The 72,089-nt window shown below is 38.4% G+C and overlaps 1 protein-coding gene across 1 annotated transcript; it reads left to right on the top strand.

Annotated features, from left to right (window-relative positions):
- The first annotated feature begins 39,134 nt into the window (after positions 1-39,134).
- LOC131254860 (ER membrane protein complex subunit 7 homolog) lies at positions 39,135-70,644 on the top strand. The gene is made up of 7 exons (XM_058255564.1): positions 39,135-39,305; positions 39,412-39,455; positions 63,938-64,046; positions 68,755-68,818; positions 68,915-69,031; positions 69,567-69,675; positions 70,240-70,644. The coding sequence occupies exons 1-7, from the start codon at positions 39,202-39,204 to the stop codon at positions 70,323-70,325; spliced, it is 633 nt and encodes a 210-aa protein (XP_058111547.1). The 5' UTR covers positions 39,135-39,201; the 3' UTR covers positions 70,326-70,644.
- Positions 70,645-72,089: the final 1,445 nt, after the last annotated feature.

Raw genomic sequence — 72,089 nt, 5'->3', positions numbered from 1 at the left:
GGTCCCACATGGACGTGGCCCACCAACTATATATATATATATATATATATATATATTAGTATAATATAAATATAATATACCATATATATATATTCCCACCGGATGGTGGATTTTTGCCTAAAATGTGGTGGGTCTCACCATTGTTGAATGGAGTGAATTTTACATGATGTGGTAAGGCCCACTTCATTCTAGGGAGGGGAAAGAAAGATAGAGAGAGAGAAATATACGGTGAGATAGAGAGGAGGGACCCCGCCACTATGGGCCCTCCATAGATACAACACATACATCAAAATGGGTCCCACAACAAGCGAGCCCTAAAGATCAAGATTTCAACTGTGGATCACCCACCTTATCTTCCTTCTTCTTGGTCCCTTAAACTCCAATGCTCCTTAGCTTCCCTTTTAATGGAGGTTGATGGGAGATTGATGGTGTGGATGAGAGATGAGAGGGTGGGCCACACTTGTTATTTGGGAGAGAGCTTGGATATTGGAGCTCTCATGAGATTTTGAAAAATTGCTAGAGAATAAGATGGAGAGATAGAAATAATGGATGAAGGGATGGGTGGAGTGGTGGTTGTAAGAAAAGGATGATGAGAGGTATGGCTTAGTTTGAAATTGGTAGGAAAGAGAGATGGTTGTGGTTGAAAATGAGAAAAAGAGGAATGGTGAGGTGGAAAGAGAGTGGACTGTTGAAAAAGTAGGGATGGGTTGATGTACTTGAGGTATGGAGTGTACTTGACATTGATTGATGGGACATATTGTAGAGATTCCCTCGAGATTCGCAACGCGTAGCGTTTCTTCGGAATAAACGCAGATCGACATCTTCTAGCCTGGGTATCGGTTCGGTGCGCGAGTCACGGCGTTGGAACCGCGGCGACGACGCGATCGCCAAGATATAGGTTTTGGTTTGAGCCGACGTCGGTGTGCGGGACCTGGCTTAGGATCACGCGCAAATGTCGGATGCAGTGCGAAGGTTGCCGAAATTTGACAGGAATGACCGCGGAAGCTAACGGAACGGTACGGACTAAGATACGGGTCTTACAGAACATCTACTTCAAATTGATTCTACCGTGCTTCATCAAAGAGAATATTTAGATAAGTATTTTACAATTTCTATTTTTGATTTTATTGAGATTGTGCCAGGAAAAATCTCTTTCTTCTTGGTTTGTCTGAGGTGATCCAGAAAACTCAGAGTGTGGGGTTTTTGAATTGTGTAAGCCCACTTGAAAGACATAATTGTGAAGGTTTTAGGTGAACCTTGAAAAACCTATTTCATAGTAAACGCTAATATCCACTATGTGAGGATATTGGGAGTGGAGTAGTTGTGTGGCTATTTTTCTAAACAGTTAGTGTACACAGAAGTGAACTACTATAATTTCTGGTCTTGTAGTGATTGATTGATTGTGGCTTTCTGTGAATGTTGTAATTTCCTTTTAAGCATTTGTGGAAGAATGTTGTAATCTTTTTATGCAAGTGTGCGAATGTTATAATAGCTTAGTTTATTTTCTTTGCTATTTATTTATTTATTCCTCTGTATCAGTTTGAGATTTTGATACATAGGCCTTTCTAAGAATCAGGTTGTCCTACCATAAACCATTGGTTTTTGGTGTAAGGTTTTCCTTAGAACAACATCTGTATCAACCTCTCAACACTTGTACATCTAAGGTTGTTATTCATTTCTGCTTTGTGAGATTGTTTAATGCTATCTTTATTTATATTTGTTTAAATTTCGCATTTAATTTGGCATGGTCCTATTCTCTCTCTCTCTCTCTCTCTCTCTCTCTCTCTCTCTCTCTCTCTCTCCCCCCGCCTCTAGGACTCTTAGCTCGGCCTTTTCAATATCCTCAACAAGAGTTATATCTTAGTCGAATCATTTTCACACAATGTGTCTTTTAGGGGGCGTTTGGATTGTAAGTTACTTAAGTTACTTATCCCCCAAGTAGCTTATCTTGATTTCTACTTATTAAACTTAAAGTGATCGAGTAATTTTAAATAAAATAAAGTTACTTATAATTGATCATAAACAAAACTTACTTATCCCAATAATTTACTTATCCACTGTTGTAAGTAGACAAAGTAACTTATTTGGTGGTATCAAGGGATCAGTAAGATTTTTGCAGGATAGCCTGGTAAATGTGTTTTGAACTCAATAGATAGTTTAGATGGTTCAAATGGACTATCTAACTCCTAGTCAACCGATGTAACTAGAAGCACTATATAGTGCATTGAGAGCAATAGAGCATTTCTCTTATTTAAAATAGAAACGGAAAAAATATTATAAATTGTATGCAGTGTACCAATCACCTGGAAAAAAATTAGGAACTAACAACAAAACTACCTCATTTACAATGACTCATGAATCATAACTAAAGTTAAGCAGTGTAATTGAAGATTGAAACATCAAGAAACTAAATTAATTCTTTAGGTAAAAGAAAGGTTACCATGTGATGAAGGTGTAAGACTCCATCAGGTGGGCCACACATGATCATCAGTTTAGATGGAACTGTTGGATTATTCAGATTGAGCAATTCAGTGGACCCCACTATAGTTGTGATCATTGTAAATAGGCTTGGGACAAGACGCTTGAACCGTGGTCCATACACAGTTACTAAGCTAGATATGGAAACCTACAGTGTGGAGACCCTAGAGAGGAGAAGTGTGATAGATAAGCTTTTATCCCTCTTTTCTATAAATACATGTCTTGGTCCCCTTACCAATACAAGAGAGAAAACCCTAGTCCCATTAAAGGTTCTCCTAAGGGGTGTGAGGTGTGGAAGATCAAGATTCCCATCGGCAACATCGAGGTATCGGAATGTCTTCCCAATCAAGTACGTCTTAAGATTGTTGAGTTGAATCTCCGTCATTGATGCACAGACGATTCGTCAATTCTGCAATATAGATTTAACTGTTGGTATCAGTGCCACCTATGCATTAGTTTTGGTGGATTTTTTAGGTATTGTTTATATCAGGGTATCCCAGAATTCAGATTTCTCTGAGACCCATTCAGGACTGGCAACAACTGCGGCCATAATCGAGATTCATCATATCTGCCATACTCTGTATAGTCATTATCCATAGCTATTGGATGCAAGGGATAACCCCATCACTGGCCATATGCTTGAAAGTGCCATTGTTTGTCAATTAACGTAATAGTTGAGTCATAGAGTTCAGTGAGCCCCACGTGAAGGACCACAAGCTGAAGACTCAACAAAGTGAAAGTGTTCAAAGATCTGTAAAGGTAAACTAAACCTCACATCCCATGACCAAAACACCTCGAGTAATAATCCCCTTAAAAATATTTTAATTTATCCTAAAATCAATTAGGAAAACATCTCTGAAAGATTAGAAAATATAAAATAAAGTTACAAGAACAAATGAAAAACTCACAAGTTTTATGCAACTTTTGATTCATCGAACATCCTTCGATGACATCAAGAATGGACTCATTTTTTTCCAGCAACCAAACCAAAAATCTGGATCAAATCTTGATTACATCAAACAGGGTTCGATGATATTGAACTTATATGTTTAATGACATCGAACCTATCTCGATGACATTGAAAATAAGCACTCATATGTCCAGTAAGCTCGGGTTGAAATTCACTTAATATGATCGAGGGCTCGAACTATGTTCGATGACATCGAAATTCAAATTTTGATAACATCGAACATATACACGATGACATCTACATGACTTGTCCAGAGAGATCTATTGGAAAATCATGAACTCTTCGATGACATCGAAAACTTGTCCAAAGTGTTTTATAGAAAAAGAACTGAACTCTTTGATTTTATCGAAACCTTCGATAACATCAAAATTCAAATTTCGATAACATCGAAGCATGGTTGATAAATCAAACAATTGAATGAGATTATCCAGCAAGCTCCAAGCAATTTTAAGTGAAAATCCTAATGTCATCGAACTGTTACTCGATGACATCGAATGTGACTTTCGATGACATCGAACACGGACAGAATCTACCTTTTTTTTATCATTAAGATTTTTACCTTTATAAACAGAGGCTTGGTTTCTTGATTTGTATCGAGAAAAATAATGAGATTTAAGAGAGTAATTGGTATTGAAAAACACCCGCCATCTTAAATCCCTTTTCTCATTGGAGTTCATCCTTCAACCCTATCTTAAATGTAATAATTGAAATATCAATAGATTGGATTGAAAAATGAACTCCACCATTCAAGGATCTTCCAGCAGCCCATTTATTGAAAAATCATTAAGTTGGAATCCTGTGAATGTTTAACATTTGGAAATCTCATCCTTACTTAAAGAGCTACATTTAATAGAGAAGATTCACCAAAATACCTTGACTCAACAACCAACAACTTGCATAGGGAGCATCTACAACTGTTGCAGATCAAAGGAGCTAAAGACTCTTCATCAACAAGGAAGATCGTCTCCAGAATGTGCTAAACAGGCTCACCTACTTTCAAGTAAGTTATTAAAGTCCATAGGATCTGAAAACCTTTCCTTGTATAGGATTGAGATTTAGAGTTTGATTCTCAAAATCGTTAAGACCTTTCGTAGGCCTCCGCCAGGAGGATATGCATAGAGTCCTTGTGTAAGATTTATTTGTCTTGTGTAAGCATGTATGATTGCCTTGTGTATGCGTTAATGATTACCTTGTATAAGCATGTATTGATTTGCCTTGTGTAGGCATGTGTTGATTGCCTTGTGTAAGCAATGCCTTGTGTAGGTTGTGAAGGTTGATGATAACCTGATTCAAAACCATTGGATAGTGAAACTCGGCACACTCTAAGGTGGAGTGCGTCAGCCAGGAGTAGAGTAGACACATAACCGAACCACTATATATGATCGTGTTTGAGATTGTCTTTGCACATTTATTTAATTATGCTTATATACTTTAAATGCTTAACTATGATGCATGATTAGATAAATGTCTAGGATTGATAGGAATCACATCCCACACACTCATATACACTATCTAAATAGGCTAGTCGCTTTACTTGCATACCTAGTGTAGCCTATGTGATTGGACCCTCTATTGGTTTGGACACCTTTAGAGTTAAATTTCCTTGCTTAGTTTAATTACAAATTAGTTTAAGTTAGGCAATTAGGATTTTAAATTGGCATAATCTTTTAAAAGTTATATTCACCCACCTTTAACACACTTGGACATATATTCATACTTCAGTAACAGTGGTCCTATCGCAATTTCAATTGGTATCAAAGCTTGGTTCCTCTTGAAGGGTTTAACAACCTAGAGGGAGATCCTAACTGAAGTTGGAATTATGGCCAAAGGAGAGGGAACATCTGTCTCTCGATCACCTATCTTTGATGGTTCAAATTATGCATATTGAAAAGTAAGAATGAACTATTTTTTACAATCTTTGGACCATGACGTTTGAAAAATTGTTAAAAATGGATATGTGCCACCAACTGAACAAGTGGTACTCGATAACGGAACTACCATCTCTAGGCCCAAACCAAAAGTCATGTGGAATGACTATGAAAAATAGATGAAAACATGTGAAGCCAAAGCCATGAATGTCATTTACTATGCAGTTTCATAAGAGGTATTTAATCAAATTAGTTTGTGTAGAACTTCAAAAGAAGCATCGGATTTACTGGAAACAACCCATGAAGGAATAAGCACAGTAAAGAGGTCAAGGTTGTAGCTCTTGACAACACATAAAAATGGAAGAACATGCGACATTCATGGAGTTTTTCACTAAGCTAAATATCATATGTAACTCCATGGGAGGACTTGGAGAGAAAATTCTAGTACCTAAAATTTGTAGGAAAATTCTGAAATCCTTGTTGGAACGTTTTAACTCCAAAGTCACCACCATTGAAGAATGTAGGAATATTGATGAAATGAAAGTAGAAGAACTTATGGGTTCTTAACAAACTTTTGAACTACACTTCAAACCACCCACAAAATTCAAAAACAATGTTCTCAAGGCCTCTAAAAACATAACTTCAATAGAGAAAGAAGAAAGTGAAAATGAGGAAGCTAATAAGGAGGTGGCTGTTTTGGCTAAACGATTCAAAAGATTCTTCAACAAGAACTGTGAAAAACCATACAACAACAAAGAGAAACAATTGGACCATAAGTGCGAAATAGGAAAACCTTTCAACAAGTCCAAAGAACCCCAATATTACAACTATAGAAAGTATGGTCACATATCCACAGAATGTCCCACAAAGAAATCAAAGGGAAAAGTAATGGCAGCTACATGAGATGACACCTGTAACACCCCGAATTTTCGCTATTTTGCATTACCAAAAATCCTTTAAAAAAAATTTTATAACTAGCCACGTCGTCACTTACTGACCCTTGACGCTCGAGGCGAGCTTATACGCGGCTGGTACCGATAAAGAACCCTACAAATAAGATTGATCAACTGTAGAAAACCAATGAATCCAACCGATCACTTAAACATCGAGTTTAGCCCCATGATTTGTTCATATAGGGCCCAAATCTAACCGAATTGCCACCGACATATCAAACAACCGTAACTAAATTAGAGATCTACCTAAACTCGAGCCAGCTATGGGTTGGACCTTAATTAATAAACCAAATCAACCCGGTTACTCTTTTAGCCAAAAATCGACGGTTTAGAGTGATCATGACCAAATCACCATTTAAGCTAATTTCGAATAGGCCATACTGTGAACTTAGTTAATTGATTGCTTGCCTCCAAGTACAGAGGTTCGTAAGTAATATCCTATGAATACAAGGTCGATCCCACAGGGAGATGAATTGTGAGAATGAGAAAATCAAATGCAAAATTAACTAAGTAATTGAAACTAAACAAATGAAATGATTTTAAAGGTTTTAAATGTTTGGAATTAAATTAATTTGAAAACAACACCCAATCTTCAAAGTTCCACGCATAGGTTAATGTTCCAAAATCGTGATGACTTGGATAACACAACTAAGATCCGAGCACTATGGTCGGCCTAATCGAAAAATAAAACATTTTAAACATTTTAAATAAATGATATAAAAGATTAGAAAATCATGGATTTGCACCATTGATATATATTCTCAAGCGCCAATGATTTTAAGCATTTAATATCCATGAGATAATGAATCAAAGAAATGTAGTAGGTTGAGAACCTCTCCTATCTAGAAAATCTAATTGATCTAGGGTAAGCCTATCCATCAATGTGGATCTCATATGATGAAAACATATGGATCTCACATGAGGATAAAAAACTAAACCTAAACAATTGATAACATGCATACATCATTCTTCTCATCATTAAAATAATCAATCATCATAACTATGAAAACATTAAACCAATATGCTTCCCTTCTAGCTTGGGCTAGAGGGAATTTAGAAAAATATAACTAAAATAGATAAAGAAAGAAACAAGAAATAATAAATATCTAAAAGCTTATAAGGAAAAATAAATTAAAACAATAAAACTCTTTAAAAACCCTATATCTTGCTTTGGAATGCCTTAAATGATGCTTAGCAATGCCCTGGGAAGCCCTATTTATAAGTGGGGAACTCCAACTTTCACCCCAAGTTGGAAAACTCTAAAAACCGCCTCAAATTTACGTAGTTTTCTAAAATAGACTTGACGCTGTGCAGTTTTCCAAAATAGACTTTAGAGTTTCATAATACGTTTTCATGACAATTTCAGAATTCTTCACTTCAAATCTTTGATTCTCTTCATTCCTCACTTAGTTTTCTTAGATATTTGGCATGTGAATTCTTCAATCTTGGTCTCTTAAGATCCATCCCTTGCCTTGGTGATTCTTGAGCATCAAATCCATGCTTTTAGCACCCTTTTTCAATCCAAGCTCTCAAATTCACCTTGCAACACAAACATGAGTAAAATAGAACATTAAGCTGATTTATGTTCATAAAACTAAGATATAAATGAGGAAAATTATACATTATTTGAGTCTCAACACACACCCCAACCAGCATTTTGCTAGTCCCGAGCAAAATAAGCGAAGAAAAATAAAAATAAGAATAAAAATTAATTCTAAAAACACAATTAAAATGAAAAAATTCCAACTACACCACTTTCGCAGGTAATCTTGATTGCATTTAGCATATGCAACAAGCCTTTACACCCCTAGGTTTCCCCTAGTGGACGAGTTATAGTCTCGTGAAGGTTTCCAGAAATGTTACCCACAAATATTGAAAACATGAAAAATAGTTCAACACTCAGAAATTTATATAATTATGCTTTCATTCATCATATGAATTCCAAAACAAAACAATATTTACCCTAAGTCTGTAGTTAGAATCTCAATTTCCTAATCCATTACATCCTTGAGTTCAGAGATGTAATCAAAATTTAGAATAGTTATGATCCAATATACTTAGGTACTCGATGACACTAGTTTAACTATGAGAAATATGCATGTTCCCTATCCTAACTCCTTTTAATCATCCCAAGAATATGAAATTTCTAGTTATCTCATTTCTTTCATAACATTTCTTCTTTTATCATCATATCCTCATTATTATAAACCACCCTTAGATGAAGATTCCCACCAGGTTTGCTTCATAACATAAGGTATCGTACTTGTAATGGTAACAGTAATGGCTACTTAGGTATCCATATTCCGAATTACTGACACGATTGTTATGGTCATTACATTCATGCTCTATAATAAAATTTTCTTTTACCATTACTTTTTTTCTTCAATATTCTCTCTTTTAAACATATATCAATGGTACTAGTTCATTCAACCTTGTTTGAATCAAAATTTGTTATTCTAGTTCACATATCATATTCCTCACTTAATTAGCTAAGGTTTATTGTGAATTCAGTACATCAAATTACAACTCACTTTAAACTAGTGATTAGATAATCGAACTCAAGTCTATAATTTTCAGTTACCAGAATTCTGACTACTATTAACCTAGACTAAGTATTAACTTTGCCTTTGGAATTCGCATAATATCATATTCACATTCTTATATATAAACATATTATTTTGAAAATGTTGAAAATATTTCCCCATAAACCTAAAAAATAAACTTAAACCTAAAAATAATAATAATAATAATAAACTGAAACCTAAAAAAAAAAAAAAAACTAAAAAAAAATTCACATGGATGACTATCCACACCCCCCAACCTAAAATCTACATTGTCCCCAATGTAATGATAATTTAATGTAGAGAACAATAAAAATAAAAGAAATGGTGGATAATACCTGCCATGAAGAACTCACCTACTAGGTGACACTAAAAAAATTGAATATGATACAAATCATACATAAATGCTCCGTTAGACTAGAAACATCTGAATATTCAGGTTTATGAAGAGGGACGGACTCCTCTCCCAAATGAAAGTTTTTTACATAAGGATTCAATCTCTAACTATTAACCTTATACACATTGCCATTACATGGATTCTCAATTTTAACAGTCCCATGAGTATAAACATTCTTCACAATGAAGGGGTTTGTCTATCTTGATCTTAATTTTTTCAAAAAGAACTGGAGATAGGAATTGTACAATAGGACCTTTTTGTTGAGGTTCAAAATTCTTCCTCAGGATGTTTTTATCATGAAAAGTTTTGGTCCTCTCTTTGTAGATTTTAGAATTTTCATAGGAGTCTCTCATCAGCTCTCTAATTCATTCAACTCTAATTTCCTTTGTCCACTTGCTTGGTCCATATCAAAGTTTAATTTCTTTATTACCTATTAGGCTCTATGTTCCAATTCCACTGGTAAGTGGCAAGCCTTCCCATATACCAATCTGTATGGGGACATTTCAATCGGGGTCTTATAAGTAGTCCTATAAGCCCATAAAGCGTTGGATAGTCTGAGGGACCAATCCTTCGTATCTGGCCTTATAATTTTCTCTAAAATGTGTTTGATTTCCTGATTAGAAATCTCAGCTTGTCCACTCATTTGTGGGTGGTATGGGGTGCTCACTTTATGCTTTATGCCATATTTCTTCATCAAGCCTTAATTGTCCTATTACAAAAGTGAGACCCACCATCATCACTAATGATGGCTTTTGAAGTTCCAAATTTAGAAAAAATATTTTTCTTGAGGAATCGTATGACCACTTTATTGTCATTGGTCCTACTTGGAATTGCCTCAATCCACTTTGAAACATAGTCCACACCAACCAATATATAAATAAATCCAAAAGAATATGGAAATGGGCCCATAAAATCAATACCCCAATAATCAAATATCTCCAATGGTAAAATTGGGGATAAAGGCATCATGTTGCGCCGGGACACTCTTCCCAACCTTTGACATCTATTACAAGCAACATAGAAAGCATGGGTGTCTTTAAACATGGTGAGCCAGTAAAAACCACACTACGGGATTTTTGCAGTGGTTTTCTTAGCTGAAAAGTGACCACCACATGCTTTCATGTTGCAAAAGGAAATAACACTTTGAACTTCATCCTTTGGGATACAACATCTAAAAATCTAATTAGTCCCATATTTATATAAATACGGGTCATCCCAGAAGAAGTTCTTAACCTTGGTTTCAAAACGCTTCCTATCTTATAACTTCCAATGATATAACATTTTTTCCATTACAAGATAGTTCACTATATCCGCATACCAAAGCAATTTGGAGATCGCAAATAATTGTTCATCAGGGAAAGTGTCCTAGATATGTATCTCCTCAGTGGAATCATCTAACACTAATCTAAAAAGGTAATCGGCCATTACATTTTCTACTCATTTCTTATCCTTTATCTCTAAGTCAAATTCTTGGAGTAAGAGGATCCATCTCAAAAGTCTCGATTTTGCATCCTTATTAGATAGTAAATATTTCAGAGTCGAGTGGTCCGTGAAAATGACCACTTTGGATCCCAGCAAGTATGACCTAAACTTATCCAAAGCAAAAACTATTGCAAGTAACTCCTTTTCAGTTGTTGAGTAGTTCACTTGGGCCGAGTTTAGAGTTCTACTCGTATAGTGAATAATGTAGGGCCGTTTATCATGACATAATCACTTGCATCGCACATTAGTTCAAAAGGAAGTGTCCAATCTGATGGACGCATGATAGATGCAGTGGTAAGGGATGATTTAATTTTATTAAAAGCACTTGCACACTCATCTATCCACTTAAATAGGACATCCTTTTGGAAAAGATTAGTCAAAGAGTCTAGTAATGTCATTAAAGTCCTTGATGAATCTTCTATAGATACCAGCATGCCCTATAAGTGATCTAATATCTCTAACAGTTCGGTGGATATGTAGATTAACTATAATGTCAAGTTTTAAACGATCTACCTCGATTTCATTTTTGGAGATAACAAGGCCCAAAACAATTCCCTTTTGAACTATGAAATGACATTTCTGCCAATTTAAGACAAGGTGCTTCTCTTCATACCTATATAAGATAAGAGATAAATTTTTAAGACATTCCTCAAAATTACTCCCAAATACAAAAAAGTCGTCCATGAAAACCTCAAGAAACTTTCCAACCATATTTTAAAAAATACTTAACATACACCATTGGAAAGTTGTCAGGGCATTACATAATCCAAATGGCATCCATTTGAAAGAAAACGTGTTAAATAGATAAGTGAACATGGTTTTCTATTGGTCTTCCAAAGCTATTTATATTTGGTTATATCCGAAATATCCACCAAGAGAACTATGGAAGGAGTGACCTGCTACCCTCTCTAAAACTTCATCAATGAATGATAGAGGGAAATGGTCTTTCTTTGTGACCTGGTTCAATTTTCTATAGTCAATGCCAACACGCCAACTTGTGGTGACACGTGTTGGTATGAGTTCATTATTAGAATTTTGCACGATAGTTATTCAGGATTTCTTTGGGACTACTTGAGTTAGACTCACTCAAACACTATTAGATATTGGGTAGATGATTCCCACATCCAATAATTTGATCACCTCATTTTTTACAACTTCCATCATGTTTGGATTGAGGCACCTTTGAGGTTGTCTAATTGGTTTGACATCCTCATCGAGGTGGATCCGATGGGTGTATATGAAAGGGCTTATACCTTTAATGTCAGAAATGGTCCAGCTCAAGGCTCCTCTATGGTCCCTTAGAACATTCAACAATTTAATCTCTTGATCATTGTCTTAAAATGAAGAAATTACCACAGGATAAGTTTTATTTTCACCTAAGTATACATATTAAGCTCATTTGGTAGTAGTTTTAGATCAAGCTTTTGAACATTGGTTGATAATGACAGAGGTCGCGAGTCCTCGATAGATTGGATTTGAGTGCGCGATCTCCATTGGTACATACCAATGTCCTGGGTAATAGTGCTTTTATTATCATCACAAATTTCAGCAAGCACTTTTTTTAAATCTGAATTTTTCAAGTCCCCAAAGACTTGAATCAATTCCTTAGTCAGACTAGGTTCCAATTCCTCTTCTTCTATCAAGCAGCCCATGAAATTCAGCTCATGGATCTCATTATTGTCAATAGGCTACTTACATAGATTGAAAATATTTAGCTCTTGAGTCATGTTAGCAAAAGACAAGTTTATCATTCCATTCCTGCAATTTATAATTGTATTTAAAGTTACTAGGAATGGGTGGCCTAAAATGATGGGAATTTGAGCGCTAATATTTACATATGGTTAAGTGTCTAGTATAATAAAATCTACGGGGAAGTAGAATATCTCTACTTGGATTACCACGTCCTCTAAAATCCCCCTTGGTACCTTAATGGAATGGTCAGCAAGTTAGAGTGTAATCGTGATTGGCTTAAGCTTGCCTAACCCCATTTATTGGTAAACTGAATAAGGTACTAAGTTGACACTTGCACCCAAATCTAGCAAAGCACAGTCAATTTGGAAATTCTCAATAATACAAGGAATAGTGGAACTTCCCGGGTCTTTGTATTTGGGTATGACCCTTTGTTGAATGATAGCACTCATTTTCTTAATAAGGAAGGCCTTTTTGTGAACATTTAATTTCCTCTTTACAGTGCACAAGTCCTTGAGATATTTAGCATATAATGGAATTTGTCTAATGGCATCAAGTAAAGGAATATTGACAATAACCTTTTGGAGCACATCTAACACCTTTTAATATTTCAAGGGGATAGTCGGGTTCCGAAGTCTATATGGGAATGGAATTGGAGGCTCATGTGACTTAGTCTGTTTATCCTTTTGTTTTTGTGGCTCTTGAACCATAGTCGCTTCATCATTCTCTTGAGATGGTGGCTTATCCTCCAGTATTTCTATCGGTTACATTATCTTGTTATCGACCTCTTTTTCACTTCTCAAGGTAATGATGGCCTTAGCTTGTTCATGATGTAGCTCACTTGGATTTGAGTCTCCAATGAAATGTGTGTTTATAGGGTTTGACACAAGTTAAGAAGGAATGGTGCCTTTTTCCCTAGCATTTAGTTGAGTCCCAATCCTAGCCACGGCCGTCTTTAATTCCTGATTTGATTGGATTACAGACTAATTCATTTGAGCTTGAGAGTTCATGAATGCGGTCAATGCATCTTCCACAGATAATCACTTTGGCGAGTGCACATATGGTGCATTGTTAGATGCCCCAAAGAAGTTGTTTTATGGAGGCATTTAAGGTGCATTGGGTGCATTAATTTGTAGTCAATTCCTCCAACTAAGATTAGGATGGTTACGCCAATTTAGATTATACATGTTTCCCATTGGTTGCATAACTGACCTTTGGTAGTTATTTATAGCATTTGCTTGCTCATGCTCATGCGCGATATTTTGTACAACTGGGATTATTGGACAATCCTTTGTGTCATAATCTGCACCACCACAAATACTACAAAAATTATCTAAGAAAGTGTTTGCTTTAACCATATCAACCTTCCTAATTTTCAAGGCTTCGACCTTTCTAGCCAATGCAGCGAATTTTGCATTAAGACCGTCTTCCTCTCTTAGGACATACATACCCGCTTTCTATCTAGGAATGGGTCTAGTTCAGTCTGGTTTAGCAGAGACATCCCATGTCTACATATTCTCTGTTAACATGTCTAGAAAATCCCAAGCCTCATTATAATCGTTGTCAAGAAAGGTTCCACCACACATCATCTCTATGAACTGACGGGTATCCATGGTGAGCCCCTTTTGGAACGCATCAATCGCGTGCCATGGTTCATAACCATGATGTGGATAAGTAAGTAGAAGGTCTTTGAAGCGCTTCCAAGCTTGGAAAAACAGTTCATTCCCCTTTTGGGAGAATGATATGATTTTCAGTTTTAGTGCATTTGTTTTGTGCTCAGGAAAGAACTTTCTCAAAAACTCTCTATTTAAGGCTTGCCATGTAGTGATGGTATTAGGTCTTAGAGAGTTCAGCCATGCTTTGGCCCGATCCTTTATAGAAAATGAGAATAACCTAAGCTTAAGTGTATCCCTAATGCCATTGTTTACATGTAATGTTGCAATTACTTCCTCAAAGTCCTTGAGGTGCAAGTAGGGGCTTTAAGAATCCAAGCCATGAAATTTAGGAATCAATTGAATCACACCTGGTTTAAAATCAATGTTCCCTGTGTGAGCAAGGAACACTACGCAAGATGATAAAGTTGATCTCTCAGGGTATAAATTTTCACGTAAAGTCCACAGTTGGTTTAACACATTCCTATGAACTTCATTTTCATCCTCAAGAGGAGGATTACGTTGATTTTCTCTGTTTTGATTTATAGTTAGATCTGGAAGATTTGGATTTAGATTATTAACTAGGTCTGTCATGGAATCAAAGTGATGTTGAGTGCCTCTTCTAAGTGAATAATCAAGGCCTGGAACTAATCCACCTTTGGAGGAGAGTCAATTGTTTTGATCCCTACTCCAAAGGGACATAAACCATCCACACCACACAACATATACTACTAATTCAAATAACAAGTATGATACTTAAAATAAAAACAAAAACTTAACCAACAACCCAGGCGGCAGGGCCGACCATGAGGGTTCAATCTACAAAGCAAAAATAAATCAACAACCCATGCGGCAGGGCCGACTATGAGAGTTCAAAGCACAAAGAAAAAATAAAAAATATATCAACAAAAGTATAACTTATGCAGAAATTAAACTATGTTAATATGAAAAATAGATTCAGTGGATGATCTTTGTAATCAAACAGCAATTATAGGACAACCATAGCACTTGAGTAATAAAATCCCAAGCAGGGCAACCTTATGTCATAATTAGTGCTTGAAAGACCCAATCGAATTTACTTTCAAAGAAAAACAGAAATTTACAGAAAATTTGGATAGTTTAGAAAAGAACTTACCTTAGTTATCTTGCATAGATATAATCTAGCTCAATCTCTCCCCGGCAATGGCGGCAAAAACTTGATTGCATGCCTCTAAGTGCAGAGGTTCGTAAGTAATATCCTATGAATACAGGGTCGATCCCACAGGTAGATGAATTGTGAGAGTGAGAAAATCAAATGCAAAATTAACTAAGTAATTGAAACTAAATAAATGAAATGATTTTAAAGGTTTTGAATGTATGGAATTCAATTAATTTGAAAACAACACCCAAGCTTCAAATTTCCACATATAGGTTAATGTTCCAAAATCATGATGGCTTGGATAACACAACTAGGATCCGAGCACTATAGTCGGCCTAATAGAAAAATAAAATAATTTAAATATTTTAAATAAATGATATAAAATATTAGAAAATCATGAATTTGCACCATTGATATATATTCTCAACCGCCAGTGATTTTAAGCATTCAATACCCATGAGATAATGAATCAAAGAAATGTAGCAAGTTAAGAACCTCTCCTATCTAGAAAATCTAATTGATTCAGGGTAAGCCTATCCATCAATGTGGATCTCATATGATGGAAATATATGGATCTCACATGAGGATACAAAAAACTAAACCTAAACAATTGATAAAATGCATATATCATTCTTCTAATCATTAAAATAATCAATCAACATAACTGTGAAAACATTAAACTAATATGCTTCCCTTCTAGCTTAGGCTAGAGGGAACTTAGAAAAACATAACTAGAATAGAGAAAAAAAGCAACAAGAAAGAATAAATATCTAAAAGCTTGTAAAGAAAAACAAATTAAAACTATAAAACTCTTTAAAAACCCTATATCTTACTTTGGAATGCCTTGAATGATGCTTAGGAATGCCCTGGGAAGCCCTATTTATAAGTGGGGAACTCCAACTTTCACACCAAGTTGGAAAACTCTAGAAACTGCCTCAAATTTATGTCGTTTCATAAAATAGACTTCACATTGCACAGTTTCCCAAAACAGACTTTAGAGTTTTAGAATACATTTTTAGGACGATTTCAGGATTCTTCACTTCAAATCTTTGATTCTCTTAATTTCTCACTTAATTTTCTTGGATCTTTGGCATGTGAATTCTTCAATCTTGGTCTCTTAAGATCCATCCCTTGCCTTGGTGATTCTTGAGCATTAAATCCATGCTTTTAGCACCCTTTTTCAATCCAAGCTCTTAAATTCACCTTGCAACACAAACATGAGTAAAATAAAACATTAAGCTGATTCATGTTCATAAAACCAAGATATAAATGGGGAAAATTATGCATTATTTGAGTCTCAACATTAACCATACCTCAACAACTGCGCCCAAGATATCGCCCTACCCAATTTACTCCAAAAATACCCTGATTACCTGAATAAGCTCTAGATCGCTCGTTGATTGGCCACTAGTACCAAAATTATAAAGTAATGTCCATCTCACTGGGTTTGTGGTCCATTGCGGACAATGGACTCAAACGACACCTAGAAACGGATGATCTGCGCCATTCAGCCAGCACTTGTAAAACACAACTCTCCCAAGTAATAACCTGAAATCTGAATTTTTAAAACAATTAGCCCCGCCACTTAGGACAATAACTTATGACATTTCATCTGTCATATTTCACTCAAATTTGCACCATAGGTTGAAGTTATTTTCCTACACTCATCCGCCAAATATAACCCTTAATCGAGGAACAGTGACCATTAATTGCAAATCAAACCCTTGTGATAAATCTCCACATCCGTTTACCGTTAAACCTTGGACAGCCCCTCATTGGACCATGAGGCACCCATCTCATAATTCAGATAGGCTAGGGGGCCATCAAAGCAGCCCTGAAAGCCATAAGTGGGCCCCAAAGGGCCATTTGAGGGAATTAGTGGCATCTAGGGCCAACTAGGCTAAGTTGTAGGGTATAAAACCCTTTAAACCCTCTCTCCCTCACTCCAACAGTAAAATTCCAGTAGCTGAGAGAGAGAAAAGAGAGAAGAGAGAGAGCAAGAGAGAGAAAGAGAGAGAGGGAGGGTGTGAGTGCTTGGGGAGTTAGGAAATTGGAATTTTCACTCTCCTACCTCTGTCATTCGCCGGAAACCACGGCCCTATAGCCGTAAAGGCGAAGCGTAACTGACCAAAGGTAACCATTCTATCTCTGCTCCATGTTCCTTAGCTTGGGCCACTTGCATGTGTCCTAACATGCAATTCCTCTGGCACAGGGCCCCAACACATCACATTTACGGACTTGGCGCCACTAGAGCGACCCCAAGGATCTCTAATCTACGATAGGTGCAGACCATTGCCTTTAGGTGGCCTGTTATCATGCCTAGAGTGAACCCTAGTAATTATGTGCTGATAATTTGCCTTGCATGTTGCTATTATGGTATGACCTTGTTGAATTTGAACTTGTGCATGAAATTTCCCTAAATTGAGAAAGAAATTTTGATTTTAACCTTCTTGATGCATGTATTGTTTGAAGTGTTTGCCAATTGTGTAATTGCATGTATGTTATCCCCAATGTTGTTGATTTCACAAGTTAAATTCGATCACACATCCCATGTATGTATAGATTAGGTAAAAATTACTGGTTGTATTGGTGATTTGTTGACCATTATGGAATCTCTAGTTAGGTTACCCCCAAATTTTACTAGGTTAGTAAGATGAAATCGTGCGCATGCCTCTCACACGTGTGAAGTGGGTGAATTAACCGCCTGCACTTCACCATGAAGGCCCAATTCTTCCTATAGTTGGCTATAGTGCATATCCCCATTTTATGTTCTCTCGAAACCTAGACCCATGTGCACGTCTAACTAGGAATGCCCTGCATTACACCAAACGATAACCTGTGTACTGTTGGTGAATGCAAATTAATATTATACATACCTGACTTCCCTCACAACTACAAGTAGATCAACTTCTACTTATTTATATTGCATTTACACATTGCGCCCTCTTGGGATCGGCCAACAATTTGGAACCTTCTTGGGCAGCCCTTTAGGTCAGGCCCGCCCTCGGGTAAATTTGACCCGACTAGTCAAACTACGAGTTGTCGGCTGTAGTTGGACTATGTGAGACATTGCTCTCAAGCCGAACAGCCCGTGGTTCATCTCATAGGGACAAATTGGCCCACTAGTTGGCCATCCTTTTATGTTAACCATGTTTGTACACGCCTGCTTGAACTTGAGGCACCATGTACCCGTTTGTACCTACTGACAACCATTAGTTGAGGCCCACAACACATGAGCCGGGGATGATGGAATGGGAGACTATGCCCGAGCTGTTGGCCTACGCTGGGGTGACAAGCCTCCTTGTAGTGACCAGTGAGCAACTAAACTTATGAGCTAGGGATGGTGGAATGGGACACTATGCCTGAGCTGCCGGCCTACGCTGGGGTGACGAGCCTCCCCGTAGTGACCGCAAGTAAGACTTTAATTGTCTAAAATGCCTTTGTATGATTCTAATTATGGGAATGACAAACCCAAATGGGCCAAAGATCACGAGAGCCATACGGCCATGGACGCCAGAACCGTGCGATCGGATTGGGGCATTGATCTATTAGGGTATCTCGGTTTTCCCAAACTGCTGGATGAATTGACGTAATTAATCAACTTGGCTAACATTTACATTACATTACATGGGTTACTTTGGCGATTTGGTAATTGAGGTCGCACTAAGGGAGTATTTGTCATTCGCGATCATTAGATGTTGTCGCTCGAGGGAATGTTGTGGTGAGAGCATGTATCATATCATTGAATCATGCATTTGCATTAACCAAAGTTTTTAGGATTCTTGAATGTATGTCTTTCACTAAATTTGTTCCTGTGTATGATAATCTGTGTAACATATTGTTAATGGTACCACTGAGTTAGCTACTCACTCCCACATTGGGATGGTGTTTTAAAACACTAACCAGAACCTGTCATAGATGCAGGGATGATGGAGCTGGATGCGCTAGAGGGTGCCAGCCTGGACGACGAGGAGGAGCTGACGTACTACAAGACCTTTGGCGACTCCTTTTAGCTTATGTATGGATGATTGGAGGTTATGGTCCAGGGCCCTAGTCGTTTGGGATATTTATACGAGTGGGACTAGATCCTTGTCCTTGATTTACTTGTTATTGGATTTTGGATATCTTATGTTTTTAGCGGCACTTATTACTGTTTACGATTCACTTATGCTTCATGGTTTGCTAAACTCCCCATTGCTTATAAAATAATCCAAATGTAAGTGAAATCTGAAGCCCATTAAGGCATACGTGGCACCCGGGAATTCTCAGGCCAAGTTCCTACTTGGCCCTTGAAATCCGGGGTGTTACAACACCGATGACTCCAACTCAGAAACTAGTGAGTCTGAGAGTGATGGAGACCAAAAGTCACTAAAAATACTCACGGCCTCCACCATTATAGTCATTCCAAATTCAAAGAATGATGATGAAATAAAGGAGTATAATGTTGAGAATGTCAAGCTTAAAAGAGAAGCTACTGATGATAGTCTTACAATTAAGAAACCAATCAAGAAAATGATCATCTAGAATCAGAAATTAAGAAGCTAAAACGAGAAAACAAAAAAATTGTTACTCAATGTAGAAAAATCCGATTCCACAACAGAACTTACTCATAAATTTACTCAAAGTAATGAAAAGTTAGAAATACTTCTAGGCTTGGGAAGGACTCTAAAAGTATGATAGGTCTAGAGTATGAAATAGATAAATCTAACTCCATTCATATACCACCTGTGATGATCAAAACAACTGCCTCAAGTAGCAAACAGGCAAGTTTATTTCGCCATACATGCGGAGAGATGGGGCACTACGAATTTGAATGCCTTGCACTAAAACAACCCCACTCCACTTTTGGTTTGAGTAAACCCAATCCAACAGGAAAAATGATGTAGAAATCAAGGAATTCTCCAAAACAAGAATATCTGAATCAATTACCTGGAGAATTCAAAGAACCCATGAATAACCACTCTAAAAAGGGAATCGAAACATCATACTCAAAGAAAGTGATTACCAAATGGGTGATATCAGATAAAAACAATTTTCGGATGAGTCATGCTAAACTTAACTTAGGCACTTGTAGTGGTTGCTCCAAGTGAAACAATTGGTGACCATGACCCATTCCTATGATAACTCTTAAATTTGATAATGGGTCAGTCACATCAAAAGGGGAACTCCATCAAGAAAAGTGAGCAAAGAACAAAATATAAAATTTGGACTTCCTAAGGATTGAAGATGCTTTAATGATTAAGGGACTAAGACACAATCTTCAAAATATTTCCCTAGATTAATGATTAAGCACTACACTATCATCTTGCTAAAGGCTATGTACAAGATCTTGAACCTCATAGGTAAAAGAATATAAAGACATGTACATAAGTAACCGTCAATATGGATGACCAACCTCATGACAAAAGATGGTCCCTCAACTAAGGTAGAGGATGATGTGGATCCATACATATTAGGAAAATCTGATCACAAATCCACCTCTCTTCTTGGTTTTTTATGAAATCTCTGCCCAAGTAGCATGACTTAAGTCTATAAGGATTCTCATGTCTATTGCATGTACCGTACAATTCTAAGCAAGAACCCCGAGTATGGTATGAGATTTTGATGTAATTTTTGCTAGACCACCAATTTTATAGGGGGAGTGTTGATAAAACATTGTATATGTGACAGACTGAGAATGCCTTACTTATAGTCCAGATTTATGTGAATGACATAATCTTTAGATCTACTTGTGAAGATGCGGCTCATGAATGTTTAATGATATATTCGATGATTTTAGGACTCTTTTTTTTTTTTTTTTACATAACATAGGATATATTATTTGATTTTATTTTCATTTTGTATAAATTTTGCTGAGTGTAAAAATCGTACTACATGAGCATATATGTATGTACATCTCTTTGGTCAAGTCAAATCATGTAGAAAAAGCTGAAAATTGGTGTTTCGATGAGACATTCAATGTCATTGAACTTTGTTTGATGCAGGAACTGAATCGTCGAATGAAGATTTGATGTCATCGAACACCTATTCGATGTCATTGAAATTTAAACCTTGATAACATTGAACACCTTTGATGACATCGAACACCTTTAATGACATCGAAGAATCCTGACAGTATGAAAATCAGGCGCGCACTGAAATTTCATTTTTCACTTTTTTTTTCGCTCGAGACGATCCTTCTCCCCTCCTCTCCGGTGGAAGATTCTTAGTCAAATCACTCTCATCTTGGTCAATCTCTCCCTTTTGACCTCCATCTCTCATCTTCCTTATCCTAGGTTTCAAATTTGGGGATTCTTCATATTGGGTTCGAAATCTATTTGGGGTTTTTGCATCTCTATTCCTTTCTGCTATAGTTCTTGCTTGCACCATGCCTAGAGAAAAAGGTACGGCCCCAGCATAAGGGGAAACCTCCAAACCAACAAGGAGTAAGAAGTTGGCTCTATAAGAACGGGCCAAGGCTCCTACGAAACCCTTGGGTTCGGCTTCCCTTGCCTCTTGGCAAGGGACGTCAACCCGTCGTGCTCCTCAAAATGCAAATCTTGACCCACTTATTGCTCCACCCAGTGCATCCCTCCTCGAAAAATATCAAGGTAGGAAATCTGTCCATGAGCGGCGAGTTGACAAAGAGTGCATTCGACCCTTCAGGATTGAGTCACACTTAACTGTTGTTGGATGGGAACAACTTTTGAATTTTGGTGGGATCACCCGTGATGAGGACATATATCAGTTCAAGGCATACTGCCATTCTCTCGTCCTCGATCCACCATCCGTGTCTATCACCATTGGACAATCTACCGTGGTCATCACTACTGACATGATTGCCAGACTTCTTAGACTCACTAAATCCCCGATAGGACTGTCTAAATTAGACACTAATGACCCACAGTCCGCTCCTTTCTCACGAAATATATGTGTGATGGACAAGAGGTTCCATGGCATCAAGGGAATGCCTTAAAAACCATGTACATACAGCCTAAGTATCGTGTCCTTCATGGTCTTTTCACCATGAATGTGTACCCTCGTGGTGCCAATCGTGTGGACCTTACTCCTTTCATGCTTACGGTGTTGTATAGCTTTGCAATGGGGGTTAAGCCGTGTCTTTCTTCCTTGATCCTTCACCAAATTTTCATTGTTGTTCATAGCACTAGGACAACTCATCTTCCTTTCCCAACTCTAATTTGTATGATGTGTCAAGAGTGTGGCTTGCCAGCCACTAATGACCGGGAACATCCCATGCAAACTTTCACCAAATTAAACATCAAGCGCATGGATATAAAGATCCACCTCGTCCCCTTATCAACATCTTCCCCTCAGGCTGGGGATGACACTCAAGCTGAAACGGAGATTAGGGAGACTGAGGCTCCCACTGATGATGAGGTCCATCCGCTGCCGATCCTTCCAACCACACCTAATTCTGCGCGCACACATCGACATAAGCATAATTAGGATTGGATTGGGGCCATTCTTAGTGGTCAGACTCAAGTCGAGGAGCAGCTTGATCGATGCGGTGAGCGGTTGACAAGGATTGAAGAAAGACTGTCGAGGATAGAGCGGATGATTGAATCATTGCAGCGTACAATGCAACATATCGTGGAGATGATGACATGTCGTCGTGATGATTCCGTTCCGCGTGATGCTGCACCAATAACATAGTTTTCCCATTCATCGCATATATGTGTAAATATGGTAGTTAGGGCATATGTATCTTTTTGGATGCCTTAAGCTTGTGTGTGTGTGTGTGCGCGCGATGATAAATATGGTTGGATTATGATTTTTTTGGGATGTTATTGCCCATGGTTGGGGCATTTACTTTTTGGATATTGTTGCCCATGGTTGGGCCATTTACTTTTAGATGATATTTTTTTATTATTTTTTTTGGATTATGCCATTCTTGGGCATATTTGATGAATCTATATGCATATAGCATTTCTGTTATGATTTTCATATAATGCTTGCTTCTTCTTTTTTTAATTCCTATCTGCAAGATTTATGATTTCACTGTGCCTTTATTCTCCAACTTCAGTTATGTAGCCTAACATTGATTTCTATAGACTGACCCTTTGCCAATGACTAAAAAAAAGGGGGAGAACAATCCCACCATTATGTGCATATGTTTGTTTCTATAAAAGATAATGGTGATGCAGGACAATAGGGGGAGCAACAACTCAAGCAACATATCTTGTTCTTATATTTGTAAATTTTGTAATGTTGCATTGTAAAATTGTGTAGCATTGTTGTACACACAATTTAGTTATTGGTTCTAGGTGTTTTTTCACGTAATTGACAAAGGGGGAGTTTGAAAGTGCCCTTGTTTGTCAATTAACGTGACAGTTGAGTCATAGAGTCTAGTGAGCCCCATATGAAAGACTACAAGTTAAAGACTCAATAAAGTGGCAGTGTTCAAAGATCTTTAAAGGTAAACTAAACCTCACATCCCATGACCAAAACACCTCAGGTAATAATCCCCTTAAACTGTTCTAATCTATCCTAAAATCAACTAGGAAAACATCTCTAGAAGATTAGAAAATATAAAAACAAGTTGCAAGAACAAATAAAAAAATAACAAGTTTTATGCAACTTTCGATTCATCGAACATCCTTCAATGCATCGAGAATGGACTCATTTTTGTCCATCAACCAAACCAAAAATCTGGATCAAATCTCGATTAAATCGAACATCCTTAGTTTAATTATAAATTAGTTTATGTTAGGCAATTAGGATTTTAAATTGGCATAATCTTTTAAAAGTCCTATTCACCTCCCTTTAGGACACTTGGACATATATTCATACTTTAGTAACAGCGATCCTACCGCAATTTCAATGTTGTTGTTATCTCATCTCTGACAATGACACTACCAAGGTGAAAACCCAATTCAGTTCAGATCGTGCCACTACCGGCAGTCCTAGCCTGATTCAGATCAACTTCCTCCAACCCTATTTTGAAGGCGCTAGCGTGGGCCATGACAACCATGGATGAAGGAAGTCTTACCTCCGATTGGCAGTTGTAACAGCCATTGTCGTTGATTGTTGTCATCACTGCTGCAAGATTGTGTGGCCATTGGAACTCAACTGCAGACCCGTCGTTATCCTGTAGACCCACCACCATCCTCTCTTGCTTGTAAGGGCGTTGTTCACCGACTACCATTAATGCGGAACCCACATCTATTTCCCGGCGTTGCTGGTGACCGATTTTCGTAACGGAAAACCCACCTCCAATTATAGAGGATGATCAAAGATGGGCGTCGGTGCATATGTTGTCTGTCGGCAGTCGGATTCTTCTAAGACGACCCTAGTAATTCAGGAATATGGTTGGATATATTATTTAGTTCCGATTCGATCCAAAATAGGGCCATTACCCATACGTTTGAGTCTAATATTGAGTAGTTGACCCTTAAGAATTCAATACAACCATCACTTTTAAATATGTTTGAACCTACAGGCGGTCAACATCAGCCATATTTTGGGTTGAATCAAATTTTATTCAAAATGGTCCATTATGGGCAGGACCATATAGCAATCCTTGAGTTTGAGAGTGGGGGTTGCAACTGGTTGCATTAGTCACCAAAGTGACCTCAATTGGTGAAAATTTCTACCTTTAGAATTTAGTGACCATCTATCATAGGATTACATTCAGTTGTATTTATATCCATAGCGAGTGGTGGTCAGAACAAAGAGGTATTATCACTTAGCAAAATATGAGTGGGGTGAAGTGATTGGTGATGGTGATATAACTGTAAGATATTTATTTTACCCAAAGGTGATGACGTCTTAGATTTATTTCACTAGCATTGGTCAGCTTCATGTTCAGCAGAGCCTCATTTATGTCATAATTTCATCCAAAGGAGTCGCGATGATACATCGAGCTCTTGCCAGAATTAATGATTATGGCCTATCATCATTCTGGGTCATTTGATTGAAGATTCAAATCAATTGAATGTTAATACATGCATAATATCTATGATTTGCATTCATATAATATTACGTGGGACTTGTTCATTTATTAATGTGAGTATGATGCTTTATCTGTCTAGCTATGACTGTTTCCAATGTTCTAAACCAGTTTAATTTCCTACCTTTGCTTATTAGGTCCAACTATAAGAAAAGGAAGCATTATTTAGGAAATTATTCTTCGGATCCTGCAGGTGGCAATCAACCTAACTCTAAGGAAAAAGTAATGAAGAAAAAGCAGAGACATAAAGATGGCTGCTTCTTTTGCAAGAAGCATGGTCATCAAAAGAAGGATTACGCACAATTTAAAGAATGGATTGTTTCTAAGGGTAAGAATCAAGTTTTACTTTGTTTTAAATCTAATTTAGCTATATATCCAGAGACTCATGGTGGATAAACTCTGGTGCAACTATTCACATATGTAATTTCATGCTGGATATGCTCCAAAGCCGGACACAAACTAATGCAGAAAGATCGGTGTATATAGGAAATGGAATTAGAGCAAACGTGGAAGCTATTCGAGTCTGTAGGCTTAAGTTATCATCAGGACACTTTCTTGATCTAGTTGATACTGTTTATGTACCTTCTATAAGGTGCAATTTGGTTTTTATTTCTCTTTTAAACAAATTTGGTTATGAGTTTAAATTTGAAAGTGGAAAATTAAGTATTTCCTATGATTTGGTTGTGATTGGTTCTGGCACTTTAGTTAATAACCTCTATCAGCTACATTTGTATGTTTTACATGTCTACAACATTAACTCATCACATGAAAACACTAAGGGCATAAAGAGAAGGCTAGATTGTAAAAATTCCTTTGTGTTGTGGCACATGCGATTAGGCCACATCGCTTGTAAGAGATTGGAAAGGCTTGTGCGTGAAGAAATTCTTCACTCTCTCGACTTCTTAGACTTTGGAGTCTATATAGATTACATTAAAGGTAAACAGACTAGAACCAGGAAAAAGGGTGTCACTGTGATCATAGAACTCTTGGAAGTGATTTATACAGATATCTGTAGATCTTCCCTACAACATCTTGGAATTGGCGGAAGTATTTTATTACATTCATAAACGATTACTTCATTATGGGTACTTATACCTTATTAGTGACAAATTAGATACCCTGGATACATTTAAGATATATGAGGCTGAAGTCGAGAATCAACTCGATAGAAAGATCAAAGTTGTCGAATTCGACCGTGGTGACGAGTACAACGGAAGGTATAACAAATCTGGGCATATCCAGGGTCATTGTTAGATACCTACAAGATTGTGGCATCGTCACCCAGTATACCATGCTTAGTACTCCAGAGAAAAATGGTGTAGCGGAAAGGCATAATCACACCCTAAAGTACACAGTATGGTCTATGATTAGTAATTTAACGTTGCTAGAATCTTTGTGGGGTAATGCGTTGAAAATAGTTGTGCATATCCTAAATAGAGTCTCAAGTAAAGCTGTAATAAAGACTCCATATGAATTGTGGACAGGGTGAAATCCTAGTTTACAAAGCTTTCATGTGTGGGGTTGTCTTACAGAAGCTAAACCGTATAACTTGCATGAAAGAAAGCTTGACCTCAGAATAGTTAGTTGTTTCTTTATTGGACACCCAGAAAGATCTAAATTATTCAAATTTTATTATCCATCCCATTCCATGAGAGTCATTGAGACTTCAAATGCTATGTTTATTGAGAATATTGAAGATAGTGGGAGAATGAACTTAAGAAACATTGTGTTTGAGGAAGAACGACTTGTGATTCCCACCACAATTATTCAAAGTAATGTGGTCATTCGTCCAGCAGTGGACCATGTGATTCCTGTGGATAACCATGTAGAGCCTCAAATATAACCTACTAATGAAGAAATTGAAAACCCAATTTAGAATAATGAGCCTTTAAGACGATTATATATAGAGAGAGAGAGAAGATCTGTGATTCCAGACAATTACATCGTTTATCTAAAGGAACATGAATTTGACATTGGAGTTGAAAAGGATCTTGTATCTTTTTCACAAGTTGAACAAAATGTGAATTCTTCCATTAGTTTAATGCCATGAAGGATGAATTGAAATTCATGAAGAATGATAAAGTAAGGGACCTTATTGAATTGCCTGAAGGGATTATGCCGATTGGTTGTAAGTGGGTATTCAAAACCAAACGGGACTCTAAGGAAAATATCAAAAGGTATAAAGCCAGACTATTTGCAATGGGTTTTAGTCAACGTGAGGGCATTGACTTTAAGGAGACTTTCTCACCTGTGTCCAAGAAAGACTCCTTTAGGATCATTATGGATCTTGTAGCTCATATGGATTTAGAGGTACATCAAATGGATGTGAAAACTATATTTCTTAATGGAGACCTAAGTGAGAGTGTATATATGTTGCAACTAGAAGGTCTCAAAGACAAAGGTTCAAAACATTTGGTCTGGAAACTTAAAAAGTCCATTTATGGGTTAAAACAGGCATCACGATGGTGGTACCTAAAGTTTCATGAAGTTGTTTCCTCATATAGTTTCATTAAAAATATTGTGGATGAGTGTATATATATGTGAAAATCAGTAGGAGTAAGTTTATTATTTTAGTCTTATATATTGACGATATTTTGTTGGCCAGTAGTGATATTGGGTTGTTGTGTGTGACTAAGAAATTTCTATACCATAACTTTAAGATGAAAGATCTTAGTGATGCATCATTTGTCATCGGAATTCAGATTAGCTGGGATAGATAACATGGATTCCTTGGCCTGTCGCAAAAGGCATATATTGATAGGGTTCTCGAAAGGTTTAACATTCAAGGTTGTGCTCTTAGCCAAGCACCTATTGTAAAAGGTGACAAGTTTGTCCAATTTCAGTGTCCTAAGAATGACCTAGAAAATGACAAATTGAAAGATATTCCATATGCGTCAGCAGTAGGGAGCATCATGTACGCGCAGTTCTATACGCGTTTGGATATTGCTTTTGTATTTGGAATGTTGGGTAGGTACCTTAGCAATCCAGGGATGAACCATTGTGAAAAGGAGAGCTTATGATGTCCTAGAAGGGGGTGGGGGGTGAATGGGACAATGCCAAATAATCGAAACAAGTGTTGAATATGTAAATAATACAAAAATCTCAATTTACCTTCACCTAAAGTTTTAGGCAGGACAAACTTATTTCACGAATTTCTTTAAAATCAAAACTTCAAACTAGCAAGAGTAAATTAAAGAATTACAACATTCACTATACAACTAAAATTAAATACATCCAATCCACCAAAAATAAAAATAAGGCATTCACCACATGGCATAAAGAATTATAGTGGTTCAGTGATTGAAAAACAACCACACCTACACCACTCCTAAAATTACTTCCATCGTAATTTTGGCTTTCACTATGAAAAGGTTTTCACAGGGTCACCTTAATAACCTAATATAATTTCTTGTGATTTTCACGGGCTATCACAATAAAAAAATTAAACTGAGATTTTACCAGACTATCTCAGACAAAACCTTAACTGAGATTTTCACAGGAGATCTCAGAAAAACCTAAAAAGAGTTATAAAAGGTATACTTATCTTCACCGTAGAAGACGTAGTAGAAGCTTGTAGCAGAAGGACCTCTTTCTTGAATGTAGATGGTATTGTGTTTAGTAAGATAGAAAAGGTCTAGGGTTCTATAGATTTTAAATTTGTTAAACCCAAAAGCAACTTAATTCAATTCTCTTATATCTCAAAGATGAGTATAGTTTACTCTCTTAGACTAAACTTAAAATATTTGAGACTACAGGGAATTGAAAAAGCTATTTAAATAAATTATAAATACCAACCAATAGCTTGCTAATAACTCAAGCTTCTTTCTCTCTTGTAAAAGAATTCTGATAATTAACTTGTGTAATTTGAAATGAGAGAACTCAATTTTTTGGTAAACAAGTTAGAACTTCGGCTAGCCCGAGATATGTTTGGACTAGCATAAGTTCAGCGGATTCAGTTCAATGGATTTCGGATTACGTGGGATAAGGATTATCCAAAATTCAGCTAGCCCGAGATCAAGGTCGGCTGGTCGAACAGCACAATTCAACTTGCCGAATTTTCCCTTCAGCTAGTCGAATTCCCCCGTATTTCAAAAGTTGATGTTGATGGAATTCAACCCGAACTTTCTCGGGCTGGCCAAATTTCAAGCTCGAGCTAGCCAAACCAAAACTTGGGCTAACCAAATTTATAACAAAAGTTGTTATTTTCTTCGGGCTTGAAGTTGGGCTGGCCGAGGAAGCTTAGGCTAGCCGAACCAAAAGTTAGGCTGGCCGAATTCCAGACAAAAATAAATGAAAAAATTCGTGATTAAACAATTTTGAAAGTACCTAGTCCTAAGGTCTTTCTAGAGTTTTATACCACTTGAGATATATCAAATATCTGATTCTCTTTGGCTTGAACATTGTCTTGGACTTCATTTTGAATTTGAGCTCGAACTTTGTCTCAAACTTCATCTTGAATATCAGTCAATCTCGAGCTTAATCTTTTTTGAACATGGACCGATCTTGAGCTTGATCTTCTCTTGAATAAAAACTGATCTTGAGCTTGATATTCTCTTGAACATATACCAACTTTGAAGATCTACTTTGAAGTAGTTTTATCTTACAAAATTTGACAACCTGAGTGTGCTCAACATCCTAGCATTTACACATTGGATAGCTGTTAAGAAAGTATTATGCTACCTATAAAGGACAAATGACATTGCACTCACGTACAGGAGATCCGACCATTTGGAGCTGGTTGGATATACAGATGTAGATTTTGCAGGCTGTCTGGACAGCAAGAAGTCCACCTTAGGCTATATATTCATGATGGGTGGTGGAGTCGTATCATGAACGAGTATAAAATAGTTGATTACGACATCTTCTACCATGGAAGCAGAGTATGTGCTTGTCATGAAGCCACGAGTTAGTCGATCTCACTTTAAAGATTTTTCTCTGGTTTACAGGTCGTGGAGATGATCCCAAAACCATTGAAAATCTATTTTGATAGTCCAGCTACATTTAACTTCTCCAACAACAACAAGCATTCATCAAGGTTAAAGCATATTGATGTTAAGTATATTGTTGTCAAGGAGAGAGTTTAAAATCATCAGGTGTCTGTAGAACTCATTGGCATAAGGCAGATGATAGTGGTCCTCTCACTAAAGGTCTTAGTATTATGCTCTTTAAGGAACATGTAATGTCTATGGGAGTTGTAGATCCAAAGGATGTATTTGAGTAGTGGGAGTTTTCAGTTTTGATTCAATAATGTACAGACATTTCAAAGATCTCTTTTATATACATTGATGATTCTGTTATTCAGTTTATATCTTACTTCTCCTTCAGTGTGCACTTTCAATTTTGAGTAAGCAAGAATTTAGTTTGTATCTTGGTGATACGTTCAGATGGACCACTTGAAGATAGGCACGTGTGATCACATTAAACATGCAATCTTCATACCACACCCCATATCCTTGATCCATGTCGTTAAGGCTATTGGTATTCGTGATCGTGATTCGTCACACTTCGAAATGCATAAATGTTTTGTTGACTGCCACGATTCAACATTTGTAGTCTTAATGGACCAGATCTAACAAGCGTTGCTCAAAATTATCTAACAGTATTATTTTGAAATCCAATAGGTCGTCCGTTAGGAACTTTTAAAAGAAAATGCATTTTACAAAATTATTTTTCATAAATAAATTAAAATGTTTTGTTTTCTTTTAGAGATAAGTGTAGCCCAAGTGGGAGAATGTAAGACTCCATTAGGTGGGCCACACATGATTATCAGTTTAGATTAGACCGTTGGATTATTCAGATTGAGTGATTTAGTGGGCCCTACTACAGTTGTGATAATTATAAATAGGCTTGGGGCAGGATACTTGAACCGTGGTCCCTATACACAGTTATTAAGCCGGATATAGAAACCTACGGTGTGGAGACCTTAGAGGGGAGAAGTGTGATGGGTAAGCTTCTAACCCTCTTTCCCTATAAATACATGTCTTGGTCCCATCTCCAACACAAGAGAGAAAACCCTAGTCTCATTGAAGGTTCTCCTAAGAGGTGTGAGGTGTGGAAGATCAAGATTCTCGTCGGCGATATCAAGGCATTGGGATGTCTTCCCAATCAGGTACGCCTTAAGATTATTGTGTTGAATCTTCATGATTAATGCATAGACGATCTGTTAATTCCGTAATATAGATTTAACATAAGGAAATTTTACTTTTTTGGCAATTCTCCTCAGTTCCAAAGTCAAAGTTGTAAGTTGAAAGGCTATTGTTGTGAATCAAAGTTAAAACAGAAGCAACCTGTAAATTTACAACCTTAAAAAGAAAATATTCAATGCTATGGTGAGATGGTTCAAATAGTGACGTGGTTTGTTTATGTGACACACAAATCCAAAATGCAAGTGTGTCCCAGTTCGCTCTGTTCAAGAACAACTGAAATATGAATTCCCATAGAAAAACCATTCCTATGCATCACAATAAGATAGTAATAAGGTTTACAGTTTAGTTAAATTTGGGTTTGTTGAATTTCTTATTGTAATTTGTAGCAAATCACCAAGATCTGATTACCAGTGAACTACGGATCAATTCAATTTCCTCATTTTAGTGTAGTAACCATGTTATGGAACACCCATCATGCAAATTATTAAGACATCAAGACAGTTTTTGTATGTTGCATTTGTAGTTGTTCCTTATAACTATTATTCTATTATCATATTGATTAGTTACAACCTCTGTGAAAAAAATTGGACATGACCCTACCTCTATGCTTTGAAAACTACACTTATGTTATTCTATTATCACATTTACCTCTCACAGGTAAATTTTGTATCTACATGTTTAGCTTTAAGCATAGTATGTAAAACAACCCCTACCTCCATGCTTTGCAAACTAAACTTCTCCACATGCCCGGGTACTTTTCAGGTTCTTCTTCCATCATTCTGTGTAAGACCAAGCTCAAATTTAGCAAACATTTTCAAAGATGTAAGAAAACCAAACAAGAAACCAATGTGAAACTATCTAATATCAAAAAGATAAATGGACTGCCTTCAAGAGGAGCGATGAAGAGTATTACGCTACCCTTGGGTTCATATCATCTATAAGTCTCTTGCAAAAAAAAAAAAAAAGACAGAGAGAGAGGCAAAAGAAACTTCATGTAAAGAACAATATTTAGGCATCATTTGGGTGCATTGTTGACTAGAATCATTGGTTCAACAAAACGGCCAAATACACACACACACACACACACACATCGTGTGCATGCACATACAAATAATGAAAATTGAAAATGACCAAGTCGTAATTGGCTTCACTAATCGGATCAATTGATGTTTTGGACTCCCAACTGCAATCACATACTTTCATGTCAGACTTGAAACAAATGTAGAGCTGCAATATAGAAGTTACATCCTCATTATGAGTGATAGGAAACATCAATTAAAATACAAATCCAAGAGTTACTTTGTATTCTTGATACTTTGACAAACATCTAAATGAAATATAATGCAATTGAAACAATAAAAAATTGCTAAAGATGATAGGCCTATAAGTTGATTCCATTGATACAGCATCACGACTACTAGCATGATAGTCCTCCTAAACATGGGAAACATTGCATAAGTTTCATATAAATGCATTTGACAAAGTGCTACATGCAATCCCAGGATTTAAGACATTAACTTAGTTTTTCATCCTAAAGTCATTGAAGTTACCTGTCATAAACATTGAATTGCCATTGACCTGAAAAGTATGCAGTATTAAAGTTCAAAGATTAAATTAAAAGAGAGAATCTCTATACACAAAATAAAACTAAATGACTTTTTTTTTCTAGTTGTTTCAATTGTCTCATTTCCCAATAGCAGCCTTGGCATCACGTAGTTGATCTTCAAGGCATTTATCCTCATCCCCACTGCTCTTACTGATCACACCAACAAGACTACTGCAATGAAATCCTAACAATAGCCTAGCAGGAGTATTGTAATGAAATCCATAACAGATATAAATTAGTAGTTAAACATACAATGCAATGGCAATACACAAAACACACATATCAAATCTTGGATTTAATTTGCAATTTTGTTTGATTGAAATTTGTTTAAACTAAAGAAACACATGTTTCCACAAATAAGGGATAGATCATGTTTAACCAATATGAGTTTTCAAATGTAATTCTTAAAGAGAGAGAGAGCGAGCGAGAGAGGGAGAGAGAGAGAGAGAGAGAGAGAGAGAGAGAGAGAGAGAGAGAGAGATGACCACCTGAGAGAGTAAATCTGCATTTATATGAACATGGTTGACATGTTTCTCAACAATGACCGGAACTTCCGATGGGCCACCCAACATGTCGGTAGAAATCACAGCTTCACTGTTCTACAACAAGAAAGAAAACAAAGACAATGCATGCACATGTCAATCAAATGAAGAAAAAATTGTTTCAAGCAAGTTTTTTAAAAACCCTAGAACCCATATTTGTTTTCCATCAATATGGCTCTTAGAACTTGCATCTCCAACTAGATATCTGAGGTGTTTGATATGTTGGTTAAACGTCATAACTACAGACAGCCCCATATATGTAAAAGGTAACTAACCAAATTAAGAAGAGAGGCTATGGATATAAAGGTAGATGAAAAACAGAAAAAGAAAAATATAAGTATTCACAACCCCAAGTGTAGGGTCACGATGTAGTAATAATCTCGGTAAGACCGAGGTCGAATTCACAGGGATTGAAACATGTACATTTTAGAAATTAACTTGAAGTAGAACTATAAGAAGATGTGAAACTAATTTTGAAGTATTCAAGAGAGTAATTGTTAATAGAGTAATTAAAATTAAGAATTTAAAGGTGGGAACTAAAGTGTCATGGATCCACTTGTAGTGATCAGGGAGCCCTCTTGCTTTATTCAAGTAATGCAATTAGAATTGGAGTCTTATCCTATCCAATTGGAAAATATATTAATAAAACTAAATCTGAACTTCCATTAACCTAATTCTCAATGAATGAGAACTATGACAATTGGTAGGGATTCCATCACCAAACCATGCCCAAGAGACAATGGTAAACAACAGGATTTACCAATCCCATAATCTCAAAGCAGGAGAATTGTGAAGATTAGGAAGAATTCATCACCTTACTATGCCCAAGGGACGATGGTGAACAACAGGACTTACTAATTTTACAATCTCAAATCAGGAAAAGAAGATACTCAAAGCTATTGCAGGTTTGCTGTAATTTAAGTCATAATAAACCATTAAAAACTGAAAGTATTCCTTAAATATCAAATTAAAATTCATGGAGTTTAACATAAACTTGAATCAAAGCAATAAAAACATCACATCATGCTACAAGCTTCACATCTTAGCCCTAGCTAAGAGGTTTAGCCAACCATAGACATGATTAGACCAAAGTCTCTTAAGAAAAACATGAAAACAACCAAGAAAGAAGAAGAAAAACTTTTGGCGACGGCTTCTCCACCCTTTTGCTCCACTCCTTGAACCTTAGAAGATGCCTAAGAACATCATAGAGAGTCTTATTTATTGTTGTAGAACTCCAACTTTCGCACATAATTAGAAAACTCTAGAAACCGCTTCAAATTTACTTAGTTTGCTAAAATAGACTTCACTCTACACAGTTTTCCAAAATAAGCTTTACCCTATGCAATTTCACAAAATGACCTAAAGTTTCAAAACATGCTTTTTCAAGACAATTTCAAGATTCTTTTTCTTCACTTTAAATCTTTGATTCTCTTCATTCCGCACTTGGTTTTTTTGGATCTTTGGCATGTGAATTATTCAATCTTGGTCTCCTAAGATCCATCCCTTGCCTTGGTGATTTTTGAGCATCAAATTCATGATTTTAGCACCCTTTTCAATCCAAGCTCTTAAATTCACCTTGTAACACAAATATGAGTAAAATAGAACATTAAGTATTATCATGTTCATAAAACCAAGATATAAATGGGGGATAATATGCAATATTTGACCCTCAACAATAAGCCAATCCTAAAACTTAAAAATGAGGGCAAGGTAGCTACATAACTCACACTGCAGCCATTCCTCTTGTCGTTAATGTGTGCTCTAAAGGAGAGTGCCTGTGGCACTGTTGTAGTTTATATTCAATTCCATTAACATGAATTGATCCCGCCCCATTAACCCATTTCAACTGCATCCATCAATAACAATAATTGAGAAATACACAAGAAAAATGTCTTTTAACCTATCAAAATGTCATACATTCCCCATTGAAAGCACCATTACTCCCCCAACAGCTACAACAAGCTTATTTTGATATGTTAGTATGGCTCGCAAACCACCTATAAGATATATAATAATCTGTTTAAGTCAAGCAACTTCTTACCGAAGCATATAAAAAGACATTTGCATCACATTTAAATCTCTCTAGCAAGCAGGCCCTAGGAGGAAATTGATGAGGAAATTAATCAAGATGGATATGCCTTTGAAAGAAAAAAATCAAGATGGATATCTATCTTTTTGTTATCTAGAGGTAATTATCTGTGATCCTTTTTAAGAGTTCAATCACCCAAAAAAATTCACAACATTCCTTTTGATGAATAAGATTTTTTAGTAAAGAAATAAAGAAAAACAGAATAAGCCTCTTTCGAACTCGTTAATTTTAATCTTCCTAGCTTATAAGTGATCATTTCTCCATTCTAAAAATATACAAAATTTCAACTATAATAATAGATTTTCCCTTGACATACTCTTCTACCGCACAAGGAAAAGCCATTGATCAAACAATTAAAGTTGTCAAATCAATGTAAATTTATACAATGGTCCACCAAAGAAGACTCAACTAGATGGACGATACAATGATTTCATCCAACCAGACAATGACTTGCAAGTGTCAAACTAGAGGATCGGTTGCATGGTTTCATTGAAAAAGGGTCTTGGTTGAAGCATTTCTTCAAACAATTATCATGTAAATTTCTATGTAAAAAAGAATTAAACACTTTCGTCTTCCTTGTATGTAAGGAATGAAGAAGCTAGCAGTAGATTTTCAAAGTAAGAACTTACACTATTTAAAAGAATAAATTACTTATAAAATATAAGTGGAATGAACATTCCTCATATTTTGGCTCATGCTCCCATTATGGCATTATCATCACATCCACAGATTTTAGCAGGCTCAACGGTTCCATATGAAAAAAAGTGGGACATCCCAACTGCCCCATGACAGTGCAACCGAGTAAACAATAAAACTAGGCCATTCATTCAACAATGCTTCTTTTAAAAAGGGAACAGAGGAACAGTCCATACACCTAGTGACAAACTTGAGGGCTAAATTTGATTGATTATCGAGCCATAATAGATACAGTGAATAGCCCACCTAATGAATGGATTGAATCTTGTATCCACAACTAGGATCCGAATCCAACTCCGGTGACTGGCCTTTAGAAGGGTAGATCTTAATTCATGTTGAAGTATATCATTGAAGTATGAAGCAGCAGAAGTGTAGAGCAACTTAAGAAAGAAACAATCAACATGACTACAAGGAAATAAAATGAGATTTTTATCCAGAGAGCTTATAATGCTGAAATCAAACGAATTTCAACATATCCATATAGGACTTATGACCAACATCTAACATGCCTTCTTTCTAAGGTTGCAGGTGCCTTTGGCTAGAACTCAAAGCCTTCTCTTTTACCCATGTCAGTCAAAACCCTAACCTCTCATCCAATTTCAAACCCTAGTCTCTCTTTAACAAGTGGAGATTGTAGAGAGATTTTTCTAACCCTAGATGATGTCATCTTCTTCGAGCCAGAGAGGGAGTGACAACAAGAAAGAGTCTAAGTAGGTGAGAGATGGAGAGAGGGAGTGGCGGCAAGAGAGAGAGAGAGAGAGAGAGCGGCAGCAAGAGACAGATTGAATAGAGAGATGGCTCTTTCTAGAGAGGGGGATAGAGAAAGGGCAAAATGAAATAATGCCCCCAAGAATGATATAATGCCCGCTAACTCTTTTTTTTTTTTTTTTCTTTCACACTTTCTGGGCTTTTAACTAAGGTTTAAAGCCATAGCAATATAGCTACGACTTTAAACAATAGCTAAAATTTCCTATAGTCTGCAACCTTTGCTCTATTTCTTGGTACTCGTATTCCATAAATGAATCCCATCCTAGAAACCAGAGAGAGAGAGAGAGAGAGAGAGAGAGAGAGAGAGAGAGAGAGGAATATTCATACAATATTTATCATTAATTATGGTGCTTTTAAATGATCTAAAATGTTGATCATTCGGGTGGCCATCCTAACTATAGGATCATACGGATGATTAGATACTTTACACTGTCATAGAAGTTAGTCGTTGACTGTGGGTCGTACATCTTCATCAATCCTTAGGATCGTATAGATGCCATTAGATCTTGTGAATAAACCCTTTCAGGACTCTCGGGAACACTTGTGAGAGATTTTGGGCTATTATTTTAGTAGTGCCCCAACATGACGATGCCATACATGAAAAAAGGCTTCACGACACTCATTAAGTGAGCCACGCTAGTACATTAAACTTCTTTTTATCATCACCCATTTTTCCATGGTATAAGTTCGACGAGTCTAATCAGTAGAACAACATTATTTTTATCCATTGTATATTTTCATTGTTATTTCTATCCATTGCATGTTTTCATTGGGCATTATCCAATGAATGACCCAAATCTCTTATGCATGTTATTTACTTGGATCACTGCTAGGTGCTCCAACCCTCACATTTGCGGCCCCTCATTGAACAAAATCCTTAATGAGTTGTTTAGTTGATGGTAAAAGATTATACGGTAAATTGGTGCACATGGGCAAAAAGGACCATTTAGTTGATGATAAACCGTGATAATTGAAATCAATATGAAATAAAAAAGCACCAAATCGTGTAACTTTGAATCCAAAACTGTTTGAATTAGAATCCATTCAAAAAGTTGAGAATTGGATGCAAATGTTAGAAACGATTTAATTTTCAAAAGTGGGCTCACTTTCACGGCCCAACCAAAGGTCAGAATTTTTTATTTATTTTTGGTTAAAGTATATATTTTAGTCAACTTATTAATTATTATGTCAAATGCCACAGAAATAAGTATATTATTTTGGGATATTAAAATATTTTTACTCAAGTTGTTCCAATTAGGGACATCAAACACAATTTTTAGATTTGAGTGTATTCTAATCATTGCAACTAATGATTCAAATCCACATGGTTACATTTACTCTTTTGATTTCGATTCTAATATATTTCAATTACGAGCACCCAAAATGGTAAGCTGGACCCATCTTAGGATTAGAGTTGTACACGAGTCGAGCTTGGCATAGCTTGAATTGGCTTGGCCAACAGTTGACCCTAGCTCGAACTCAGCTCGGTTCGGTCCTCGAGCTTGATTGACCAACTCGACTCGGTTCGGTCAACAGCTTGGGCTAGTTCGAGCCTGTGCGGCATTTTCTCAAACTCATGGAGTGCACCTTCAACTTCTCATAGTATGCAAACCCGTACCAGCAGTTTATAGGTATTTCATCAAACACTTGATAGGCAGCATTAAAAATCTAAATAAGAGGGTAGTTTTATCATGAAAGTTTTTTATTTTTTGCAGTGATTTGCTTTGTATCCATACATTCCTTGCCACCAACCGATCCTGCGGAGAATGTATGCACTCGAAACAACAATTTGTTGAGTCATTTCATCGAACACTTAATGAGCAACATCAATATCAAAATAACCGAGTCCTCGAATTGATTCGATCCGAGTTCGATTCGATCTGAGGTTCGATCCGAGTTGATTCGAACTCGGACAAGCTCGAACAGGCTCGAAAATTTTTCGAGCTCCAAAAATCAGCTCGACTTGGCTCGAACTCAGTTTCAAACCGAGTCGAATCTAGTTTTTTCGAGTCGAGTCGAACGAGTTAACCGAGCTAACTCGGTTCGCGTACAGCTCTACTCAGGATAGCTTGGATGTTGCATGAGGTTTAGTAAGTTGCCACACGTGTGCCACAGTTTGCCTCCTTAATCCCTCCTCGGGCTAATCAACCCAGGAAGACGTTTTGTTTGCCAGTGACGACGAACTCTCAAATTCCCAATCGCTCTCTCCTTGCTTGCATGCGAAACATGGAGAGATCGAAAGCGATTTTCTTCAAAGCATCAATTCTTCTTCAGCTGCTCTGCCTTTTCCTTCTTCCTTCAGCCCTTGCCATATCATCCGTGTAATCAATCGATCCCCTTTCCTTCCATTGTTTTTTTTTTTTCCAGAGCCTTTACTAGGGTTTTGGCATGGAAATTCCCTTTTGAGTCGTAATTCATCTTTTGCAGGAGCGGAGAAGGTCATACCATCCATGGTCGGGTGAAGATCGACGGTCTGTTGCTTTCTATGATTTTGTTGATCTCTTTCTCCTTTTTTCCTTTCTTTCTTTCTGCTTATAAACTATTTTAGGCGTTATAAGGTCCTCATCAACTGACATGAAGGATTTCCTACATGTGGGGCCCATGTTTAGATGATCTAAATCATTTATCTGATGGCTCTCACTGTGGATGAGATCTTCTCTTGAAGTTTCCTGGATTTCACGATCGTACCAGTTGAGAGGAAAAAAAGGTGAATGAGTGAAGCTTCAGTGACTTTCGATTGGGAGAGTTACTTGGGGTCCCACATCAACGGTGGGCCACATGAAACAGTTTGGATCATTAAACCCACGGGCCCATGTACGGGAGTTCTGTGCGTCCTGAATGTAGCACCCTAAAAGTCTATGGAGGAATTTTTGATCCTCATGCTGTGGAAAATATGGTGCTTGTCCTTGGTTGCTTGGTTTGTACCAGATTATGAGCCTCTCTTGATTTGATGATCCCCACTATGCTCTGGGGGATGTAGCAAAATGTAAGGGACTTGGGGATTAACGAGACTATCTTATTCGCACATAGAGATTTTGCACTTATACAACAATAGATGCTCAAATTTGTGGGGTCATCAGATTGTTAGTTGTTAGAAGGATAAGGGTGGATGACTTTCGAATCTATGTCATGGTCTTCTATAAATGGAAAGAACACCCACATGTTCACATGCACGTACGTTCGTGTGCTCACAGATACAACAAATAAGTATTTCACACTACTCCCGTCAAGCTGTTGAAGAAATAGTGATATCATGAAACCCATCTTCGTTGATTGCTTTGGTGAGTAAGTGTGCAATCGTACCCTTATGAGGAATGATGTGGTTATCTTCTAGCGAACAAAATGACTCTGTTTAATATGCTTTGCCATCTCTTTGAAGATAGGGGTTAGTATCAGTGTTTTAAATAGCGAATAGCATGTAGCGTAGGGTTCACCCCTTTGAAGCATGAGGTGTAACCTACATAGTGTGTAGCGGAAGCTAGACACTACTTCTAGATTTTTAATCAAGGTTACGCTTGGTTGCACCAATTTCATGATATTCTGCACCAAATTAGAATGATTAATAGTAAAATTTAACATAATTTCATGATATTTGGTGCAACCAAGTGCAACCTAAAGTAATAGGGAAGGGTAATGATTATGTATAGAGGTAAAGAAAGAGCAACAAAACTAAATTTATACTGTTACCTATATTATTTTACTAAAAACATTGAAAAGATTAACTATTTTTTTATTAAAAATAGAAAAATATAACAAATCATAGAAAAAAATAGTTGATTTTAATGTTGTAGTGAAAAATTAACTTGTAATGTGAGCTATGTAGTGTGTAGCTTATGCAAATTAATCTTGTAGCGTAGGCTACACACGACTCAAGCTATTTTCATGAGCTACATAGCATTGAGGCTAAGCTACGCTATGTAGTGTAAGTTATATGCTACATAGCATAGCTATTTAAAACACTGGTTAGTATCTAGTGTTGATATGTATTTTTGCTTGATTTGCACTGTATAAGGACTTTTGTTCTTCAATGTTTGGTTCCAAATCCTTAAGGATCTCCTTCATCTAAATAAGTTTATGCACAAATAAAGCAGTGGCTTGGTATTTCGCAAAGGAGTTGGGAACAATAGTTTGTTTGTTTACTTCTCCAAAAGAGTGAATTGTCCTTAAGCTTATTCCAAATCATTGGATAGTCGAACAACTAGGCAATTGGCATTTATAAAGTCAGAGATATGTAAATTATTGGACAACGAGAGAGGAGCTCCTCTTAGTAATGAGATTTCGATGAATCGTAAGATGTGATGTATGATGTGGGCATTCCCTGATTCATGCATGAATTGACTTAATAGCCTCAGAAAATAGGGTACAAGGACAAGCACCGGTGAGATATATCTAATCAACCATTGATATTAGCTAGGTTTTTCATAGGGTCCATATTTCCTATGGTTGGTTGGGCATTTTGTTTTGTAAAACTGTGGGGGTGGAGTTCTTTACAAGTTGGTCTCAACAAGTAGATATAAAGTGTTCTTCTTTTGGGTGAGAATGCCCTATTCTAGACATGACTATCTTTGCTAATGAAGTATTTTTGTGTCTAAGATCATGAATATGAAATTGTGAAGAATGGTATAGTTGACTTAAACAATTTGTCTTTTAAATTTCTTGTGGATTGTGAAAATAACAGCTAATAGTGTGTGTGTCTATATATATATATATATTGTGATTCTTTTTTTAATTTTTTCATACTTAACTTCGTGATGTTTGTTTTGGCCCATAAACAAAGTCTCATAAACGGTAAACCTTGTCTCCCTTCAGGGGCAAGACTAGGCAATGGTTGCCTATAAACTTCTTCATGAGCACCCCACATAGAAAGGCACTCTTCATATTTAGTGAAGTAGCCAATTACTTGAGCTAACCCACTACTTTATAAGATGAACAATATCAACAAATATTTTCTCTCAATCTACCTTGTTTTTTTTACTTCACTTTTGAAATGACCAATTTATATATAAAAGACCCAATGATACCGAACATATGATGGCCAACTCATCCTAACGATCATGTTCCTATTTTCCAACAAGTCTAGCTTGCTTACATGTCGCTTACATGTCAACTCAAGAGATGTTCGGGAAGGATTGCATGTGTCCACATCTGTAGAGTTTTTGGAACCTTACTAGGTCTTAGATAACGCTGGTAGAGACAACATTTGAATGTTCTCGATTCCTTGTGTTATGGATCACTCCACTGGAAGCTAGATGATTGTGATAAACAAAATAATCACAAAATGAATTAAAAAAGAAGGGAACATGGTAGATTATATACAAAATAAATCACGGAAGGAATTAAAAAAGAAAGGAAGGTGGTTGCTTATAAGTGACTGAGGAGTTAAATCAATTTCCGATCTCTCTCTCTCTCTCTCTCTCTCTCTCTCTCTCTCTCTTTTGAAATTATGTTAAATCAATGTCAAATGATTATAAATTCATTGGTTTATGTTTTTCATGAAAAATCATGGAGTTGGAACTTTGATTTTGATATGCATTGGTTTTTCATGTTCTCCATGTTTTTTCTTTTTTTTTTTTCGAATATTTCCTTAACCAGCTGTCAATTGTGACTAGTTTCGAAGTATTTAGGAGAATTTGAAGAAATGATGATCACATGCACTCTAATTTCGAAATTTGAGTTTAGGTGGTTTGATTTGGGAAAAATTGGGGAAAATTCAAAATTTTCCAAAATTCTCCCAAATTGCTTGCAACGTTGTACTCCAAACATGAAATCAACCATGTTTGAGGGCTGATCTACTGATTTGTTAAGTCCTTGTTAATTTTTGGAAAACAAAAATAATTTCTTATTTAAAAAATAATAAAAAATATTAAAATATTATTTTTTTTCCGAAATTTCCCTTCGACCAGCTGTCAATTGAGACTAATTCTGAAGTATTTAGGAGTGTTTGATGAAATGATAAGCTTATACACTCTAAATGTTTTTTTTTTGAAAGATGACAAAATTATATTAAAAAGGAAAATGATGCAGCGAAAGGATAAGAGAGTCTGTAGAGAATGCAGACTCAACTAACACCTAAAAAAGAAAAAGAAAAATCAGATTCCTTAAGGGAATTGTCGGTACAAGCCCATTCAACCAACATTCTCTTAGAGAGAAGAGTCCCTGAAACATTTGCCATTTCTCTCCTCCCAGACAGCCCACCAGATTGCTATGATTGACATCCTCTAGAGTCTAGTCTGCACCTTGCCGATATATACCCCATGCCAAGCCTGAAGAAGAAGATTCACTGAATCGGGAGTGCTCCAGCTAATGTTAAACCGCGATAGGTAATCAGACTAGATTACGGTGATAAAATGGCAGAACATTAGCAAGCAATCTACCGTTTCTTCACCCCGCATACAACACAAACATATGTTAGGGAGAGTCATACCCCGCTTTCTCAAATTATCCGTTGTGAGGATTTTCTTTTTGCCCACCAACCAACCGAAAATGATATGCTTCGGAGGAGCAGAATACTTCCAGATAAAATGGGGATTCTGAACTATACTGACATTTGATTTACAATGCAGCTGGTTGTACAAGGATCTGACCGAAAATTTGCTGGATTTTTCCCCTCTCCAAATAATGGAATTTGTGCTAGACTGAGAGGGAAAAGCGGCATAAATGCATTGTAACAGATTCGCAAACTTGCCGATCTCCCAATCTTGCAAGTTTCTTTTACAACCAATATTCCACACTATCTTGCCATCCATCACAGTATAACAATCAGCCATCAAAACTTTTTTATTAGGGGCAAGGCAAAAGATATTCAGAAAAGAATCTTTAAGCGGCCTGTCCCCAACCCATATATCCTCCCATAATCTGATATTCGCCCCGTTGCCAAGCCCAAAGCCCACTCCTTTAAGCACCTCCTCTTTCATCTTCAAAATACCCCTCCAAATGGCTGGCACCCTGTAGGAAGATGACTCTTTAGTCCACCACCTTGTAGCTGATTTCCCATGTTTACTTTTAATAATTCCAGAGGTGCCCATCTTCTAATCCTAGTCTCCAAGTCTAGTTAACAAGGAGGGCTCAATTCATATTCTTTAAATCTTTAACCCCTGCTCCACCACAGGAGATATGATTACACACTTCTCTCTAATCAAGGAGATGGAATTTCTTTTTGTCTTCCATACCATGGCAGAGAAAATCCCGCCTAAGTTTTTCCAAAAATTGCTAGCATCGAACTCGGGCATCTGAAGATGGACATTAAATATAAAGGAAGATTAGAGAGGGCTGCCTTAATCAACGTGAGCCGACTTCCCAGAGATAAATATCTACATTTCCATCTGGCCAGATACCTCTCAAACCTGGCTATAACCTTCTCCCATAGGTTCTTCGGAGGAGCACCAATACACAAAGGAAGGCTTACGAAAGAAGTATGCAAAGAGCCCGAAGAACAATCACAGAGACCTGCTATATGATCAATCTCTTCTTTTTCCATATTAACTCTGAACATTTTAGACTTCGCCATGTTGACTCTTAAACCGGAAACCACCTCAAAGCAACGAATAGAAGTACGAAGATTATTGATCATTTCAGGATTGGAATCCGAAAAAATCAATGTATCATCTGCGAATTGAAGATGTGACATCGGACTTTGCAAGCCTTTCATCGTTACGCCCCTTAAGATACCTTCCGACTGGCCTTTGTGCAACATTCTAGACAAAGCCTCCCCCACTATTAGGAAGAGAAACGGAGAAAGAGGATCACCTTGCTGAATACCTCTTGAACTTTTAAAAAAACCCTTAGGAGATCCGTTGAGTAGAATAGAAAAATGCGCCGACCTAATACATTCCCTCATCCAGTCTCTCCATTTAGACCCGAACCCCATCCGTTTCATCATATATTGCAGGAATCCCCAATCTATATGATCATAACCTTTTTCGATGTCAAGCTTGCATATGATATTTTTCACACCCGACTTGTGGCTAGAATCCAAACATTCGTTGGCAATTAGCGCACCGTCCACAATCTGACGGCCTGCAACAAAAGCGCTTTGATTATTGGATATGATCTTGCCTATTACCTTAAATGAGTCGCCAACACCTTAGCAAGAATTTTATAAGGCCCTCCCAGAAGGCTGATCGGTCTGTAATCTTTAAGAGAATTAGCCCCTGATATCTTAGGGATAATAACAATGAAAGTTGCACCTAGCGATTTTGATAATATGCTTCGCTGATGGAACTCCTTCACAAATTCCATAACATCCGTTTGGATTGTGTCCCAGAAGCTTTGGAAGAAAAGGATAGGAAAACCATCCGGACCTGGCGCCTTGTTGTTGCCTAATGATTCGATAGCCCCTCTCACTCCCTCCACTGAGAAGGGGGCTTCTAACGCAGTTGCTTCTTCTGAGGATATGCTGTCCATCTAAAGGTTGTCCAACCGGGGCCTATGCCAGTCTTCTCCCTTAAGAAGGGAGCTGAAAAAAGCTATAACCTCTTCCGCAATACTGTCTTTATCCTTAATCCGAACCCCGTTCACTACAATAGAGCTAATTCTATTGGTCTTGGCATGCATGTTAGCTATATTGTGGAAATAGCTAGTGTTTTTGTCACCTTCCTTAATACATTTCACTCGGGATTTTTGCTTCCACGAAATTTCCTGCTCTAGGGCCCTGTTCGTGAGAGATTGAATAAGCTGAATCCTTCCAACCGAAACATCAAGAGACATGGGAACGTCTTCAGCTTGAAGATCTATCCTCTGAAGCTCTGCTAAAATCGACTCCAATTCCAAGACACTGGCACGATATTCCCTCTGATACCAATCCTTCAAATTACCTTTCAGCTATTTGAGTTTGTAACTTAACCTATACCCAGCAAAGCCTTCCACCTGAAACCTTGTCCACCAGTCCGCTACCGTCTATTTGAAACCTTCAATTTTGAGCCAGGACGAGTCAAACCTAAAAGGTTTAGGACCCCAATTCTGACCTACAGTGGTCAGAATAACTGTGCAGTGATCCGACGTAGTTCTAGCAAGCACTGCTTGAGAAAAAGAAGGAAAAGAGTCTAGCCATTAAGGAGACGGCAAAAATCTGTCTAATCTGGAGAGAATAGGAATAGCCCTCCCATTTGTCCATGTGAATATGAAACCCAGGAGAGGGAGATCAACAAGCTCCTGGTCTTCGATCCATCGGGAGAAGGAAGACATTGTAGAAGAAACTCTGTTACCGTGGGATTTCTCTTTAGCATACCTAATAACATTGAAGTCCCCTGCTATGCAGCACGACCCAGAAAAACTCTGTCTGGTAGTGGTTAGCTCATCCCAGAAGTCTTTCTTGATAGCGTCTTGAGTAGGACCATAAACTGAGGATATGAGAATTTGGAGACCTGAGGAGATATGAGCTAGGATGACGGACACGGGAAAAAGCCCAACAGAGCTCTTCTGAAGAACCCACTGAGACGATCTCCAAGCTAGCAGAATGCCACCTGCATTGCCATTGGAACTCAACACTACCCATTTTGCATCTTTGGCCTTCCATAAAGAACCCATCAAGCCGTCGTCAAACCGATTGACCTTGGTTTCCTGCAAGCAGATAACGTCTGGATTATTTCTATCATAAGAGTCTTTGATTAGACTTCTTTTTTGCTTAGACCCCACACCCCTAACATTCCAGGAGATGACCTTCATTGGGGAACTGAGCTTCTTTGTAATCCCTGTTTCCCGACCCTACCGTTGACTATACCAGATGAATCTGAGAGCGGCATCAAACCTTGAATTATTCTGCTGCTGCAAGATCTGGCTCGACGACCTCTTGGGGATTTGGAGGCTAAAAGGAGTCTACCGCGAGACTCCACACATTGGAATAATGCGATGTAGTCCTCCGAACAATCCCCAAAGGACAGACCTAAGGATCTTTCCACATGGCCCACTGCATTGCGAATCCATTTCTTCATTTGAATGACCTCTATCAGGTTTGCTCTCTTCGGCGCATCCCTCAGTTTCTGATCCCTTGCTTCCTCGCAAACCAAGACCATACCTACTCGAATCTGCAGCGGCTCTGCTTCTATCACTTCTACTTCCGGCGTCTCCTGAAAGAGAGCAAGGAGACCATGCTCTAAACAATCACCGTGGGAGGATAAACGGGACGAAAGCAAGGACGAGGGGGGAGGAGGATTTTCTGATTGGGCAGAAGCTTGGTCAAACTCCATTTCTTCATCTTCCACATGCTTTAGAGGTGTCGAAGTGGGCTTTTGGAAGTTTTGTATTAGCGGGGAGTTCTTCCATAGTTGCATAGAGGTATGAGGAGAAGGAAGCTTTGGAGATGTCACAACAACCTGGGGCTTAGACGTCTCGACTCTAAACGACACTAAGCTATGTTTCGCTGTCGCCTCTGACTGAGCAGGAGTATTGATATTTAGATAACGCGGACCCGATAGTGTTAGACTTGGACCCGATTGACTAAAACAACGCTCCCCGGATTCGACCGGGCCCGGGTCTCCCAAATTGAACAAATCGGGTCTGAGTGAAGAGTTGTCGAAAGTGCCACGCGTCAACTGCCACTGCTCTCTACAGACTCCCTCTGCTACCCTTGAGATATGGGCATTACAGTGGCTATGTGTCTCCTGATCAGACGTGTCATGCCTATCTCGGGATAGGGAAGGACCTTGGGATTGGAATGGGCGAAGCTCATATTTGCGCCACGCGTCTGGCGATGGCGATGATCTATGCCACGCATCTAGCGATGGGGTTCTGCACCCTGCAGGTCTACAACACACGTCTGACGAAGGGAGACGTCTCTGACCGGATCATCGAGTGTAGAAGGTACAGGTGTAGGGCTACGTTCCCGAACTCCGCCGGAGCATCCAACTCGTACTCTGTCATTCGTAGAGCTGACTGTCACGACCATCATAGGCAGTGGAAGGGATTCCTTTGTCCGCCACCAGTCACCCCATCTAGGGATAGGGTTGTTCTTCTCCTCCTTCTGTAATGGCAGGATAATGCTTTTTTCTTCAACTAGGATCTAAATATGGTTGGGAAGGGGCTTCCCTTTGCTTCTACGCACACAGATTCGAGCCACCGCCATTTCTTCCCCAATCTTCGTCTTAAGGTCTAGTTCTATGAACGAACCAAGAATACCAGCAACGGCGATGAAGAACTCGTCGTACTAGAGTTCGAGTGGAATCCCCCAGATGAGGATCCAAACGTTTTCAGATCCATAGATAGAGAACTCTTCCCAACTCTGAACAGAAATAATCGACCCATCAGTATGGATTGCCCCTGCCATAATCAAAGAATCCAGCTTAAGACCCGACGTCATCTTAACCCATAATTCATTGTATTCGATCGGCTTAATGATAAACTGAGTGGGACGAATTCTACAGCAACTGTTGATCCAGTTTCTAACTTGAGATATTGAAGCTCCCTCTTTTGTGATCATCACCACCGTGTCCAGCAGATCTTCCTTCGATTGGTCCACTCGAGCTTGCTTTATACGCAGCACACAGTCCCCGACTTTGGGATTAGGATCTTGCTTTTCTTCCCTTACTTCCTACTTCTTCTTGCTACTGATGTCCGTTTCTATCGGATGAATAGAGTTGTGCGATTGAACTGATTTCGAAGGGGCCGAGTGATTTAGAAGGGCGTCCCTGAAAGAAATAACGTTCTTTTGATTGAAGGGGCCTAGATGATTAACCTCCTGAGTTTCCTTTAGTTCCTTGTGAGCGGAGAGTTTGCCCTTGGGATTTTTTCGATTGGGACCGAATCTCGCTCTTTGTACCAGTAGCGGAACTCACCCGAATCTTTCGCCATGTAACATGAACACTGCTCTGGATAGTTCTTCCTCTGAACTCATCTTGACAAGGGAGAAACCTCTGTTCAAACCAGAGCTTCCATCCCTTGGCATAACCACATCCATAACGGCACCCGCTCTACCAAAAACTCTAGCCAAGTTAATGGGGAGCCATCTGACTGGATAACCTTTGACAAAGATCGTCGGGAAGTTTGAAACATTCCTAGTATTACGATCGAGGTCACTTCTTTTCCCTTTTTTCCCGACAACCTCATTCCATTCTCCTGGAAGATCGTTCCTACACAATTGGGTCGATGCCCTATCTTCCCCAACACTGCTCCTCTTGATCGTCTTCTCCGGTAATATGTCCATCTCTAGACCATACTGGTTCCCGTCTTCATCTGCATTTGAGAGAGCCCTAGTTTGGGCGGGGCCCTTATCTTTGTTGATTACCACCATTGCCATGGTTTCCGTCAGCGGCGTCATTCACGTACCATTGCCATGGTTTCCGTCGGCGGCGTCATTCACCTGTCACCTACCATCCTCACTTTGTTCCTCAACACTAGACACCATGTAAATCATTTTTTTCTTGGAAAATACTTATACAATCTAAATGTTATGCATTCAATTTGAATATAGTTGCATTAATTCAGTTAGGCAGTGCATAGCTTAGGACCCCTTACAAAGGAAACCTATCATATGCACTTCTTTTTTGAGATGTTATGATTTAAAAGTGTGTGTTAAGGTATTTTTTTTAATAATTCCTGAAGTTTCATTGAAAAAATCAACCATTTTCCCAATGTTTCCCCATGTTTACCAAAAAGTGCGATCGATTACCTGATACAAACGATATATCCCATGTGATAACTGATATGTATCTATATCCCAAGGATGCGATACGTAATGTGATACCGATATTTTGATCACTGCTCCCACCTTCTTGTTGACTTGTGGAAGATCACCTCTATGTTCTCTGAGTTGTTGCTAAAGGTCATATTGTTGTGTTCTCTTCACAAGATGAGAGAATGGAGATTTGGTGGAAGGAACCATAAATTTTTTTATTTTTTATTTCCCTCGAGTCCCTCATTTCCGAGCTTGGTTTATGGCTTCGATCATTTCACACTTAATCCATTGCATTTCTAGTAGGGTCAAGAATCTCCTCTAGAGGGTTGCAGCGAATTCATAGTAGATGAAACGTTGATTCACTGATTTTGCGCCGTTAAGACAAAGAACAAGCATTTGTGATCATCATGTTTCTACTTAGGAGCTGGTTGATGGTCAAGACTTTGTTATTTGCAACTAACCACTTGAAAGTAATCACTGTTAGGGGCTGGGATACTACCATAAATGAGCCAAGTGGCAACTTAGATCTACCCTCCCTCTGATTTTGAGCAAAGTATCTAAGTAATAATAAACCTAAATGTTCACCCTTACATTCCACTTGTCAGCAATTTTCGAAATAAAGGTGAGACTTGATACTCGATCTTGAAGAATTGCAAAATCCCCAATCTTGTCATCTGTGAGATTCATGTGGAAAGTTAGAGACCAAATTGCCACATCCCCCACCAAATTGAAGCATTGAGAAATGGACTCTCCTTGATTGGTGGAAATATTTGTAGAGCTTGGCAAACTTAAGAGAAAGTAGTGTATCATTAAGATATGGATTCAACATGTCGAACTGGACACCATCATCTAAGGGTTGAAAAAATGGGATCCAGCTGTCGCCTCAAGCAGTCTCCTTATACAGTATAAATTTATGACCCTTGTTGCTAGGGTGGAAAGCTCCCAATGTTTCGGAGACGTGCTATGCCGGGAACCTTCATCTCGAAAATGGGATTTCTCTTCTTTGATGGGTGAAAAGTGTGTAGTTGCGGAAGTTGATGAGTGCTTGATCAATTCCAGGAATTAGTGGCTTAGAAGTCTTTTGACCCATTGGACCTAAATAAGATTTCAAAATCTAGAAATTTAGTGGGCAATTGAGACTTTGGGGTTGATGGATAATTCAAGACTTGGACAACGAACAAATCTGTTCTCTTTTGCTCAAGGAAGCAATAACTGGAAGTATCCTCTTATGTATTGTTTCAAAGCCTAACCCCATGATGTTCCCGTCTTCTTGGAGTGAGGACCTCAAAGAGGATATAGAGAGGTGTGAAGTTTTATCTTTGGTGTGTCGTCAATGCATGCGGGGGGCAAGATGACCTTTTCCAAAATTAGCGAATGCTTTTTGTAGTTGTAGAGCTAGACCATCCCTCAAGATACTCCCACGAATGTGGGGATACACTCATTGAAAAAAAGAAAAGAAAAAAGAAAATAGTAAAAGAAAAAGTGGTGATGATCTTGTGAAAGTCCATTTGAGGATGAAGTCGAAGATACTGAATCAAATAATCATAATTTAATCTTTTGGTGGATGATAAGCGGTTTGATGTCTCATATTAGAAGATTCCTGATTGCGGCATTGTGGTCCATTTGGACACACTACACCAAAAGGGGAAAAGGAGGTCTCAAGCCTACTTTTTTAGTCGCCTCAGAATAAACCAAACCGATTGTTTTTTTTCAAGTGGGCTTTTTAGTGCCTATTTTGTCGAGTAGAAGGTGTGATGGGGTTTGCCAAGTTCATCCAAATGCACAACATCAACCAACCTTTGGATCAGAACGACGTTTAGGCCTCAAACACACCTTTGGTGGCTGTGTCCAAACAAACCCTTAGTCCCTTTTGATAATGTGGAGGAATTTCTTGTTGGTGAAAGAATGAACATGGATGAGGTGTGGGCGTGAGCTTGAAATGGAAGTGAGGTAGCAGTAATTGGTGGGGTCTCATCTTGTAGGGAAAATAAAAAATAAAATAAAATCAAGGATTAGCTACAAATGTCTTCTGGGACACGTGGCAAAAAGTTGGTCAGAGCTGGAATAGGTGATTATGGGTTTGATGATACAACGGCTCTCAAAAAGGTCACTTGTACCATTTTTTGAAAGTTAGAATCTTTCTCTAAAAATGGTATCTCAAATTTCACTTGAGATCATCTTCATTACTATCTAAGCCTTCTCTCAATTAATATCTTGTGATATATTGGATTAAAAGATTCTTAAATTCTTGATGATGTTGAACTTAGGACTCCTTTCCAAAACAGTTACCCACTTGAGGACATCAGCAACACACATGTTGCAATTAGGGAGGCATGTGCGCTACTCTTGGCTTGTGAAGAGATCATTCCTTCAGGGAGGGGACTCATGGTAGGAAAAAAAAACAGTATCTGAAAATGAATGGTCAGGTATCGAAGTGCAAAAGTTGGGATGGAGGTGGAGAGGACAATGAAGAGGATATTCAAAATCTTTTAAACCTTGGCTGGAAGGAGTGGAAGGGATGCCTCAATGCATTTCATTGGTGATGGAGCCCATGGAGGACGATAAGACGAAAGATTGAAATCCTTTTGCATTTGGATAAAAAAAAAAAAAAAAAGAAGAGAAGGATTTCTAGTTGGATAGGGTTAGATCCAACTTGATATGGAGGAGCCTAGGAGTCTCCACAATTGCATTTGAATCATTCTTAGAGTAAGAAGATAATTAAAGAAAGAAAAAAAAATTCATGTCTGTTATATGGCATTGCATCCAACTAGTGTTCGAATTATCTCCAATATTATCGAAATGTCTCCAATATTATCTTTATCTCCAGCTCAGCGATACCGATAACACTGGTAGCGATACCGATAACGTTGGTAGTATCAGAAATTCTAGGTATTAGCAATGTATCGCTAAGTATCGCCAACATATCAACATCACTAATGTAATTGTCAATATTTTCAACTATGTAAATTCTAGGTGTCACTTGTATTGCCAATGCATCAATATCGCCAATATTTTCGACTATATAAATTCTAGTTAATGCTTGTATCATAAGTGTATCAACGATATTTCAATATTATCGCCAACATATCGATATCATTAGAATTTTGTTTATTAGAAAAAATTTTATTTCAAAATTTTTTTTTTTCATGGGCAGGTGGTTGTATGCAGTGTTCAATTTGTCATTGATGATATTAATAATATCTCAATATTATTGATATCGCAACATGCGTGATATTGAGACCACAATCATTCGTTTCCTTTCCATTTCAATTGTTGATGATTTCTTGGTCAAAAATCATGTGTTGTTGATATTTTGCAATATCGATGAATGTTTGGATGAAAGGTTGGATGGTTAAATAGGCCGGATGGGATGGTTGGACTGATTTTTTACAACAACACATGCTTTTAAGGCCCCATTAAATGGAAACTTGTTATGTATGCATTCTCTTCGCAATTTATTTTTTATTTCTAAATATGCAAATATGTACATTTTAATATCTCCTGAAGTTTTGCTGAAAATTCCATCGTTTTCCCCATATTTCCCCGCTTTTATGGTTATCAGGGATATTATCGGCGATATCGTTATTGTTTTTGTATCCCTGGCCATCTAAACTTGTAGCAATACCAATACTTCGAACATTGCATCCAACAAAGTTTGCATGGTTAATCAATGTTTGTAAAAAGACTAGGTTAGGGGGAAGCAATTATGAGGAATTTTAGAATTTTCTCAACTAATGGAAGTTCTTATATGCCATCCATATTCCAGTCAGTGGTAGAGATTGGAGGATTTGGGTGCTGCATGATGATGGCTTCATCTCCGAGTAACCCATTGCTGTATTCCTATCTAGTCATCTCTTGATGACGATATAAAATTCAAATTTGACAAAGTGTGGTCAGCTCCGGTGCTGTCCAAAATCAAAGCTTTCATTTGCATTGCGCACTTCGACAAAATTCTGACGACAAGATGTTGGGTTTTCCCTATTAGATGCCCCTTTGCTGATCGTCTGAGGAATCGTTCGATAACGTGTTGGTTCATTGTGTTTTTGCTATAGATGTTTGGACAAACATCTTGTCCATATCTTCGACCTACTAAGCGTTCCCAAAAGCTGCGTTGGACGTGATGGCAAGCTGGATTGTGAGTGCTTGGTGTCCTTTGGATTGAAGGCTTTGACGGATGGCATATTCTTACTATGTTTTATGGGTCTCATGGCTCAAGTGAAACCAAAAGATTTTCAGAGGCTATCTGTACCCTTTGGAAGTAGCAGAAATGGCTTGTGCTTTGCTTCTGGGTTGGCCAAGGTTGACCATCTTTTTAACTCTTGCCCCTGGACATCACTCTGTTTTTAATTGGCCTGAGATCCTCTAGTATGGTGGTGGCAAGATGGTAGCCCCCCCTGGAAGGTAAAATTTGATGGGTGTGCCCTATGGGCAACCGCATCCCATGGGGTTGGTGGCAGCCTGGCTCATGGGTGCAAGAGGGAGGATTTTGCCAGATTTTCGGGCCCTATAGAGCTTCAGGACTACTTAGTGGAGGCTTGGGCAAATGTGGATGGCTGTTAAAGGTTGTGGTAGACCTAAAGCTTAACATTATAATTATCGAGGGGGATTCCAAGAATGCGATTGAGTGGGTCGGGTGGCAGATATCTGTGGAGATCATACGATTTTGTGGAGGAGGTTCGAGAATTCAGAACCAGGCTCCAGTTATCCTACTCTCATGTCCCTAGGATGCTAATAGGAAAGTGGACGATTTGGCAAAGAATCATGCCACGGCTTGATCCACCTTAGTTTAGGGATATCATTTTATCTTGTGTTTTATGAGTTTCGGGACATGTTTCTTTCATCTATATGTCAGGCTGAGTTTGGATGTTTGTGATATTTTGTTTTTGTTTTGATAAAGTTGGTTATTCATTAAAAAAAAAAAAAAGAAAAAAAAAAAAGAGGAAAAGTTGAAAAATGCAACTGTAGAATACTTCCATCAAACGTGTTCTTTGGGGGCAGTAGGTTTATCAATGTGTTGGCTTCAGGTCGGTTCCTGGCATAGTACCCTTACCCGAGATAATTGGTTTCTGGTATTGCCAGGTCTTTCGAGGATTGAGACTTGGATCCGATCAGGTTTGGGTACTCATTAGTTCTTTTGGCCTTTGTTTCAGTTGAGTTTGGGTTGACTTCAAGTCAATTAAGGGAATTTGCATGGTCGGGGTTCACCTGATGGGTGGGGACTAGATCACACACATGTGCCACTTTGACACATTTGTGGTGTATAAACGGGCCCTCTCACATGCGTGTAGCTTAGTAAAACTCATTTTTTTAAAGAGTTAAGCAAAACCTCATTACAATATTAGAATAATTAATATATAGAATATTACTATCAAAATTAACTAGATCTGACTTTGACTAGACGCCAACAGGACCCCGGTTTTGAACCGGGTCAAAATGGTGATTTCGAGCTCATTCTATTTCTAAGCAGATCCAAAAGAATGGACCTTGACTCATTCAAATCTGGTCGGGTACATCAGGTACCCACAGGTCCAGTTACTTGTAGACAACCCTAGCACTCTTAAGAAAAAGTTCAGAAATAGTAAGGAAGTGTTTTTTACACTTTCTTAAATTGTGGTGGAAAACGCGACGAAGGGGATTGAAGGGTCGTGAAGTCAAAGAAGCAATCTTTGCCACGAAGGTACACAAGGATCTAGGGCTTGATGGGTTCGATGGAGTTTTATCATAAATTTGGGAGGTTATGGAAGGTGGTCAAACGTTGGGATTTATGGAATTCTTTGAGAGGGGGCATATTCACAATGGGACCAACATTACATCCATCACGCTAATTCCAAAAAAAAGAAAAAAAAAAGAAGGAAAAAGTTGTGGTGGATATTTTGGACTATTGGCTAAGTAGTTTAGTAGGAAGCATTTACGAAATATTTCCTCATGAAAATGCTCAAAGAAGTCATTGGTTACATTATTTCCCATTATCAAGGTGCTTTTTCATTTTGTGGGAAGAAAAATCATGGATGACATTGCTGATGTAACGACTAACGACAAAGGCCTACCGAGTGTGGTAGGGCCTATAGGGTCAATCTCGGAGTCACCACTAGTCTTATATTTGTAGTTCAAGGAAAGGCTAGAGTCCTTGTTTATAGCCCGAAAATCAAATTGTAAGAATCCCTCCAATTTCTAGGAAATAGACTCCGCAAAGGTCTTTTCACCATTATCCTGGGTAAGGACCACAATTATAGCTTAGGAAGGTGTTAGGCACCCTACTCTACCTACAATATGGCAGTATCTATCTGAGGAGAGATTCCAGCAATCGGAATTTCAATAAATGGTTAATTGGGTCCCCAAAATTGAACAAAAGAAAGTAGAAAATAAGAATGTTGGAGAATTAGAGAAAGAAGCTAGCAAGAGGGGGATGTAGCGATTAGGTTGCTTGAAACATCTTCTCTTGGCTTTGATGAGCTCGATCTTCAAAGTTCTTAGACTTGATGCTTGAACGTTTTCTCCTCAAGATGAAAGCCCATGTGATTATGGAAGAGGGCCTCGTCTTGCATAGTCTTCATAGAGAATTGAGGGAGGAAGGACTAGTGACCCCCTCTATCTTCCAAGGTTGTTGGAGCCTTGTCTCACCAGTTCTAGGAGTAGAGCCGTACTCCATGGTCTTCGGGAAGGAATTCCCAAGCTCTTGATCCCCTCATGTTCTCCCTCTCCATAGGTCTTGCAAATTTTATTATTATTATTATTATTTTTCGAACTATTGGGACTTTAGGCTTGTAGGTGCTAACTATAGGAGATTTTAGAGAGGCAAGACCCCTCTCTTATAACAAGAGGACCTCCATTTACAGAGGACGGATCTCCACATGGTCTTTATTGACTTTAAGAAAGCTTACGATAGGGTCTCTAGAGAGTTAACCACCATATTAACTCTTTAGGAATCCCATTGTAAGCTTTCTCTAAGTCAATAAAGACCAAGTGGAGATCCTTTCACCTCTCCTATATTTCTCCATTAAATGTCTAGGTAGGGAAATAGCTTTAGTGGTAGACCTCTCTGGCATGAAACCATACTGATTTTCTGGTTTATTCATCTCATGCCTTGGTATTTGCTCAATCACTCTTTCCCAAAGTTTCATGATATGGCTTGAGAGATTAAACTTATAAGCCATACCATGAAACTTTGGGAATGAGTGATTCAGTAAATACTAAGGCATGTGATGAATGTATCAGAAAATTAGTTTGGTTTCATGCAAGGAAGGTCTACCATTGAAGCTATTTCTCTATTAAGACAATTGATGGAGAAATATAGGGAGAGGATGAAGGATCTCCGCATGGTCTTTATTGACTCAGAGAAAGCTTTCTATAGGGTTCCTAGTGAGTTAATCTAGTTGTTTTTGGGAAAGAAGTAGTACAAAGAAGATATATTGACACGATTAAGGACATGTATGAGGGAGTAGTAACAAATGTGAGGACCACCAGTGGAGAGACAAGTGAGTTCCCAATTAGTGTAGACTTGCACGTTGCCATTGAACCCATACCTTTTCATGGTTATTAAGAGTTAATGCATTTGCAAGAAGAGATTCCATGGTTTAGTTGTTTGTGGATGACATAGTTTTGATTGACAAGATGAGGGAAGGCGTAAACACAAAACTAGGGTTGTGAAGGAGTGTTTTAGAAACTATATGATTTAAAATTAGTTGGATTAAAGTAAAGTATATTGAGTGCAATTTTAGTAACAATAAGAGTGGGAATAAGGAATTAGTTAAGTTTGTTGACCAAGAAGTTTACCGAAATGACCACTTTCAATATCTTGGGTTGATAATTCATTAGAGTGGAGAGATTGAGAAGGATGTTGCTGTAGAATTCAAGCAGGGTGGAAGAAATAGAGATGTGGCTTAGAGTTTTATTTGATTGTCATGTACCACTCAACTGAAAGGGAAATTTTATTTGATTGCTGTAAGACGAGCCCTTACTTTATGGGACAAAATGTTGGGAAGTTGAGGAGCAACATGTTCATAAGATGAGTGTAGTTGAAATGAGGATGTTAAGATGGATGAGTGACAAGACAAGGATAGAATTCGAAATGAATGCATTTGAGGGAATTAGGAGTAAGACCAATAGGTAATAAGATGAGGTAAAGTAGACTTAGATGACTTCATCATGTGCAACGAAGTCTAAGAAATACACCAATTAGGAATGAGTTGGTACAAGTTGAAGGCTTTAAAAGGGCAAGGGGAAGGCCCTGAAGGACGTGAGTTGAGGTAGTAAGAAAAGACTTGACATATGGTCTAATTGAAGTTATGTATCTTGATAGAGCAGAACAACAGAAAAGGATTCATGTAGCTGACCCCAAGTAGTTGGGATAAGGCTTAAATGATGATGGTGATATGGGTGGAAAGGTTGTAATTTGAGGAGAGATGTTTGGATGAATGCTAAGAAAATTGGGGATGATTGACAAGTGGCATGATCTTGGATGCACATGGAGTGGTTTGAGTGTAAATTGAGGAAACTTTAAGGGTTTACAGAAGGTTCTAGGAGGCTTCTAGAGGCTCTGGGATTGAGTGGCTCCGATTGAGACACTTGGAAGCATCTCATGGGATAGTTTTGTAAAAAAAGGTAGCTTATTAAAGGCAGACTAAGGCTTTTAACGGTATTAAGTGGGTTAAAGAGTTAAAAGGAAAATGAAATTTGGATTTTGCATTTCCATGCAAGGATGTGAATGTCATTTTTAGAATGGTTTTCTGTACATAGTCCACACATGCATCTTTCGGTTTTTCGATGACAACTTGGTGGTTGGGTGTTGGATTTAGGCAATCTATAATTTTATTTATTTTTTTGGAAAAGGGAGTTGATGGGCTAAATAATGGTTCTAGTTTTGGGTAAAAGTTCCTAGGGGTTAGGGATTTGTGGGTTTCACAAGTTAGTTTAAATTCCTTCTTGCAACTGTCAACTGGTTTTTAAAGATAACACCCCCCCATGAAAATACAAGAAAGCCACTCTTTCACAACAAACTTGGCCCTCATAAAAACCTTCTCCACTAACATGTGGATATCTCAAAAGATCCTGCTATTCAACCCCCGCCTAGAGATCACAAAACCGCTAGCAACACTAACCTCCAAACCCCCTTACCTTTGCTAACTACTCCACTTCATGCCATGCTTGAACAAGAGCATCAATGAATCTCGACATAATCCAATGCGTGTTGAAAATTGCAAGGAATTTATACCAAACCGGCTAAGCCACCGCGTAGTGAATGAACAACTGGTTCACTAACTTTGCGGTCTCCATACACAATGCAACAATTGGGAATCACCATTCCACATTTTTGCAAATTATATATAGTCAACACTCTATTTCTTCCTGCTAGCCATGTAAAAGCCACAACCTTAAGGGGAGCCCCATAGGACCAAACATGGGATGTGGAGGCACACTCTGATCTATATGAGCTAACCAGGTGCACTTTGCAAAAGGACTTGAGCAAGAAGCAGTCGGATTTGGATTTCAACCACGCCATGGAATCCCATGTACTAGGCCATGTTCTACTGCAATGGAGGCATATCAATAGCAGAACGAACTCGCCACTTCCTCGTCCAATAGGTTCCTTCTACAAGGATTGCACTAAACACCTGGTCACTAGATGTGTCAAAGTAACGATCAATGGAGACATTCCCTTTCGGGGCAAGGCTTGCTAACTGTGGAAACTCCTAAAGAGGACAATCCCCAATCCAAGTGTCAATCAGAATTGATCTGATGCAGGACAATTAACCACTTGCTCTAAAAGCTCGAACTATTAGAGTATGGCGAATTAATCCCTTTATCTCATAGCCCAGGCCCCACATTTCATGGGTTAGGACCTCGGCTGAACCCCCTCGTGGGCCCCAAATCACATGGGCCGCCCACCCCGAGTGTGTCCCCGCATCCCACGGGCTACCCCACTCGAGCCCGGTGTGAAATGCGCATTAATCACCCCTGGTAAGGAGTCTCGAACACGAGACTTCCCCTGTGGGCCCCAAATCGCATGGGTCACCCACCTCGAGTGTGCCCCTGCATCGCACAGTTTACCCCACTCGAGCCCAGTGTGAAAATGCCCCTGCATTAATCACCCCTAGTGAGGAGTCTCGAACACGAGACCTCCCGCTCTGATACCAATTTGATGCAGGACAATTAACCACTTGCTCTAAAAGCTCGAACTGTGAGTATGACGAATTAATCCCTTTATCTCATAGCCCATGCCCACGTCTCATGGGTTAGGACCTCGGTCGAACCCCCTTCGTGGGCCCCAAATCACATGGGCCGCCACCCCGAGTGTGCCCCCGCATCCCACGGGCTACACCACTCGAGCTCAGTGTGAAATGCACATTAATCACTCCTGGTAAGGAGTCTCGAACACGAGACTTCCCCCGTGGGCCCCAAATCGCATGGGTCACCCACCTCGAGTGTGCCCCTGCATCGCACAGGCGACCCCACTCGAGCCCAGTGTGAAAATGCCCTTGCATTAATCCCGTGCCCATTGCCTCAAGCAAACCAAATCACCTCCTTAAACTTGCTCTTCACTCATCTCCTTCCACAATCCAGATGCCCTGTAGATTGATGAGCCTTTCATCCACCGCTTGCCTTCTTGTGTGCCATATTTGTAGACAACTACCTCCTTCCATAGATCTCTCCTCTCCCCCAAATCTGCACAGCCATTTCCCAAGATGGGCAAGGTGCATTTGTTCCAACATCCTAACCTTGCAGTCCCTTCCCAAACCTGCAAACATACTTCATCCTACTTCAAAAGGTGAAAGTTATGCTTCTCCTTGGCCCTTTGACACAAAAAATTGTGCTGTAATTTTTCTTGTCTCTCCAACATAACAAATGAGCATTTTAATCGGGACATAAAGTAAATTGGAAGATTAGACATGCCCGCCTTGAATAGGGGCAACTGTCAATTGATCTTGTGCACTGTCTGGTATTTTGATCATTACTTCGTGCCTGCATATCAAATTGAGCTGAAATTAGTCTCATTGGAAAGGTAATTTGATAGACTATAAGATGAATATATGGATTGGAGAATTCGAGTTCCGAAAACTTGAGAAATGAGAACTTAAGGTTGGAGCAGTATCAAGGCCTTAAGCATAAAAACTCATCCGCGTCCAAGGTTTTTATTTTTTTTCCCTGGCTGTCATGACCCTGGAATGCTGAAAAACTTTTTCCACACCCGGGGAAATTTCCCAATAAATGGGTGTGGGCAACCATGGTTAGGCTGGGCCCACACCTGCTCTAATGAATTTAGAGGTCCACTTTCTTAAGTTTTGGATGAGATCTTGGGTTGTGGTAGGGCTTGGGCTTAGTCTTGGGCTTGGGGATGGCTCGTGCTTAGTTTTGGGCTTGTATGGGTTTGGACTTCCATACTTGGTGAAAATTCTGCAAACGTTTAACCTTGATACAATGCAAGACTCTCTGTCCATGATGAATGGGTTAATTAGCCAAAGCACTGTTGAGGGGGTGTCTATAGACGTACTCATCATAGATGCACATGTGGGCTCTAAAAAAGAAAGTGGAATTTCAGACATCATTGTAAAGTAGATATGTAAAAAGCTTAGGATTGGGTGGATTGGCAATTCCTTTTATACACTTCAAAGAATGGGCTTTGGTTGTAATTGGAGGAGATGGCTAGAAGCTTGTGTATCATTTTTGTGCTTCTCAATTTTGTTTAATGGCACCCATAAATATTTCCTCAGAAGTGAAAGAGGGCTTGGCCTCTCTCACCACTTCTCTTCTCAATGATAGCCAATGGTCCTAATAAATTAATTGTGGGAGGTACCAACTTGAATATCCCCAAAAGCTTTTAATTGGGAGCTCCAAGCATCCAAATCTCTCACCTACAATTTGCCAGTGATACTCTTATCTTTTGTGTGGCTTCCCGTGAGCAAGTGTAATTATAAAAGCCAGCATGAGAATGCTTTGAAGCAGTCTCCAGTCTTCAATTAACTTCAACTATGTGCTATTGCAGCCATGGAAACTAATCAGAATGTAATGGAAGCTTTATTCTCCTCCATGGATTGTAGGGCGAGCTCTGGGTCCCATGAAATATTTGGATCTTCTGCTTGGGCGAACTCAAGATTGCTAGTGACTTGGGACTCGGTAATTAACAGATTTGAGAATAAGTTAGCTTCGCAGAAGATGTTGTCTCTCTTTCGTGGGGTGCATCATTATCATTAATCTGCTCTTGCCAATCTGCTAACCTACTACTTATCAATCTTTAAGATTTAGACTAAGTACCGGATAAGCTTGAGAAAATCCAAAGAGACTTTCTTTTGGAAGGACTAGAGGACCAAGGTGTGAATTCTATCTCATAAATTGAAACGAGGTTAAAAAATCAAAGGATGAAAGGGATGTTGGTATTTGTATGTTAAAGCATAAGAATTGAGCACCTTTGGCGTATAGTCGGATGCAGCTTGAAGCGAAGTGTCTGCAGATTTGGGTGCCAGAGTGGGGAATCGTCTGTTCTAAAGTGTTTTTCAAGTATAAACAGGCAGGAATAGGGAGTGGAAGTGCAAGACTGAAACACTATCTGAAGCGGGAGCAGCACCTAGTTAGAAGGATTGTGCAACTAAGTTTTGGCAAAAATGGTGGCCTGGGTTCAGTAAAGGATGAGATGCTCTGGAGGAGAACTATAGCTGCCAAATATGGGAATGAGAGGGGGGGTTGGTCCCAGGGTACAGTAGCAAGGGTCCATGGTTCTTTTATTGGGAAGCAATTCCAAATTGTGGTGAACTGTCAAAAAGGGTGTTCAGACCAGTGTTTTCAATACTCTTGTAGTATAGCGCGTAGCGTATGCTGCGGTGTGTATGCAGGTAGCATAGCTCCCTGGTAGCATAAGCTACGGGACATGTAGCGTACAATGTAGCGTAGGTAGCATATGCTACCTGAAATCTCCTCTTTTTTTTTTTTCCCTATGCTAGTTCAACACCTATTTTAAAATGGTGTTAACTCATCCCCATCACACGTGGCACTACAATAGATCAATCTGGAGCATCTAAATTGTGGTCCATATAATGGATAGAGCACTTGGATCAATCTGGACCATCCAAATTGTGGTCCATATTGTGAATTTGTGATGCTTCAGTAAATAAAAAGGAAGAGGTCACACTTAGAGATGTCTAAAGTCAAAGAGACAGATTTTGCATGGAAATATGTGGTTGACGATCCAAATTTGCTGTAAAAAAAAAACTCATAGGAATTATGCATTCTGTAAAATTTATCATATTTTCTATTATTTTAATTAAAAAATATTAAGTATCATGTAGCTTACACTCTAAGCTATGTAGCTTATAGAGGGTCAAACGCTATGCTATATGCTACGCGCTATTTAAAACACTATTTCAGACCTTCTTGAAGGGCTATGGTTTAAGGTGGGCAATGGTGAAAGAGTTTGCTTGTGAGGGAAAACATTTGGGTAAAGATACTCTGCTTGAGAGATCTCATGCCTTTTTTCCTAGCCATGTGAAATGTACCCTTGTCAACGATTCGTACAAGCTTATGGATGACAAGATAGTGTGATTCTAAAGCAATCTTTGGGATGCCGAAATAAATATGGTGATTGAAGTCCTGGATCTCTTAAAGAAGGCGGTCATTTGACTGTTTGGAAAGGATGAATGAGCTCGGGTGCCACGATCACATGCCCAATATTTGTCCAAGAATTTTCTCAAGGAGCTTTGTCTGAGTGTATCTCAAAATCTGCCTTGGGCTACATTGTGGGATCTCATGTCCCTTTGGTTGGATGCTTTTATGCAGGTGTCTACTGAAACAAGATCCTGATGACAACCTCTAAAAGCAAAATTGGGCCACTGCAAACATGTGAGTCATGTGTAGGAAGGATTCGAGGTCCTTAAACAATCTATTTATTCAGTGTGATGCTGGATCATCTATTTATTCAGTGTGATGCAGCTTGTGCGGTTTGGTCAAATTTTGTCTCTTTGAAATTGATTGGTTTTTGCTTGGTTTGATTGTTGATCTTGTGGACAGTTGGAACAATATACCTGTCAGGCCTTGTTGAGAAGTGTTTTTGTTTTTTGATAGTTGCTCCAAAAACTATTCCAAAGTTGAGAGTTGAAGCATTCACAGTTAATCTTGATAGCACAGCAAGTAACTTAATTAGACAGTAGTTTTCTTATGTATTTTTTTGAGGATTAATGGATAATTTTATTAAAAGCCCACTTGAAAACAAGACGGGAAAAGAATACAAGGGAAAGCATAAAATTACATTGTAGTTTTCTTATGTATGACTTGCTTTGAATATAAATTTTATGTTCTGTCATTATTCTTGTTGAGTGGATTCATTGGTTTTTCTGCATAATTCATATCTTGTTTTGGCAGGTGCTGGAGCAAAAGGGTTTGGCTTTCCTGGGAAAACATCAAATGCCAAAATCATACTCAATGGTGGCCAAAGAGTTTCTTTCCTTAGGCCTGATGGCTATTTCTCATTGTATCCAATCACCTTGTTTTTTTTTTCCTCTCATGCACCACATCTCTCTCCATGTTGTGTGCATATTAAACTTGATCTAATCATGCTTGTTTTTTTTTTTTCCTTTTCTTTTCCCTATTTATCTTTTGCATTGAAAATTCTATTTGATGAGAAAAACATGTTTAGTGAAATTTACTAGGCACACTGGCATTCACAAAAAGGTTTCTGTGCACCTCAACATTCAGCCGCATATCCATGTTGTGGAGTCACGTAAGGAGCAAAGTGAGAGAGGTAGCATGTTTCCTCCTTATTTAAAAAACGATCCAAAAGAGAGAAAAGACGAACCTCCTAAGAGGAATTTTATTAAACATGTATGCACCTCTCCATACATACACATTGGGCCCAGAAATAGATGACCTGGGCTATGAATCTGGTGGGTTACCCATCATTCAGGATGCATCCATGTCAATGTGGACTGTTGCCAGACTTATGATTTCTCATCTCTTATTTTCTAATGATGGAGTTCTTTTTATCAGGGGAAATAAGAGATCTCTATGGAAATGATGGAAATTTTCTGGACAGTTAATTAAGGAGAAGTTATTTTGTCATCTCACCCAAATGTCAACTGCAAGGCTTCTCATTCTTCAGAATTGCAAGTTTTTGTCATAGAAAGCTCTCTTATGTATCTTGGTTTCTATGTAAGGGTCATGTTACAAAAGCTCTTTTGAAGGATTGATGGACAAAGTCGCAGGATTGCAGGAGAGGAATTCAGGAAAAAGGCTTCACTGGGTGTCATGGGCTTGTATTTGTAATATGAAATTTGCCAAGCACACACGTGTGTGCAATATAGCTCATTTACGAACCACATGTGCCAGCATGGCATGATATGTCTGATATCCAATCCATCCATCATAACAGCAACACTATACTGATGCCGTAGCCCAGGATTCAGGGTGACCCACTGGCAAGGTGGGCCAGTCTGCAAAACAAATGCGCGGCTCTCAAAACTTGGTCTGAGGTTTTCTAATCCATCCACCTGGCCCACGCGCTGAGTGGATCAGATTTACTTTTAGGAAAACAAGTACATTGTCAGACCAACCGGATGGATGGATTGGATCTTGTACTTATGTGACATGCTGGCAGTGGCACGTGTGGTGTGTACCTGGGCTGTATTGCACGTGTGCATGCACTTAAGAAAGCTCTTATTTAACCCAACTGAGGGAAGTTTGGGTCTTTGAAGGCTGGTGGTTGTCCAAAAGAGTTTGCTTCTTTGAATGATTTGGCACCTTTTGTCTAACGAAGGCCTCTGGTTGAAGTTGATATATTCAAAGTATCTGCAAACTGTAGAGTTTTGCTTGTTATTGTATTCTCCTGTGGTATAAGATATATGGAAGAATAATTCCTAGAATCAAGGATGGGCTTGTGGCTGGTTGGGGAGGGTGATCTTAGTTTCTGGTATGATGCTTAGAAGGGTGACCGGCCTCTTATACATCAGGAGGTTAATCAAAAATGAAAATTCTCTCCTGGATGTTTGACTCAAGAGATGTTGTTATGGCTGATGGTTCTTGGAAGTTCTATTTAATTTGTAAGCAGTTACCTGATGACATTGAGTGTGATCTTCTTAGTGTTTGATTTCGCTTTCATCTATAGATGATAGGCTTGTTTGGGGGCACTCAGCTATGGGATTTTTTTCACCAATTGGATATGGTACAAGTCAATTCCATAAACATTTATTTCTTCTTCTTCTTCTTTGTTGAAAGGTGAGAACACAAACTCTTACACAAGTTCTTGGCTAAGAGCAGTCTCTGAAGGGAAACCCATTTAGTGAAGAGATTTCTCTTTAAAAGTTGGCTACCAACTTTCAGAAGGTTAATTGAATCATATTATCCCAGTGATCTGGTCTAGATCTCCATAAGGATTCTTTTAAGCTTAATATGGATGGGGCATCGCATGGCATCCCAGATCTAGCTGGTGTTGGTTGCGTTGTTGAGGATGGAAGAGAATTGTGTTTAGATTTTCTCAATCTTATGGTGTATGTTGAATACGGTGGCAGAAATGAAAGCCTTGGTAGATAGGATCAGGTATCTTATTGGTCTTAATATTCGTTATCTTATTGTGGAGAGTGATTCCGAAGTTTTGGTGAGAATAATAAATACCAAGAAGCTAAATGTGTGGTATGCGTGGCACTGGTGGATTATCCTAAAGAAGGCTTGCTTGGATTTGGTCATTTGGTTTGTTCATGTATATAGAGAAGGGTTAGCATGTGCTTTGGATGGACGGGGAGGTAATTCCTCATCTAATTCTTCTTCAACAAGCATGGAGATCTGCCTCTTGTAAAGTCTAGATTGCTTTTATATTTGACGAGTTTTTTTATTTTGGATGTTGCATATGAGAAGTTCTTGGTCATAATTACAAAAACTTGTTAGTCACAATAAGAAAATGGCCTCAATCCTGAAGGCTAATTTTGCTTAAAATAAAAAGGTTTGCAAATGTTTGGTGGAAGCTAGTTTACTAGGCAGGCTAATAAGTCCCAATTCATTTTTTTCCACCTGAAACACAAACCATACTGCAATCTGAATCAATACAATGCCTGTTTGTATTGTACCTGGGTTGCCAGTTCCAGGGTACCATTGGTACCAACCATCTGTCATGGGTAACAATTTACATTTGTTTCTGGTCATTTTGTTGCTCTCTCTCTGTTCTAATAAAACCCTTAGGCTATTGTAGCTCTTCGTATTGTGCACTCTCTACTATTTTATTGCTCCTGTTCTTCTTCTTTTTGACTGCTACGGCAAATGTTGAATGGAAAGACAAACAAAGAATATCAATATTATTTGAGTTCATAGACCTTCAAAAGTAAGCATATCTGTGAAGTCTAGGAAAGCAATGGTTTGCAATGATCCCTTTGGTATTGTACATCTTTAGCGGCTTGTCCATGGACTCAAAAATAACTTCACTTTGGACCCATAAGATCATCGACAACAGCAAGAGGAAATACATCACTACCAGAATTAGTAAGAGCAATTGTCTGTGTAGAAATAAGGAACATTTACAAAGAATGTAACATCCTTGGAAATGTACCCTTTTTTTTCTTTTTTTTCTTTTTTTTTTTTTGAGTCAGGACAATAGCACTTCCATTATTTTTGATTGCATATCCCAAGAGCATATACTTAATTGACTGATGATTTACCTTATTCCTAGAGAACCCTAAAACTTGGACAAAACACTCACAACCAAAGGCTTTTTGGGGAACAGAAAACAGTTGCAGAAAGGGGAGTGTAGGAGAGAAAGGAGGGAGGTGGTCATAATTCTCTGAGACCATGTAATCAATCACATGATGGAGAAGAAAGAAGACAAAAAAGGAGAAGAAAAGAACTTTGTAGAAAGGGTTGTATAAAAAATAATCTCTCCTCGAAAGTGCTCACGGTGGAAAATTTACGCAAGAGAGGAATGATCCTTACAATTTACACAAGAGAGGAATGATCCTTCCTAATGTGTGTCTCATTTGTCATTAAACTTAAGTATCGGTGAATCATCTTTTCATCCATTGCGAGTTTGCTAGGAAGATCTGGGAGGGGCTTATTGTCAACCTTGGTTTTCAGTGGGTTATGCTGGGTTCTATTGAATTATTCTTTTCATCTTGTCATGGTGGGAATAAATGGAAGAAAATATGGAGTCTGTCTTCTAGCTGGAATATGGGTGTTATGGATGGAAAGGAATAGTCTCTGTTTTCGAAATCGGAAAAATACCTCTTTGGAGGTTAGCATTGTGGCTACGGAGTTGGTCATGGAATGGGCAGTCGAAGGAAATGCAATTGTGGCAGACCGGTTCTCTAAAAGTTGGGCAGAATTGTAGTAGGTTCTTCTTCTTCTTCTTCTTTTTTTTTTTCTATTCTTTAGGTTGCCTTGCAGCTTCTTATCAATAAAACAGTCGATGTTCAAAAGAAAAGAAAAGAAAGAAAGAAAGAAAGAAAAAACTCTCCTTGGACACTCATAATTTTTTATTAACCCTAACAAAGATATAAAGGAATGGTTTCCTATGGGAGCACCAAAGTGTATACATACACATCCTTATAAATTAAACTTCAGATATAATATGTAAAATCCCAAACACTCAGATTCATGTTCATGCACACACACTCTAGTCTCCTATAGGTAGAGGCCAAGGCTTGAGTAGGGAGCATGGTTTTAAGATTTGAATGAGTCGATATCTGAGTCGATTCGCACTTGGTTGGACCCGATCCAATCCAACACCATGAGTCACCCAGACAAGTGACCCCTGACTCGGGCAAGTCGGGCTGATTCACCCTCGACTTGGTCGAGTTGTGACTTGCCTTGAGACTGAATTAGTCGGTTTGAGTTGTGAGTCTTAAATCCATGGTAGGGTGACCAATTCATTTATCATTTCCTTTGTTGGGTTTTGCAATATGGAGAAGAGGGACGTTTATTTTCTCATACCACTTGGGCCCATCTGATCTGTGGACCGGTCTGTCCCTGACTGCTACCCATTGCAGAGAATATGTACTGTTGTTCATTTTGTTTCTATCTGCTCTTTTTTCTCATACAAGTTTGCCCATCCGATCCGTGGACCAGTCTGATTTTTGGGCCATCGCATACCTACAACGTGCCTTGCATGGTATGTGTTCTCTGAATTCCCACATGCAAGTGAGTTGACCTAGCATTCCACTTCATACTTAGAAGGCGTTACTCCTTGACCTGTTATCCTAAAGCCACAATGTGCCAGCTGGAACTCATCTGATTGAAGTGTCTGCAATGGGGTATTTCTTTTCTCCGGTAGGTTTTTTTTTATTTGCTTTTCCTGCAAGTTCTGTTCATGAAAATAATCGTCCATTGTGTTTCTCATAATCACCTCACCTGTTATATGTTCAGGTACGTATTGATGTCAGTGCTAGAAATCATGGTAAGGTTCAGGCGGCACTTACAGAAACCAGGAGGGCTCTGAATGAATTGATATTAGAGCCTTTACGTGAAGAACAATATTATGAGGTGGGATAAGATTCTAACTCCAACCTGCCCTATAACTGTACTGATACAGTAATAATTCTTCTTGCTATATAATGGGGTAAATTCCTCCATGGGGCTCTGGGGCGTACACCCATGAGCAGTTATGACCACTGGATGGAAGGGGCTCATAGTGGATTAATACATGGCCACATAATCATAATGATTGGAGGATCATAGCCATTTAAGGGCCTGCAAAATGGATTGTTAGACTATTCTCCTTCCATTTTGCAGGCCTTTGATCTGATGGATGTGATCATCCAATCACGATGATATTTGGCTCATGTGCAATCCATGATTCACCCCTCCTTTCCAGTGGTCAGTAATGATCCTAGGCGGCCCACCTGAGCCCTGCCAGGACCTTAATCAGATGGATCATCCAATCATGGATGAGTTTTCACTGTTATATGGTATGATTTCTTAGTGGATGATCGCTTTAATCACTCATATTTACCAGGGGACCTTTGGTTCGGCACTGCTTCATTGCTTGTGTTATTTATTCATTCACTCATTTTTGCAGATAAGGGAACCTTTCTCTGTAATGTCTCTTTTGAAGAGCCCAATGGGTTTGATGCTTGGCTTCATGGTGATCGTTGTATTTCTCATGCCCAAACTGATGGAAAGCATGGGTATGAGTACTCCTTTACACTTCAACCACCACCTTGTTGTTCTGGCTACTATCTCAAAAGTTGCCGACCCGGCTAATGTCTCGAAACTTAAATGGGTCTGGTTGTGTCACAAAATTTGCATTGAGGAATGGCCATGGATCTCCTTTCTCCTATTCGGAGAAAATGAGTTCACTTGCCACTCAGGCTGGTATGGCTGATTTTCTCTATTCTGCTCAGGATTGAATGTGCATACTTACCAAGAAAAACAGTTTAACAGCTTGAAGCACACCATTTAAAAAGCACAGTTGCTATCCGTGTCTTTGTCAAGATTTTGCGTCTGGTAATCCCAGTAGAATTTTCCAAATGAGTCTGGTTTGGCACTGGGGATGATGGATATCGTCAAAGCTAGGTTATATTTTACTGTTTTTTCCAATCTATATATCTATTTTTTAAAAAGATAAAAATGGGTCAGATATGCTGGCCATGTGACACTATTCATTGACAGTCCTGAGTGCAACCCAGGGAGTCAGTTGGGTCTGATTCTGACTTGATATATGATTCTTGTTGAATGGTTTCCCCTTTCAGATCCTGAAGAAATGAAGCGGGCTCAGGAGGAAATGAGGAATCAAGGAGTACCATCAATCGCCAATCTTTTGCCTAGGAGCGGTTGAGATTGCGGTCTCTAACTCAACTTGGATGAATCTGGGGGTTGGCTGCATCTTTGATAGCTCATTACTGATGGAATTAAATGGGAAGCAAACGGTCGCCCTGAAGTGCATCATTGGAACACCCTCTTGTCTGTAACTTGGTATGACTCTACACTAGTTGGCATGAATCAACCTGATATTTGTTTTCGTTCAAGAACTAGAATGCCACAAGTTTTTATCAGCGAGAGAGGCGGCACAATTTGATCATTTTCTTGTTGCTTTGTTGCCTTGGCATGTCAGTTTGCCAAGCACCAAATTGGTTATACAAGCTTATTTCAAAGGAGCTCTAATAGCACATGGTCCTATGTTATTTTAGGTACTAGAGGCGAAGAATTTAAAGATTTAAGTATAAATTGTCCTTGATGAACTAATCTAACATTATAGAGTTGCAAATAAAAGAAAAAAAAAAAAACAGTATCGAGTACGATTTTTTATTTTTTATTTTGGTTTCAAGGTCTTAACAGTGTTAGCAGTGCATAAATCTCTTACGGCTAGGGTATTGTGAGTATCAATATATCTGGAATTACGCATGAATCTCAGATCTCTAGGATAGTGTAAAAAAAAGAAAGAAAAAGAAAGAAGGGATAGTGTATATAAATATATTTGGAATTTTAAAGGTTGGCTCTCGGAGTCCATTTTAGGTTATTGCAGATTGGACCCATTTAAAAATTGGGTTTGGGGCATAGTTAACAAAATGTGTCCGATGGAGAAACAAAGAGCCGGTTTGGGAAATGTTTGGGTTTAATTTGATCTCAATTATTTGAAGGACAGTAAAAAATTCGGTAAAAAAAAAAAAGAAAAGGAAATGCCAAAAATACAGAGCATAAATAGTTGTGTGTGTTGGGTTTTCTGACTGTCTAGTAGCGTCATCTAACCATTTGATGCACGAGGGACACTCAATCATCATTTGGGACAGTTCATTCAATAGTACCATTGGGAGCAAGCCATGGTACGAGAATCACTCATCCGATCCTAACCCTTTGAACGTAGCCAACTTGTTAGAACCATCCATTGTTTAAAGGCTGTGTCACATGGTCAGAATCATTGATCCAAAGTGCCACTTCAGAATCATAAGTATTACAAAGTCTATCGAATAGATGTTTCAAAACGATGATTGAACCTATTTTGTTTCATCGCACAATCTTGACTATCCATTTTCCCATACTATTGATTGGATGTTTAGGATCATCTGGTTAGTATGATTTTTGAACCATGGCTTGTCCCCAAGGACCTGTTTGGCATGTGGGCTTAGAAGGGATTAAGTGGTATAGAATTGCATTTGGTTTCGTGCAAATTCTATGGGACGTTTAGAGACGCTGGAAGGATGGAATTGCATTTGGTCCCACGTGGAATTTCTGGTGGACTACATCTGTGGTCTCCACATTGATGTATGTGTTTTATCCATGCGGTCCATCCATATGCATCCTTTACATGTGACATTTGTTTCTTTCAAAATTTCTGGATTTTATTTTAAAGATAAAACATGTTTTAAAAAAAAGTGTTGAAAACACGTTAACAATGTGTTGAATTTGGTTAGTCAAAAAAAAGAAAAAACGAAAAAAGAAAAAAGAAAAAAAAAAAAAAACCAAAGTTGAAACATTTTGTCAATTATATGGTTTTTTCTTTTTTTTGTTTTTAAAATTCAGAATTTTGGAATGGAGTTTTGCTAAAGGGTTTAGGGTGGGCTAGGTGAGATTTATTTGAGAGATCTGGACCCAACCCATTTTA

The sequence above is a fragment of the Magnolia sinica genome, chromosome 9 (genome assembly GCF_029962835.1).
Source record: "Magnolia sinica isolate HGM2019 chromosome 9, MsV1, whole genome shotgun sequence".
In the NCBI taxonomy this organism is placed as follows: domain Eukaryota; kingdom Viridiplantae; phylum Streptophyta; class Magnoliopsida; order Magnoliales; family Magnoliaceae; genus Magnolia; species Magnolia sinica.
Note: the sequence above shows the minus strand (reverse complement) of the source record. Positions and strands in the feature narration are given on the sequence as shown.

What these genes read in the sequence shown, in the direction of transcription:
- LOC131254860 (XM_058255564.1), top strand. Translation starts at nt 39,202, where the DNA reads ATGCGAAACATGGAGAGATCGAAAGCGATTTTCTTCAAAGCATCAATT. An exon ending in CCTGATGGCTATTTCTCATT is followed by an intron (nt 64,047 to 68,754) that starts GTATCCAATCAC and finishes GTTATCCTAAAG; the next exon opens with CCACAATGTGCCAGCTGGAA. An exon ending in TGGGGTATTTCTTTTCTCCG is followed by an intron (nt 68,819 to 68,914) that starts GTAGGTTTTTTT and finishes TTATATGTTCAG; the next exon opens with GTACGTATTGATGTCAGTGC.